The sequence below is a fragment of the Alexandromys fortis genome, unplaced genomic scaffold, assembly GCF_014885135.2.
Source record: "Alexandromys fortis isolate MF-2015 unplaced genomic scaffold, M_Fortis_MF-2015_v1.1 scaffold_36, whole genome shotgun sequence".
NCBI classification, from domain to species: Eukaryota; Metazoa; Chordata; class Mammalia; order Rodentia; family Cricetidae; genus Alexandromys; species Alexandromys fortis.
Window position 1 is genome coordinate 3,362,195 of NW_026067915.1, and position 71,515 is coordinate 3,433,709.

The window sequence follows — 71,515 nt, forward strand, 5'->3', positions numbered from 1 at the left end:
TTCCTCAACATTGCAGTCTTTAGGTATGGACAAAGACAGTAATCTTACTCCCAAACATCTCTTGAAGAGTTAGGGAGGGACATGGTCAGCCTCACTGAGTAGAGTTTAATCCAAGCACTGGGACAGGGCCCGGAAAATCATGCCAAGGAGTATAGCTTCATCTTAAGAGTAGAAGGAAACTACAGACCTTTATACACCCGGACATGGCAGATTAGAGCTGCATTGCTAAAACGTCCCTCCCTCCCAGGAGAATACACTGGGAAGGAAACTGCTACATTGTCCTGATGATGGTCAGCTGGAGACTTGAGCCAAAGTATGAACTGCAGCCACAGAGGGTGTGAACAGATGGGGAGCCAACACAGGAACGGATTCAGCGAGAGGAAGAGTGAGAGCCAGTGCAGGGGAAGGCAAGGGAAGGGTGATACAATGGCTAACACTGACTGTCAATATGATGAGATTTAGAATCATCCAGAAAGCAAACCTCTAGGCAAGTCTGTGAAGGCATTTACAGAGGGGTTTAAATGAGGAGCGATGATCTACCCTGATAGGAGCGCCATCCAACAGGCTGGGCTCTCTGAACAAAAAGGATAAAGCAACTGGGAATCAGTATCATCTCTCTCTCTGCTTCTTAACTGTGGATGGAGTGTAACCAGCTGTCTCATATTCCCACTGCTATGCCTCCCCACAACGATGGACCACACCCCCTACCAGGCTGGACTACACCCTCGAACCATGAGCCACAGGCAATCCTCCCTTCCTCTTCTTACTTTCATCAGGTCTTTGGTAATAGGAATACGGAAAATAACTAATCCAAGAAGAAAGAAAAGTATCTTGGGCAGTGGTTGGGAGCTCCCGAAATAAGAATGATTCAAAGAAGAGGGGTCTGGCACTGTGGACAGTCATATTTTACCAGATTTCTGGTGGTCTGCCTTACCATCTTCTTCAAAGGCACAGTTCAGAGAGTTGGTACATATATATCTAACTAGGAAGAAGTTAACATAATCACAGTATGGAATTTCACAGTCCTGCTTGGCCTTAATTTCAAGTCATACCTGTCATAGGATCTGAGCAGCCAAAGGTTCCCTGTCAGTCAGAGAGAACGGTGTTCACAGTCACAGTCAGTCAGGCAGCGAAGGCTTGCCCTGCACCAGAGCTCTGCTAAGCATTCCCTGTGTGGGATCTCAGGTGTCCTTCAGGAGGGAGAATGTCGCTCTTATCATTACTTGATTTTAAAGGCAGGAAGAGCTCAGAGGTGACACGGTAGACAGACGGAAGCCAGTGAGTGACAGTATAGACTGAACCAGACTCTAGTATGCAACAATTTAATTCCTTGTGTATACAGTAGGCTTAGGGCCACAGGAAGTAGGGGAATCATTTTCAAAAACATTTTCAAAGAGTTCAAAAAAATTGGAACTCTTTCCAATAAACTGCAGTGAAGGCAGAACATTACGGCTACACAAGGTTCTGAGAGGCGACAGTGGCATGCTCAGGAAATATTGTTGAAGTTGAGAGGTGGGGACATTGTGAGAACTAGAAGGTGGGAGAAAGGCTGCAAGATGCCCTCCTTGTGTGCAGGCCGCAGCCTTCGTGCTGAACGCTTAACAGCATGGGCATGGGGCATCAGCAACCAGGCAAAGATGGAGGTGAGGCTCTGAGGTCCTGTCTATCCCTTATTGCTGAATTGTTTGCTAAGGACAGAGTCACAGAAAGAGAGAGTCTTTGCCTTCATCTCTCTACCCACTGATGACCCCACCAGACTCCAACAGATAATCCTAATCTAACTGTTTTACAGAAGACCTTGGTTAAGCTAGAGGGATCACACAACCAAACTAAAAGTCCTGAATCTGGGAAAAGACAGGAAGGGAAAAGGGAGGTCGGCAGAAATCGAAGGGAGATGGAAGAGTCGGGGGAGAAAGTAACAAGAATGCAGTGTGTGTGTGTGTGTGTGTGTGTGTGTGTGTGTGTGTGTGTGTGTGTGTGTGAAATTGCCAAAGAATTTATTTATTATAAAATGAAATCACATCAGTAGTCCACCTACACTTTTACTCATTTGACAAGCTGTCTGCCTGTCCTTGGAAGTATCCAGTGACATGTCTGACCAGCCAAGTCATCACTCACCTGGGCATGCCTACATGCACACACCGCTTTCCTCGGAGGACGACACCACATTCCACGGATTGCCACAGATGGCATCAACAGCATGGGGGAACAGGGCCCCCCATAGCCACAAGAACCAGGGCAAAGGCTCTCAGCTCTGTTTTGGAAGCATCTACAGGCACGATGCACAAGGAGAACCATGCTCAGGTTCCACCTGAACACTCCCATGGAGGCAGGAGTCTAGGTTTTCTTTTCCCTTTGCACACTTACTATTTTCATTTTAAAATATTTCCAACACACCGAAAAGTACAATTGATAGCATAACAAACACCCACGTGCCCGCTGCTCAGATTGAACAAAGGTTAACTTTTATTTCAATATTTGCTTCAGATCTTTTTCTGAAAAAGTAAAATATTACAGATGTATTGATGATCTCTATGAGTCTCTTTCCTGCCTCTCCCTAGAGGAATCACTACTCTGAAGTTGCTGTTGGAGGTTTGTTTGTGTTGGCTCTCTGAGACCACCATTGGAATGGATCATAGAGTTTTTGGAGGACTCAGAGGAAGATAGAAGGACACAGAGATAATAAGGATGGGCTTAAAGGTTGTGAGGTCTTTTTGATCAGGAAAGGTGGAGAAGAGGGTCAGGTGACCGTTTCTCCTTCACTCTATGGATCGATCAGGTTTATTCCCTGGTATTTCAGTCCTGATCTTTATTTATTAACAAAACAATTCTGGAAGCTGCAATATAAAGTAGCACCATATTCTACTTATTTGTTCAAACCATTCTACAGATATAAATATCTGTAGACCATGTGTAGTATTGTTTTACACGTTATGAAAGTTTTCTAACCCTAATTTACTCACTCATTTTTGTATGCTTATGAACATGGGTTCTGTAGATCTGGTCCATCCACAGTAACTGCCTTATGGTATTTTCCTATAGAAGGACACTGTGTCTTACATAATCATACATATACTGTAAGAGATGCTGTTCTGTATGGCTTTTTAACAACCTGTCACAAGTACAGTGATCTGGGGAAGATCACTCAGTTGAGAAAATGTCTCCATCCGACTGCCTATACATGAGTTCGGAGTGCATTTTCTTGACTAATGATAGATGTGGGAGGGCCAAGGCTCCTGGAGGTAGTGTTGCTGTGGACACGTGATCTCTGGGTGTATAAGAAAGCAGGCTGAGCAAACCATGGGGAGCAAGCCAATGGGCAATCCCCTCCACACCTTTGCTTCAGCTCCTCAATCCATGTTCTTGCTTTCAGTTTTGGCTTCCTTCCGTGATGAACTGTGAACTGTAAGCCAAATAAACACTTCCTACCCAAGCTGGATTTGTTAAGTGCTCAGTTGCAGCAATGGAAAGCAAACTAGCACAGTTGTTTTCTGGTTTGTAATCTTCTCAGTTCCAGCGTGGTACATGATCTGAGCTGTCATGGGTATGCACATTTCAACTTTATTAAACATTACCAAATTGTTTTCTAAACCGTCAGTAATGTTCTTGCATTAGTTAATTTGCTCATTGCTTTGACCATGTCCCTGACAAAAGCATCTTCAGGAAGGAAGGGTTCATGGTGGCCCATGGTCTAAGAATATGGTCCATGACTGCCAGGGTCTGGGGCAGGAAAAGGGGGTGACTGTTGGCCTTGCATCCAGAGTTGGGAAGCAGGTCCAGATGAGTGCTGGGGCTCCATCCCACTTCCTCCCTTTTTATCCCAGTCCAGGGCCAAAGCTAAGTGATGGGAACAGTGGCATCTTCATGGGTTTTCCTCCTCCATTAAACCTCTCTGGAAACGCCCTCACAGACACAACCAGGTTTCCTAGGTGATTGCCAACATTGAAATTTAGCCAACACAACCATCTACTTCCGTCAGTCAAATACAAGCAATTCATTCACCCACAGCAAGCCAGACTTCACTGTACTCCTGTGTGCGGTGGGAAATTGCTCGTCTTCATCAGCACCGGCTGTGATTCCAGGGCCAAGAGTGTAAGGAGCTTCCCTGCACTGATGAACCCTGCCTGGCATTCCCCTCTTATCCATACCCTGCTTTCTTCACACAGGGGTGGGGGGGGCTCAGAAGTGGCCATCTAAGAACGTATTTGAGGATTTGGGGAGGAGCATGTATATATTAGAAGAAAAACAAACCCCAAGATTGTCTGCACAGATAGCTCCAAGAACCTGAGAAATCATATTTGATCGAAACTTTTGTCTCAGTTCAGGCTACTATAATAAATTGGATATTTTATAAATAAATAAATAAATAAATAAATAAATAAATAAATAAATGTTTATTTCTCACAGTTCTGAAGGAAGGAAGACAGTCCACAGTTTGACAGACTAGAACTCCAAGACCCAACCTAGCTGGGGTCTGGTGAGGGCTTCCTTCTAGACTGAAGACAGCAAGCTTCTCACTATGTTCCTAGACAGCAGAAAGAGGGGAGAGATCTTAGGGCTCCTTTTTATAAGAGCACTAAGCTCATTAATGACAAATTGCCTCCTAAAGCCACCCCATGTCACTCACGCTTTATGACTTTAACATGTGGATGCTACAGGCACATGATCGGTCTGGTCTACAACAATCATCTTATTGGCAATCATTGAAAACCTCTCTTGTGTCCAGAAATAAGTCACCAGATTCCAAATTCCATCTTTTTAACAAACACTGGTTCAATATTTAGCTTAGATTTTTTTTTACATTCAACTCTCCAAGCAATTTAACTCCCCAGAAGCCATGGAACAGTGACGAAGGTGCCTTACCCTTACTGAAATCACCAGCCTCATCAATAAGTAACATGAACTGAGTCACAGTTCACCTGCCATAGCTTTGATGTTATGAGAAATATTTAATAGTCCACATTACCCAGAAGCTGATCAATCGGAACAGCACCTGTCAACAGCCTAGGACAACGAAACCATGACAATCTGATGAAAGGCTCCCTGACCCGAGGTCCTGCTGGTTATTGCCACACTGCCAGACACTGGGATTGCGTGGCCTCAAGGTGCCGGGGATGGAGTTCAAGTACAATGTAAAGTTAGGATATCACCCCAATATGGTGTTTGACCAGAACCCCAAAAACAGACTGACAAAGAGAAAGGAAGGCTATTACCTCACCAAATCTGTGACCCCTGTTCCTTTGCCTACACCACACTGCGTCACTCTTGTTTCTTACTGTTTTGGTATGGAGGACAAGCTGTTTTGGTAGGCAGGTGGTGTGGGTGAGGTGAAGATGACGCACAGGTGCAGGTGATGAAGGTGGTGATGGTGGTGGTGCTGCTGCTGCTGCTGGTGGTGGTGGTGGTATGGAAGTAGTGGAGATGACTGTCCTGGCTAGTTTTACATCAACTTGACACAAGCAAGAGTCATTTGAGATAAGGGGATCTCAATTGAGAAAATGCCTTTATAAGATTGGGCAGTAGGCAAGGCTGGAGGGCATTTTCTTAATTAGTGATCGATGGGGAAGGGCTCAGAACATTGTAGGTGAGGCCACCCCTGGAATGGTGGTCCCGGATTTTATAAGAAAACAGGCTGAACAAGCCATGGGGAGGAAGTCAGTAAGCAGCACCCCTCCACGGCCTCTGTGTCAGCTCCTGACTCCACGTCCCTGCCCTGTTTGGGTTCCTGTTCTGACTGCCTTCCACAATGAACAATGATGTGGAAGTGTAAGCCAAATAAACCCTTTCCTCCCCCAAGTGGCTTTGGTCATGGCGTTTCATCACAGCAATAGTAACTAAGAGAATGATAAAAGTGATGCTGGCTGTGGAAATGGGGTTGGAGAAGGTGGGAGCAATGGAGATGAAGGTGGGAGAGATGTTGGAGGTCAGGGGAACTGTGGTAGTAACAATGGGAGCCCCACAGGTGGTTGGGGAGGATGTGGAGATGGAAGCTGTAGAGATGGCAGAGGTGGTAGAACTGATCAGTGGAACGGCTCAGGTGATGGTCAGGATAAGGGTGGGGAAATGGAGGTGGAGGTGATGGAGGTTATGAGAAAGGTGATGGTGGAGTTTGGAGGTAGCAGAGACAATGACTACAGGAAGTGGCGATGGTGGCTTCCACATGGCTATAATGTGTTTCATCAAGGAGAAGCCAACTTTGGGGGAAGTAGAGACTATCATTGTGTTCCCTGGCTACCAGGAGGGACCAGATAACAACATGGAGGTGTAGGAACCTTAATGTCTCATAAGTGTACAGGAGACTATCATTGTGTCCCCAGGCTCCACAGAGGGACCAGGTAACAATGTGGATGTACAGGAACCTTAATGTCTCATGAGTGCACAGCCCCACTGTTTCAAGGGAAGACACTGGTACAGGATGGTTTTATGACAGCTTGGCACAAGCTGGAGTCATCAGAGAGGAAGAAGCCTCAACTGAAAAGGAGAGAATGCCTCCATGAGATCCAGCTGTAGGCAAGCCTATAGGACATTTTCTTAATTACTGATTGATGGGGGAGGCCCAGAACATTATAAATGGAGCCATTCCTGGGCTGGTGGGCTCTGCAACAGCTCCTACCGTGCTTGAGTTTCTTTCCTGACTTCCCTTGATGATGAACTGGGATGTAGAAGTGTAAGCTAAATAAACTCTTTTCTTCCCAAGTTGCTTTGATCATGACGTTTTGTCAAAGCACTAGAAACACAAACTAAGACAATGCTTCATAAGTTTGGGGGGGGGGGCATTTTTGTTTTTTTGTTTTGTTTTGTTTTGGAAACCACCACATGTAGAGGAAACGGCCTTCACCCTATAGACCTGAGTTCTGCTATATCTCCTTGCCCTGGCTCCAGCCTGACCCTCACCTCCCCAGGCACCTCACAGAATGGGAAGAGAAGGCTAGAGGAAGAGCCAATCCTGGAAAGTCAGTGAAGCGCTTCTGTGACTGGTGCTATTCCTTCTGTAGAACCTTCTAGGAGCGTGTCAGGCGTGCAGGTTCCTGGCCTCCATCTGACTAGAGAGAATCAGATCCTAGAACACATCCTAGACACCAGGATTGCCCCATGGTGATTCTGCTGCCCACTAATGCCTGACTGCCACTTCCTGGATGCTGGGGCCAAGCCGGGTGGGGTGGGGTGGGCAAAGAAGCTCACAGTGACATCTTCCCTCAGAGCCAGGCAGAAGGTTCAGGATCTTCCTTTCCACCAGGGGGCATGCAAAGAGCAGGACTTTTACCCAGCCCACCCCAGAGTGCAGGCCACTGTCTTGCACCCAGAGGATTCTTGGCTTCTCTGTCCTCTCATCTTAAAACCTCACCTGTCTCCATCACTCTGTCTCCATGTCCTATCTGCTGATTCTGCCCGTTTATCTCTTATCTTTTCTTTCTCCTCCTGACTTCTCTCTCTCTCTCTCTCTCTCTCTCTCTCTCTCTCTCTCTCTCTCCTCTTCCTGACCCTATTCACGGACCTGTCTCTGCTCTGTGTGTCTGACTTTCTCCCTCTGTCTCTGAGTCTCTCCCTGAGTTTCTCTGTCCCTGCATCTGCCTTTCTGTCCCTTCCCTGTCTCCTTCTCTGGACGTTTCCAGGCCGGGAACAGATGGCTATTAAGCTTTGGCCAGAGGCCTGTGTCATCACTGAGGCTCCTCCCTCAGTGGCAGCTTTTCAGAGACCACCTGGGGAGTGCAAACTGTCCTGCCACAAACAAGTCACTGTCACCAGTGATTCAGGGCCTGGCCCTGTCCAGTCTCTGCCTGCCTCGGGTAACCCTGTGAGCAGCCAGCTCCCTGCCTGGCTTGCGCAAGGGCTGCTTCTGGGGCCAGAAGCCAGGAGTGGGCTAAAAAAGGGCATTGTGGAGACTTGCACCCAGCAGGCCTTGCCAGGCCTAGAGGAAGCACCTGGAGGCATTGGTCATCCGTGACCTAAGGTCACAGTAGTTGAGATGTCCTGGGCCTGTGTCCTATCGCCACCCTTCCATATCAGAAGACATATGTTGAAACCAGGCTGCTCAAAGTACCTGAACCTGATTTCTCCTGGACCTGCATAGTGGAGCCAGAGTGGCTTTAAGGTGCCCTCAGGGCATGACCTAAAGCCCACACCAGTGTCCAACGAGAAGCCAATACTGCCACACCCCATGGCTCTAGCCATGCCCCACCATTCACCCTCCCTTCCCCCTTTTTAGGGTCAGACCCCAGGCAGCCTGAGAGCATCTCTGCAGTGGGTGAGGGAAAGGATGTGGCATCCTGGCCCCTTTATTTACTACATGGGCCACAATCAGCATCAGGCCAGAATGAATACATCTACTTTTCCATGAGGAAATGTGGGTCCAGAGAAATCAATTGACTCTTCCAACATTTCAAGTACCCAAAGAGCCCTAAAGTTTAGATAGCCTAACTACGCCCATGTAGGTACATGTATGCACACACGCATACACACACATGTATGTGAATATGCATGCACATACAATACTCCACAGATGAATGACCATAAAGCAATACCTTATCTATGCCAGAAAGTAGTTCTCTACATGAACAGACAGAATCACCTCTAGAAGGTTCCCTCCACACACACCTGGCACACATTCCTGCACCCTAGTGTACCTGAGTTAGCAAAGTGAGATGCTCATGTGTAGCCTGCTTGCATCCCTGCTCTTCCTGTACGGACATGATAGATGCTCTGAGGGTGAAATGAGCAGCTGCAGCTACATCCCTGCAGTCCTGCATCAGGCTCAGGAGCAGTCCGATGCTGCCCGTGCCCTATGCGGCACAGAGCAGATGCTCCCCTGCCTCATTCGCCTTCTGTCTAGGCAGTAAGTGTGGATCCTGGGCTACCTGGGGAGGCTGAGGCTACAGCTAGCCTGGAAAGTGCAGGCGCTTCTGCCTTGTCATTCCTGGATAGTCTTTTAGAATACAAAGAGAAAACCCCTACCAGGTCCGGGCTGCAGGAAGCCGAGCAGGCTAGCATGCAGGCTCCAGAGGGAAGCCTTGAGCCCTACAGTTGCCGTGCACCGCACCCTGCCTGCTACAGGGTGCCTGCTCTGTTGCAGCCAGAGGCAGTTGGGCCTGGGAGCTCTTCCCCAGCTCTGTCCTCCCCTGTCCCCACCCCAGCCACCCGCCCCCTCCTGGTTGGAGGAAGGACAGGATGGCAGGATGCAGTGGGTGCAAGCCCAGCTCATGTTTCCCTCCTCTCTTCCTGGCAGGGATTATATGGTGAGGGAGAAGGACAGCTGAGCTGGCAGGTGGGTGGCCGGCCATGCCGAGGGGCAAGCTGGGGAGGAAGGACGGGTGGCTGAGGTAGCTCAGGCCTGAAGGAACTCCTCTCCCATGCCTATGTCTCCCCTCCTAGCTACCCAAAGGGTATGTACATCAGGGAGGACTCCAAAGATCAAGTACCGGCTGTGCTCAGTCACCTCTCTTGCTGAATTCTGCTCTCTGAATGGGTACACACAAACTACATAGGTTTCTTTTTTTTTTTTCAACAAACAGAAAGACTAACCTCAGAGAATTGAAGACCCATGAGTTGGGAATGGGAAATAGCAGACGTAGAGTGGGAGAGAGGTGTGCAGCCCTAGAATCTCTTGTTGGCACTGACCCTCCTACCTCTCCTAGCCTCCCCCACTGCCCTGGAAGAACCAGCTGTGCAGCTGTCAGAGGCATCTCTCTGTACAAATGCAGCCGTGCCTCCACCCTGCTATGGTCCCACAGCCACCTACCTTGACCATTGGAAATGCTCAGCTTTGGGACAGAGGTTGTTAATCAATGACCCTTAGATACTTATTAGAATGGTTGGGGACAGTTTGGTGGGATCAAGCAATGAAGAATAGGTGTGGACCTAGAAAAGAGAGGAATGGTGTACCAGCAGGAAACTGTGACCTGGGTTCAGGCCTGGGTGGTGTCCTGAGGGAAGGTAGGAAGTAACCCTGCCCTTCTCATTCCCACCTCACCCACAGGAGGACACCCTAGCAAGGCTGGATCTGGAAGCTGTTGTGTGGGTGCCCCCAGATCTGGCCCAACATCAGCTGATAAATTCCAGCCAGAGAGAGTCTAGTTGATCGCTGGAGCTGATGCGACCACCAAGGGGTGCTCCCACCGTGTGGCGAGCAGGTACAATCTGGCACCAGCCTCCACTGCTGCGCATGCTCTCGAGCCTCCTTCTCACAGGGTGGTGCTTGAGAAACTGAGAAGTCAGTGTCTGGAAGGCCTACTTCCAGGTTCAGAGCTGCTCCTTCTTCCTGTGTCCTGACACAATTGTCTGGGAGACTTGTATAAGATTGCTAATTCCAACCATCACCTAATTACCTCCCAAAGACATCTTCTATTACTATCACAGTCAAGACTAGGATTTCAATATAGGATTGGGGTGGGAGGAACACAAATGACCAGGCCATAACTGAAACTCTTCCCAAGCCTGCCTGCCTTCCTCCCCCATCTCAGTCCTTCCAGAGAGGCCCAAGAATCCTAACTGATGCTCATTCATGTTCCTCTGTTTCGCTCCATCCAGATTCTCCGTGACCCTCTGGGGTTCCTCTAAACTATTGCCTTCTCCGTGGATCTGCACACTATTTTCTAGGTCAACTACAGAGAGGGACTCATGCATCTTTGTGCTTCCACTGCATCCAACCCAGGCCTAGAACATGGTGTCTGGTTCCAGATGGAGTAAAGGGGTTGTGATTGGATGGGAAGAGAGGATGGATGGATGATGAATGGGTGCGTGTCCAATAGAATGGATAGAAGGGCATGGCTGGCAGATGGGTCAAGATCAATGTCTGTGTAGAGATAGATGTAGGAGTGGGTGGATAAGCAACTAAGTGAAATGGATAGAGGTGGATATGTGGTACTCAAGTATTGAAGAGGATGGATAGGCGGATGTACAAACAGATGGCTGCAGTCCCATGCCAAGTTGGCCTGGGGCCAAAGCGAAGGCTGCAAGGAACTCTCTTCAATACTTTCACCCCAATTACTGTTCACATTCTGTCTGCCATTGCTGTCAAACCACAAACGCGGACGGTGGTGACTGACGGCAGCGGGTGTTGGGTGCAGCCTCCATGTGCAGTTTTGCCCAGGCCCTCGCTTATTGTGCCTTGCCCCAGGCTCCGTGCACCTCAAAGCTTGGAGGCATGGGTGGAGAGCACACTTGTGCTTCCCTGGCCGCCTGCCCAGCCTCACCCTCAGAAGTTGCCACAGAGAAGGAGAACTGACCGTACCAGCAGAGATTTTGCTGTCCTCACGCTCGACACCAAAGTCTGGACGCCAGCCAAGCACTTTCCTCCCAGGGCAAGCTTATATTCCAGCCACATGGAGAGGGTCAGCTGGGCTGACACTTGTATGTGGCCCTCAGTAAATCCAGAGCTCCTTGACAGCAGGAATGGTATCATCATCACTGCCCAGTCCAGTCATACAGTCCTTGACACAGAGTTGGCAGAGGAGATGTTTGTAGGCTACAGAAAATGAACAGGCATCCTAGATACAGCTGAATATTGCGACGAGAAAGCAGTGGTCGGCGCTCATCCATGCTAAGAAGGTACAAAACAGCTCTGCCTCTACCCAGATGGGTGACCTTACCCAGTCCCTGGACCTCCTTGAGCCTCCATCTCCTCGTCTCTATTCTCATAGTAATGGATGATACCACTCGGCTATTGCCTGTGCTCGTTTGAATCACACAGGGAACTGAGGTTGGTCTTTGGGAGCATCCTAGCCAGAACCAATGACCCCCAATAGTTCCCGCCCCAGCTCTTCCCCACCAGGGCAGAGCAAGGCCTGTATGGAGGGGCTGCTGGGATGCAAGCAGTGAGCATGCCCCGTTTCCAGGATTCCGCAGCCAGGGTTATCTATAACCGCCCTGACCCCAATCTTTCCGTGTGAATTATGTAAAGAGAGTTCTCTAAAAAACAAGGCCTGTGAAAAGTTCCAGTATCCCCTCTCCACCCCTCATGTCATCTTTCCCAGCTTATTAAGGACCATGGCTTATCAGCTGTTCCCATCCAGCCCATCCTGTCCTGCGCCTGCACACGTGAGGCTAAAAATACCCATGGCTCCTATTAGACACTCTGCCCCGGGGACAGGCCAAGCCTGAGTCTGCACTGACACCGAAAGTTGGCTCTCTCACAGCCCTGGGATCCGGGCCACTAGGCTGTCTTTCCCAGTGGCACCCTCCTGACTGGCCCCCCGGGGGTCGACAGAATTGATCAAAAGGCTGTGTCTGTAGCTCTGTGTGGACTCTACAAAGCCTTTGTCTCTGCCTGACTCATCTGCCTGTTAGACGGCTTCATCCTGTCCGGAAAATGGTTCTTTCTCAAGGAACGGTTGTCACCCTTAGCATTTCCCAGGCCCTACAGATATCAGTCCCAAACCTCAGCCTTCCTGGGAAAGACACATGGGCCTCTTTTCACTAAAAACATGTAATAACAAGTGTGTTTGACTTTATGGGGAAACAAGGTTTCCCCAGAAGCCATGGAGGAAACCCAAGTTTGCCTCTGTGTGTGTGTGTGTGTGTGTGTGTGTGTGTGTGTGTGTGTGTGTGTGCATTGCTACATGTTGGTGAATGTATTTACATGTGTGTGCAGATTCGCATGCATGATGGATATGCATGATTGTGGAGGTTAGAGGTCAACTCCAGTTGTCTTCCTCTTGCTTGTATAGCAAAAACTTTACTGACTAAACCATCTCCCCAGTCTCCTGAATCAATCTCTTCATCCTTTATTTTCCCGTCAATAAAATGGACACAGATCTACCAGTCCAAGGCTAGCTATTGTGGGATAGGCAGGATGAATTCCCAGATATAAGAGCACACGATGTGAGCTCTACCACAGGCCTGACCTGAGCAGGAACAGGGGGTGGAAGTGGTCTCTTACTCACAAGGAACATGCAAGGGGCATGTCGATAAGTTGGTGATGCGTGCTTGGCTGGAGAGGCAACCGCTTGTCTGGCTTTCATGTGCTACTGGATCTCTCTCTTGGCATTGACCAAGATATTTTGGAAATGGCAGTGAGAGACAAATTGATTCTCATCATCTCTATCCCTGGGAAACGGCCAGGACCGTCACAGAGCAGGACTCCAACAGTCATAGTACTTGAAGTTTGGACCACATTTGCCCCTGAATGTATGCAACAAGATGGGACTTTAAGGAGCTATGGACAGAAAAAAAATACAGGAAACCAATTAAAGGGCTCACAAAAGTTAGGGTGACATGAGAAATGACTAATGACAGGCTGGGGAGGCAGACACCAGAAAGGGCAAGAGTGGAGATTGTTTAAAAAAAAAAAATCATGCTTTGGCTCTTGGCTGCAGAAAGGATAGGGGTGTATAAACAGGACTAAGCAGTTCTCTGAATGAAGCTGTCCCCAATCTGTGCTCCAGAAGGTTCTGCCAGCAGCCAAGAAAGGCACCTTTAGAGCCACCACCTGCCCTCATTTAACCTCCCTCCCTGTGCCTGAAGGTCTGTGAGAACAGTGCAGAGGAGCAACTGCTTCAGGAGGCTCGGCGATATCGCCAAGCTCAAGGGAGATGGGTTTGTCCAGTTTGCCTCAAACATTCTCTGAGCACCTCCAGCATAAGGCTCACAGGGGCACAGCGTGTGGGGAAAGCAGGAGGCTGAGGATCGAGTAAAGCATGAAGCAATGGCCTGGTCCTCGGAGAGATTAAAGGGGTCAGAGATTTGGCAACGACTTCATCAGGGAGTTCACTGTAAAAGAAGAGAGATCTGAGTAGAAGGAAGAGTGTTCTTCCTTCCAACTAATGTTTAAATGTCTGTGCCATTGTAGTAGGAATCAGAAAGGAAGAATATGAGCCCTGAAGTCAATCACACACACACACACACACACACACACACACACACACACACACACACACACGTAAAGCTGGACTGGGGAGATGGCTCAGTTAGTAAACCTTGCAACAGAGGACTTGGGCTCAATCCTCAGAACCTATGTAAAAAAGCTAAACGAAGTGGCTCATGCTTATAATCCCTGCACTGAAGAGGCAGAGATGGACTTGCTGGCTAGCCAGCTTGCCTACTTGGTGAGTTCTAGGCCAGTGAGAGACTCTATCTCAAAAACAGAAAAGAAAAAATGGTCATCCTCTGGCCTCCACATACATGCCCATAGGCAAGGGTGCACACACATAAACCCACACATAAATATACACATATATACACATATACAAAGTTTATTCCGGAGGTAATAAAATCCAGTTAAAATCTACAACATGCATTACCAGTCCTAATGTTAAAGTCGCATGTAATGACAGCTCCAATGCATGGGACAGACGGCAGGAGGTTGACACACACAGCTAGAGAGTTTGTAAGTAGACACAATCTTTTTGGAAAGTCATTTGACATTGTATATATCTCACGCCTTAAAATAGTCATAACCTTTTGAGTAAGTGATCCCACTTCCAGGACTCTATTCTAAGGAAGGAGCCAGCCATGTGGTCAAAGGTGTAGGCACACAGACATTGACCATGACATCACTCGGGGGAGAGGATAATGAGAAACAAACCAAATTCTTAACACTGGGCAAAGAAGAAACCATTGTTGTCACTGATTAGCCTTTTAAATAGTTTTTGAGGAAGCTCCTTGTGTGTACGGAAAGAGGAAAAACTATGATACCAAGCTATGCGTAGATACCAGTCTGTTGTTATTTTTTTTATGGGTTTTATACTCCACTTATTATATGTTACAGAAATAGCAGAGGAAATGTTAAGTAACAGGACACATCCAAATGAACCTGCCTAAATGACTGAATTTAGGTGGCTAGTTTCTTTCTTGTCTGGTCTTCTGAATTTTCCATCCTGGTCATGAGTTTGGCAGAACTCCTGGGCTTTCTGCTGCTGGAAGACCACCATGACACACCCAGAGGGGTCACCTTGCTCTAAGAACTTGGCCTGGTCACCTTCCTGTGTCCTCTCACTTCCTTTTACCCTTCCCTGATATATCGGTGGAGAAAAGTACGCTGTGCCAGCAGGTTCCCTGCTAACAAGCCTACATTGTACCAGTATCTCTGGGGAAGAGGTAAGTTTTCCTCTTGGAAGCTCAAGGGAAGTAAAAGGCTCCAAACTGGAAGTCCTAAATCTAAGGACAAGCAGCAGCAGTAGGAGACAGGACACAAGGAAACACTCCTCTCAGGCGAGAATCTATAGCCAGGAGTAAGTAAGCTCCCCGCCCCTACTCCATCTCCAAGGCAGCAGCCCAGGCTCAGAGCAGTGTGGGTGACAGCTGCCCATGCCTGCATGCCAAACCAGGAAGATAAAGCTGACAACAAGGCAACAGCCACGCATTGTTTGTCAAGAGCACTGTGGTCTGAGAAATACATTATTAAACAAGTTCATCGTTGTATGAGCATCATGCAGTGTATTTAATAAACCAAGCCAGAAAACACATATCAGGGGTTCTAAACACTTCCCTCTTGTGACCCCTTTTCAACAAAAAAAAAGTTTTCTGCAATCACAGGGTCTATAACTATATAAAATAATACAAATCAAGCATTTACTGACAATAAACCATAGAGAAACATACTTTAAAACAATTTGTTATTATATGTATAATTTTGCCATTTATTAAAGAGGAAGGCAACTATTCATACTAATAACATAATTGTTATTTATTTTTACATAAAAAATTAAATTGTGTCTGAGTATTTGTTACTACAGAACATAGGCTGTCTTCAGTGTTTTTTCAGATTTGACCAGTGTTTGGAGTTTACTTTTTTTAAGACTCAAAATCTTTTTTTTATTGCTTTTATTGAGCTATACATTTTTCCTCGCTCCCCTTCCTTCCTCCCCATCCCTTTCTACCCTTTCCCATGACCCCCACACTCCCAATTTACTCAGGAGATCTTGTCTGTTTCTCCTTCCTGTGTAGTTCCATGTATGCCTCTTTTAGGGTCCTTTTTGTTGTCTAAGTTGTCTGGGGTTGTGGACTGTAAGTTGGTTTTTCTTTGCTTTATGTCTAAAAGCCACTTATGAGTGAGTACATATCATATTTGTCTTTCTGGGTCTAGGTTACCTCACTCAATATGGTTTTTTCTAGATCCATCCATTTGCATACAAATTTCAAGATGTCTTTTTTTACTACTGTGTAGTACTCCATTGTGTAAATGTACCACATATTCTTTATTCAGTCTTCGGTTGAGGGGCATATAGGTTGTTTCCAGGTTCTGACTATGACAAACAATGCTGCTGTGAACATAGTCGAGTAAATGTCCTTGTGGTATGATTGAGCATCCTTTGGGTATATACCCAACAACGGTATTGTGGGTCTTGAGGAAGGTTGCTTCCTAATTTTCTGAGAAATCACCCTACTGATTTCCAAAGTGGCTGCACCAGCTTGCACTCCCACCAGCAATGGAGGAGCATTCCCCTTACCCCACATCCTCTCCAGCATAAGCTGTCATCAATGTTTTTGATCTTGGCCATTCTTACAGAGGTAAGATGGAATCTCAGAGTTATTTTGATTTACATTTCTCTGATGGCTAAGGATGCTGAACATTTCCTTAAGTGTCTTTCAGCCATTTGAGATTCATCTGTTGAGAGTTCTCTGTTTAGGATTGGTCCCCATTTTTTATTAGATTATTTGTTCTCTTGATGTCAAGTTTCTTGAGTTCTTTGTATATTTGGAGATCAGTCCTCTGTCTGATGTGGGGTTGGTGAAGATCTTTTCCCATTCTGTAGGTTGCTATTTTGTCTTGTTGAGTGTGTCCTTTGTTTTAGAGAAGCTTCTCAGTTTCAGGAGGTTCCATTTATTAATTGTTTCTCTCAATGTCTGTGCTACTGGGGTTATATTTAGGAAGTGGTCTCCTGTGCCAATGCATTCAATTGTATTTCCCACCTTCTCTTCTATGAGGTTCCTGTGGTTGACTTTACGTTGAGGTCTTTGATCCATTTGGACTTGAGTTTTATGCATGGCAATAGCTATGGATCTATTTGCATTCTCCTACATGTTGATATCCAGTTATGCCAGCACCATTTGTTGAATATGCTTTCTTTTTTCCATTTTACATTTTTAGCTTCTTTGTCAAAAATCAGGTGTTTGTAGGTATGTGGATCAATATCCAGGTCTTCAATACGTTTAGATTCTATAACCATTAATGCTGAGATCATGGCTTTGTTTAAACAGGGAGGACCAAACAGCATAAGAATATTTAGGGTTGTTTCAGAAATTGTTGGAAAATGTATCCTAATCCCAAACAGAAATTCATTGAATTTTTTAAAATGCAATTCATGTCAGCAACTTGAGCAACAATTTTTAGAATCAAATATTCTGACACAATACAGTAGAAAGGTAAACTAATCTGATGTTTTTATCCTGGGGGAATAATAGTAGGAATATATTTAAAATTTTTTATTTTCTATAAATAAACTGTATGTACAAAATTTGGTATGCACAAAAATTTCAGCACATATAGAAACATAACAGTTCATTCCAATTTATAATGTACAATGTAGCCTTGGATCTGAGCCAAGGTATCTAGGGCAGCCTTGGTTGGTGTCTTGTGGTGGGATGGCATGCACAGTGCTACGTGTGCATGTCATGTGTTCAGAACAAAGGCTGCGATCAAGTCCCACAATGCATTTAGGGTGAGCACCGCCAGAAATACCTTAGAACAATTACACATTTGATTTTGAGTTAATTTGGGGTCATTGTACATTTAGAAACATTTCATTGTTGCCAAGTTTTTTAATACCTTTTGGTCTCACTGAACCTGAAAGAGGCTTTGGTGTAGCCTACTACCTATTTCAGTTAGACGATATCAATAACTAGATATGTAAATGCATGATAGATATTGAGAGATAGATATACAGGTGCATATATAGAGTAGCCCGTTGTCTCTAGGGTTAAGATGAATAAATAAACACAAGACTGAAAGAAACACAAGAAAAAAAGCACAGTAATGGAGCAAGAAATTTTGTTTTAAAAAGAGTATTTACATTAGCATATGTAAGATAGCATTATGGCATCTTCAAACAAAGTCAGGTTTCTTTTAGAGCAAGCTTTTTTATAAGTAAGAGCACACCGTAACAAGAAAAGTATAGTGTAGGGAGGAGAGAGGGTAAGTATAGTGTAAATACAAGCGTGAGTAAAATAATCTCTTACTATCATCAAGTATGTACTTTGCATAAATATATTGCTATGGTTACTGGCAGATAATAGGTTTGCCTACAGCAGCATCAATAGAAACACGTGTGTGCTGTGTTGTGCCACAGTTGTTATAATAGTGATCATGTCCCTAAGGCAGTAGGAGTTTTTCAGCGCCATCATAATCTTGTGAACCCTCCCTCGTACATGTGGTCCATCATTCTACCGAAGCATTGCTTATTCGGTGCAGACTGAATTCTGACTGCTCTGTGTCATTTGGATTCTGAAATTTCCACTTCACTGCGATTTAAATAATTAAAGATTTACCCAAAAATGGAAGTAGCCTCTATCTTATCAGACCTAAACCAGGAGGAGAGATTCATTAGTTAGGTTGGAATGAAAATCTTTGGAGCCCATTATTCAACCTGGTGTCAGGATGAAGGGGTACCCTATGGAGGAAAACCTAAAAATTGAAAGGGTAGGGGTGTTTGGAACTGGGCTGCAGCATAGGTGTGTACGCCATGAGCTGATGCAGGGTGTGAGTTGCAGGCTAGCTCCTTTCGTCTTGAAGATTCAACTGGAGTAGGGATTTGGGCAGATGGAATGGAACCCCTGCCTAAATGCTGTGTCCGTCGCTTCGGTCTTTCTCTGCTGCTCTCCTCATCCCACCCCTTCCTGACTGATCCATTCTAATGTCTTAGCCACCTCAGCTTCTCTATAATCCCCCCTCTCTTTCCAAGAACAGGTCATCAGAAAAGGGCTCACAACTGAGTCAACCCAGGCCAAGGGTTGGGATTCGAGCGGGGAGAGAGAAAAGCACACTCAGTCCTTCCTCCAAGCTCCAGGCTGAGGGCAGCTTTGCAGGCCACTGAAGTTGGGTCTTGTCACTAAGAACCATGAGGATAGGTCCAAGTGTCTGACAGCACCGTCAAGTTGATGCTATTTCAGGAGTTCGCTCTCACGGCAGTTCTGGAAACATCTGGATACATTCTAGGCCATTAAGATTGGGAAGGAGGTGCTACTGGCATCTAATAGGATGCTGCAAAGCAGCCTACAACCCACAGGATGGCTTCCTACAAAAAGGAAGATTCTGGCCCAAATCTCTAGTCCTGAGAATAAAAAGCAAGCCCTGCTCCAAAGACTAGTTTACACACACACCACACACACACACACACACACACACACACACACACACAATTTGCCTGGACCTCTGGCTGGTATACTTCAGCTAACCACTCTCCCCAGAAATGGCTCTGGAAGGGGCATTAAGCTGTGTCCTTAAGAGCATCATTTGGCATCGTGACAGCAAGGGTGCGGAGTGAGAATGTGACCCTAGGCAAACGGGGCTGCAGCATCTCTGTACGTCATACCATTGACCTGTGATGATATTTCGTTTGTGCTGTAACAAAGAAAGCTTGCCTGAAGATAAGAGTGTGGAGCGAGTTAGCCATAGAGGCCAGGCAATGGTGGCACACACCTTTAATCCCAGAATTCAGGAGGCAGAGGCAACAGGAATATCTGAGTTCAAGGTCACCCTGGGATACTACACCAGATTGAACCAGATTCAAAGAGAAATAGAGTCAGGTGGTAGTGGCTCACACCTTTAATTCTACTACTTGGGAGTCACATGCTTTTAATCCCAACTCTAGGGAGGTGAAGACAGGTAGGGATATGGTTGGCGGAGAGAGGAATATCAGGCAGGAGGAGACAGGCTCTCAAGGCATTCAGTCTGAGGACCTGTAGAGACAGGATACCCCATTTGGTCTGAGGATTTTGTAGAGGTCAGAATTAGTGGCTGGATGCTTTGCTTCTCTGATCTTTCAGCTTTCACCCCCTATTATCCGACTCTGGGTTTTTCTTATTAAGACCAGTTAGAAATCACGCTACACTGACCCCCTTCTAGCTGCTCTCAGATAGCAGGCCCGCATTAGTTACTTCTCATCTCTGAACGAAATCGCTGAGAGAGGCAGTCTAGAGGAGGAAGGATTCGTTTTCGCTCAGTTTCTGGTGGGGAAACCACAGTAGAGTTCCCAGCAGTAGGAGAGGCTTCTGCACCTGCTGTTGAGAATGTGGCTGCTTGCTCCCAGCTCAGTGGCCAACCAGGATTCAAAGAACTCAGACCGAAAGCAGAGCTGGTTCCAAACAGTGACCTACTTCCTCCAATGAGGCCCTGCCTCCTGAAGGTTCCGTAAGCTCCTCCCACATCACCTGAGGGCCAAGTCTCTCAACAGTGAACAGGTGGGGAACATTTCCCATCCAAACCACAACACTGGCTCTCGAAGGACTTAGGCCATACCAGGAGACGGGGATGCGTGCAGATCATCAGGTTCCCATGTCTGCCTGAACAACTTCCAGGACCCAGAGGGTTTGCATAATCCAGTCCTTTCTTCCCCAGCCAGGTGTGTGTGTGTGTGTGTGTGTGTGTGTGTGTGTGTGTGTGTGTGTGTGTGTGTGTATGTGTGTGTGTTGACACACATACAACCAGGGAACAGGACTCACTTTAGTAGAATGAAACCTGCCTCGAGTGTCATCTGTCTCCCCTGTCCATCAAGAGACTCAGCTGTCTAGCAACACCAGTTCAACATTGCTGGAAGCCAATGACAGACACCCAGTTGGAGAGGGGGCCGTGGTGACCCAGCGGGGCATCAGCCATCACACACACACCAAAGTGTGAGCCATGGACATTGGAGAAGGACCTTCAGGATCTAAGGGTGTGCTCTCCACGGCTCCACCACTGACATGATTCTCTACCTGTATGCTTCCTCCCTTTAAAATGAGAGAAGAATGACGGCTCCTATTTGCAGACCACTTGTGTGCCGTTCTCACGGGAGCCCAGGGAGGATTTTTATCACCCCAACGATGCCCTGATGGTGAGAAATGAAGGGAAATGGCTGGCCCAAGGTCACAGGGCCAGCAAGTGGTGGCACTGGAGCTGGAACACGGCTTATATGATAGTGGCTGTTGCAAGGACAAGGTCCAGAGCTCTCAGGAGTTGTATACCACCACAGGGGTACAGGGCAAGTCCTCCGTGCAGAGGTGGCTTCTATCGCCTGTGTAAACACAAATTGGGGAATTGTCGCCCACCTGGTGGAAGTATGGTGCCAAAGGCTCCCAGGCAGAAACCCATGTAAACACTCCTTAGACCTCCAGCCAAATGCCCTGTCGCTGTTGGCTGGGCAGGGCAGGCCTGGCTAAAAATAGAAGGGGTTCTCAGGTCCAGTTCCCTAACAGCCGCAGGCAGCTCCCAGTTCCCTGGCCTCTTCTCTCTCTCCCCCCTCCTCTCTTCCCCTCAGGCAAGAGCTAGTCTTCCCAAAGGAATGGAGATTTTTTTTTAAGACCTCCATCTCAGGCAAAATATGATTGTTAGTTTGATGCCCAGTGGACACGACCCATGAACCAGCCGTCAATGGGAGATGGGGGCCTCACCATAACACCTCAACCTACGAAAAGAGCTATCAATGTCCTTAACCCACCCAAGGGAACAAAGGGATCAAGGCTAAAAGCGTAGCCAACATTTGCACACCCTGCAATTCAACCTTCGGCTGCTTGTCTTTCTTTTCCAAAACTAATCCAGCTCTGATCTGAAGTTTCGGGGTTGGCCAGTGACTTCTCTTTGATGGTGGAGATGAAGTCGGCTGAAGGGAGCACTTTGCTGGAGCCCAGGACCTGAACTTCCTTTGCACGGGAGGAAGGGTCAGAAAGCCTGCAAAATGTGGACTGGGTGCAATTCAGGGCCCGGCCTGGGGATTTTCTTTCAAAGGTGACTTAGAAGCACTTCAGGAGGATAGCGCCCTCCCGGGCGGGTCCTAATGGTAAATTTGGCAGAGTCAGCGAAACACGGCGCCGGGCGGACCTGGCGGCCGGGCAGCGCCCTCTCCCGCGCCCTCGCCCTCTCCCGCGCCAGGCAGCGGCGAGCACGGGGCCATTTGCAGCGCAGGCAGCCTCGCGAGCAGCCACGGCGCCGAGCCCGGAGGGAGGCGGCACCATGGAGCTGAAGAAGGACAGCAACGCCGTGGCCATCGACTTGCTGCTCATCGTGCACTCTGAGAAGCGGCGCGCGGCCCAAACCACGCAATTGGACTCCCAAGAGGACCCGAGCGCGCTGCTGCAAAACCGAGGAGGTAACGCGCGCCTGGCCCAGGTCCTCTTGAGATCCCGGGGCACCTCAACCACAAGGCCCCGGGGTCTGCCCGCCGGGGGGCGCCCCGAACGAGGCCAGCCCAAGCCTCTCCCCCAAGGCTGCTTGTGCCCGGACGCCACAGCACCGGTGTCCCTTGGCAACGCTCAGCAGCGGCAGCCGCGCGGTGGTTGTCCCAGCTTGACTCCCCATGCAGGCCTATAGGCGCTCTGTCGTATCGGAAGCCCGTTTCCTCCCGTTATTCCCTGAAGTATGCAAACCACGTTGGAAAACGCTCTGCAGGAAAAAGCCAGGGCCTTAGACTGATCACATGTTGCAGAGGCCTAGTCCCCACGTAGAATTCCGAACTCCATAGAGCACCAGGGGCCCCCAAAAGGATCTTGGTATTGAGTCAGAGTTTGAGATAACTCAGAGCCTCAGTTTCCCCTTCCAACCCTTCCAACCTCCAACAAATTTAAGGCATGAATGGGTAAAGAGAATATGGGCTGGAGTGCAGTGCAGTGAGTTTGACATCTCCTGATCGCACTTTGAATTTAGCTTCAATTTTACTGTTCTGCAGACTTGATGGGAAAATGAAAACTGACAAGGGAAAGCTTATGGGGTGATTGCAGAAGGCGGGATTCCCCCCTCTATTCTCCGTATACACAACTTGAATAGAGTATAAATGGTGTCAAATCCCTGAGAAGCGTGGCGGGCCTCATGGCGCTGGTCTTAAAGGAAATTTCTGCGGCTAACTTTAGGGTCTCCGAGGCGAACCCTGCGCCGCTTCTTTAGGAGAGATGTACGGCAACTACACAGAGAAAGATGGCTGCTGACTCCCCTCTCCCTTCAGCTCTAAGTTCCTCGGGACGCCTTGGCTTGGCTTTTCTGGCTCCAAAGCCTCGGTGTACATGGGACACCCACTGTCCATCCGGTCGCCCTGCTAGGACAGTGGTTCTATAGACGGCCTTGACCCACCAGCGGCCCCGGGCTGTAGTAGTGGTGTAGCTCCGGCAGTTAGGGAAAGAAAGGCCCCAGGCTGAGAGTGTTCACAGCAGTTAGAGCCAAGTAGGGACTGTGGGCACAGGAGCTGCTTAGCTTAATCAAGTCTCTAGTTCTTTGTTCTGCTTCTGGGAGAAAGGGGTAGACCCGCTTAGGGTCTTTGGAGGAGAAAGAAAATGTCCTCCGCTTCTTGATGGAAATGAGATGGCTGTTGTCGCGTGTAACACAATACGAAAGACCGTGCTCCCCGTGTATAGCAAGTGAGGCCCAGTTCCAAGTCAGGGTAGTCCTCACTGCCCAGTAGAGTCCCTTTGCATCATATCTGTCCTAAAGTCATCAGAGAGGGTAAAGAGAGAAGCCCTGAAGTGTTGGATATCAAAACTGCCCTCCAGGTACCCGAATTCTACCAAAAATGCCCATGACCCCAGATCATTATATATATATATATTTTGGCCCTAAGTCAAGGGTAAAGCACCCCTACTTGAAAGGCGCTGGTATTTTTCAACAAAGATTTTTTTCCCAATGAAGGTTTCTTAAAGATGCCACACAATGGAGAGAACCAGGTCCGCCATTCCACACCAAAGTATAGTCCCCAAGGTCTGCTGACCCCGGAAGCCCTAGGCTGTACTCACCAGTGTGTACCCATACTTTGGGACACAGCCTGAGAGAGAAAAGCACTGAGTCACACTCCTTGTCCGGAGGCCTTGCACAAATGTGCAAGAACCCAAAAGAGCCCTGCCGACTTTCGGGTGTCTCTTCCTGTCCCCTGCAAGCTAGTTGCCCTCTGAGGCACAACTAGAGGAAGGTCTGAATCCTGTGTCAGAGGAGAATAAAGCTCCATTGTTATCACAAGGCAGCCACAGTGGCCTTGCAGCAGAGAGGAGTCAGAGGGACACAAAGACAAGGAGAGGCGCCAGGGGTTTAGGCTGCAAGACTGGCAGGGTGTCTCTTCTTTTCTCTGGGAGTCCAGCATTCTCCCGGGTATTTCCTTAAAATAACACTTCCCACAAAGCAGTCTGTGGGGAGACTTTTGCAGAAAATATCAGGAGAGTGTGGGGAGGCTGAGGAAGACTTGGGGGCTTCTGAGTGGGTGAAAGGTTAAAGATCCAGCCTGGAGACAGAGCTCCCGGGAACACTGCCACCAAGCGTGCCACGGAGCTGATCTTGTGATGGCCCCTCTGCGGCCACCAAGGTCCATCAGACACTCTTCCTGCACCAGCAATTTGCTTCTGTTGCAGTGGCTCCCACTGCCTGGACATGCGTCGGTTCTGTGCCAGGAACTTGACCTCTCAGTTCCCACTTCCAGCCGCGGCCAGGGAGAGAGCCTCCCTTCCCTTTTGCGTTGCGTCATGACCAGAACTGAACACTGGTGCATCGGATGGACCATGCCTCGGCCACACAAGCCCATACTCTAGCTGCAAGGGAGGCTGGGAAAGTAGGCAATTGTCACTTTCCACTCCCACGGGGACAGGCAGTCTCTGTCCCATGCTCTCTCGCCCCACTTCAAGACGACCCCCCCCCACCAGAAATTGGCAGGCAAAGCAGAGAGAAAGCAATGCTTTCGTATTTATGTGCTGGAGGCGTGGGAATGAGTATTGGGCATTTGTATAGCAAAAATTCCTTCTGAAAATCCTGATAGCCAATCCCACCATCACTAAAAACTACCATTCTAACGTGTCTGAGATGTTTTTAATTTAGGGGTCGCATTCATTTCCTCAAATGTGTCACATTCAAGGGCAGCCTATCTCGGATCCTGAGAGAATCGGTCCCCAGCAGCCTTGTTTAAGACAGATGGGTCTGTAGGTGGTACAGCGGCGCATGGCACTCGCCCGAGGGCCCCCTCCACAAAGAGCCTCATGCCAGTCCTTGTCTCACAGGATTCCAAGGAGTCAGAAATGGAATCCGGAAATGGCAAGAATTGGAAAGAAACGGCTTTCAAGGTAAATCTCTCTTTCTTTCTATTTTCTATTCAGTTTCTATAATTCAATACCCTGAAAAATAACTGGAAGGTTTGATTGTGTTCATTGGGAAACTGGCTCTAACATTAATCAATGAGCAAAGACGGCTGCTTGTGGCTCAGCCAGGCCTTTTGGCCCACTGTGAGTCTGGAAAGTTCTCTTGACATCAGGGGTCCTGCTTTTCTGGAGGTTGCAGCTGGAAAAAAAAATGTGGTGAACAAGCACCCATTTATTTGCTGGCCGGGCTATCGGAGAGGATTTGGCTTTGCTTGGAGTAGTGAGTGTGTTCCCACCAGAGGCAGGGCTGTGTCTACGTGTTCCCACCAGAGGCAGGGCTGTGTCTGCGTGTTTCCACTAGAGGCATGGCTGCTCATGCCGCAAAAACCACACAGGTTTAAAATGGCTTTTGTTTGTTTCTGAACAGAATAGGATAGTGGCCTGCCTTAAAAGAGTATTACTTGAGGCCTAGAAAGAGCCAGTCAAGGGTGCTATAGATCCTTACTGACCTACTTCCCTGGGCTCCAGATACAATAAGAAGTTCGTTTCCAAAGCCTCTTCTGTCTGGGTCCAGGCAGTGCTCATTCGTGATGGCCCGAAACTCTCTGAAACATGAAGGCTGAGCCAAATATAGTGGACCTTGTGTCCCTCGGAGGCTGATTACCCTGGCTTTGGGGGGAAAACCCATCGATGATAATATGCATGATGCGAACGCAGAATTCTGCTAGGAATCAGACCTCTCCTCCCAGAACGTGGTTCGGGAGCTCCATCAGACCCCAGCCACGTGGGCCGTGGATCAAACAGCTGACCCTCCACAAAGGGGGAGACAAGAGTACAACTGAGAGAATGACTCTGCTTCATCAGCCTTCAGGCGATGGCAAAAAGGAAAAGCAAAATACAAACCTAAACTCATCCATGTTTATTCCTTCAACCTCTGTCTTTAGCATTTACTTTGTGCCAGGCACAAGTGTGTAAGTGTTGGAGATTAACTAGATGACAAGAGGGTCCAGAACCCTGTCCTTGTGGGGTGTGTTCAAATGATTGCACTTTCCCCGTATCCCTTCCCTTGTTCAAAGGGAGGAGTCATCTTCGAGACGCATACACACCCGCTAGGGAACTCATGCTTCCGTGGCCTGGCTAACAGATCCACCCAAAGGCTTCCTTTACTGGAGCTGAGCTGTAGGGAAAGACTGCACTTGGAGCGCTGACGGTAGACATCATAGCCAGTAAAATCGTGCTGTGGGCCAGCGAGAAGCCTTTGGAATGACCGCCCAGAGCATGTGCGCGTGCTTGCTAGGTCCATGTGTGAGTATGTGAGTGAGCAACATGGCCACTGGTGGATGCAAAGAGAAAATCCTGTCGGTGCAGCGCTCTCTTGCCTTGGAAGAGTCTCCTGGCAACCGTTTTAGGGCCTTTCGGGAAATACTGATGTCTTCAGCTTTGAGCATCTTCACAGTTGGCTGGGAGGTTGGGGAAAAGTCGTAACGAAATAGTGAGCAACTCTCAAAACAGTTCTAAAAGACTCTGGGGTTCTCGGTATCAGTCCACAGAGGGTGATTTAAATAGTCCTTGCAAAAAAAAAAAAACTCAGGATTGAAAAGGTGGTATAAATACAAGGCTCCTGAGGGTGTCTCTGGAAGCCCTAAGTCCAGGAAACACGATGGTTTGGCTATCCTACCAATATGTGTAGTTTTGATGGACGACTTCATATACATTTTAAATGGTGTGCATGCATAGGGGAAAGAGAGTTGCTTCTTTCCATGTGTTTTGATGCTGGGATTCAGGACACTAGCATTGAAATTGACCTTGTCTCATAGGTGCCTTGTCGGTACCCCAGTCACCCAGTCCCAATAACCAACAGGCTGCCCAGCCCTGGCAGTTGGAGGAGTTTCATCACGGAAGGAAGTTGCCCCGTGGCGTGTGCTGACAGAGTATGCACAAATGTGACTGCGCATGGTGTTGACCCAAATGGGGCACATCTATCCTCTTGTTGCCACCCTGTATATTCCTTGGGCTTGGGTGTTGGTGAGAGGAAGGGTGAGGAGCCTGGAACACTCCAAACTTTTGGGAGCAGCAGGTGTTTGGGCTGAGCCACCCCTCTCCATAGCTTGCCCAGCAACGGGCTTCCCCTGCTGTGATTGGCTGCTCTCCTTGGTCCTGGCTGAAGTCTGCCTAGCAGCAGTGTCCAGTGCCCTACAGCCCTACAGCTAGAGAGAAACCACTTGTGCGGCTCTGACTATAAATACCCCACCCGAGCTGTGCCAGCCAATCACCCTCCTTGAGGATTCCCTTCCCAGCTCCTGTTTCCTCATGGAGGTACAGCCAGCCATGCCCGCAGAAAGGCAGCCTCCCTGTCCTCGCCTAAGTGGCCTAGAGCTCCAGCCCAGCAATGCCACGTTACCCCCACGTTGGCACACAATGACAGTGGATCTGGCCTCAGTTAGTCAACCGTGTTCTGGAAGCATTGGGAACCTGGCGTCAACCTGTTGGTGGGAGAAGGCTGGAGCATGCAGGTTCTCCAGGGCAAGCCCCTACTGTGTGGATCCCAAGTCTACTCCAGCTCAGTGCCTCACCTACCTACATTGACCAACTTCTGCTACGAGTAGGCATGAGAAGCCCTGAGTGGCCTAGATGATTGGCTGAACTGTTGAGGACAGCAACCCTAGAGATATGCTAGTTCCCAGGCTGAACAGTGAGCAAGACCGAGATAGTGAAGGGTAATGGGAACAGTGGTGCGGGAACTCCCTTCTGCCCTAATCCTGGCCCTTCCCTAGACTCTTCTTATGTCCATGAAGAAGAGTTCAGGGGCTGCCTCTGCAGGGACAGTCAACAGCCACAGAGCAGCCACGAAGCAGAAATGAATTCATGTCTAGGAGAGATAGAAAAGACCATGGGTCCCCATGATGACCTGTAGTAAGAAGTGGACATCTCTACTGACCCTATGAGCTATAATGACTTGAAAATGTCCCCAGTGGGTACAGAGAACTCAAACACGTTGGACGTCCTGGAATATTGGTGAAACAAAACCAAACTGAGTATCCTCCCATCTTCAAGGCTAGAGACAAGTCGCTGCCTTTGCTCCTCAGAAGGAAGATGAACTAGGAGCTGGGAAACTTAACAGTTTCAGTACTGTGTTGGAACCTCCCAGCCCACTTCACAGAAAGGTGTGGCGATCAGTCAGGCATCTGTGTGTGAGAAAATGCTTTGGAAATTGTGGTCAAAAGTCTGAAGTGGTGGTTTTACAGACCACTGGAGTGAACCCCAGCTTGGGCAGGCTTCTGCTGCAGGGGTGTGCACTTGTGGACTCCCAGGAGTATGGCTGTGCTAGCCCAGAAATGTTCACACCGTGGCATTGTACACCATTGGACCAGGCCTGCAGATATGCTTGGCCCCCACCAGCATACAATTGTATCGGGTGCACCCAGGTCCCTCTGTCCCCCAACCAGGAAACATTATACCATGGTCACAGTGGTCACTGGCACCTTCTTTGTCTTTCTTAAATAGGAAACTTGTCAGAGAAGCAATGCCTTCAGCAGCCTCAGGTCATCACTTCTTATGACAACCAAGGTAAGGAGACTCATGGCTAGCTGTCTTATCTCCTGTGGCTGTGAGAACACAGGATATGGAGATCAGACTATAGGGAGTAACTCCTCTCTGATCCACGGAGGTTAGAGCATCCTTTCATCTCCCAGAATCACAGAGGAAGAACTGAGAAGCTGCGTGGTCCAAGTCTTACCTTCTTCCCTCCCCCTCAGTCAAGAAATGAAGCCCCTGGGTCATGAAACCCCATCCTCATCACTGCCATTGTTATAGCTACAGCTAACACTCACTGAGTGTAAGACATGTGTCTGGGACCCAGTCGGTATATACAGTGAATGATCAAAGCAGTCCCAACTGGGTGACAGTCTCGCTGCTTTACAGATGAGGAGACCAAGGCTTAGGATGGTTATCCAGCGAGAGTTAAGGCCAGCTCACTGGTACCCTCCCCTCCAACCCCCGCAAGGTCTCCGCTGTTAACCTTCACCCAGCTGAGCAGGTCCCTGGAAACCGATCTCCTGCTGGCTCACAGCATCCAAGTCCTCCTTTATCCTGAGTCACAAAGGTTCCTTGACCTCTGCTGAAGCTGAGCCTGCTGAAGCATGCCACTTAGTGCTGAGTCTGCGGCAGCAAGGTGAAGCCACCTGCTCCTTCCTTGAGTGTCCTCGCTTTCCCAGTACTGCTCTGGGTGCTTGGAAATGGTAGGGGGGGGGGGGGGGGGGGGGGGGGGGGGGGGGGGGGGGGGGGGGGGGGGGCACTGCTGGCCAGGCTGAGTCTGCAGTTAAGAACATGAGATGGAAGTGAGGCTTCCAAAACTACTGCTGGAAGAGAACCTGATTAGAAGACTCCGGGGGGGGGGGTCTCAGGCTCGCTGCCATTGCTGATGCCATAATATAAAAGGAAACTATGCCATACCACCCAAGGGACACAGGCGTGCCCAAGTACCTGAAGCCCAAGTACCAACGCAGGCCATAATACATCTCTGATACTGACTTGGCTGCCCAACGCTCATGAAAGAGAAACCTTGCTAGAAAGCTCATGAATGGGGTGGCCATTATCTCGTGTGGGGGAACAAAACCAAAGCTTGACAGAGAAATTAAAGCAGGAGGGATGGTGGGGGCAGTCTCCTGTAGCTCATTGGCTAAGAATGGCAAGGAGAGTTTTGTCTTAAGCTTCTGGGAGTCTGAAGTCCGAAGTCAGCTCCTCTGGGTAAAAGGCAGGTGTCGGCAGGCTGGGGCCTTTGAAGCTCTGGAAGGGAGTCCACTCCTTGCCTCCTGCTCCCACAGGCTGCCAGCATTCCTTGGCTTTATGACTGTCATTCCGGTCTCGGCTTCCATTATCACATCGCCTCCTCTCCTTATAAGCAGGCAGTTCTTCCTCTTATAAAGTTTTATGTGGTCACATTTAAGGCCCAACCAAATAGCCCAGAATAATCACTCTGAGATCTATAGTTACGGTGCATCTGCAAAATCTCCCTTGCAGTCAGAGAACCTGCGTGGATAACCTAAAAATTCTCTATAAGGAAACAATTGTCAACTGAATAGATGGGTCTGGGGTGTGGCTTAGCGTTCGACTAGCATGCATGAGGATTTTGGGTCTGATCTCCAGAATCCTCACCCCCGAGAAAAAAGAACAGGTGAGCAATAACTGAGACATATCATCTGAATGAAAAAAGAGGTGGCGGGGAACACACAAGGGCATATGGGGAGAGCCTTTTAGCTAGAAGCTTTGGCATGAAGACACCATAGGCAGGCATGTGTCTGGTTGGTGTGGAGAGTGGGTGGCTGTGGCCAAGGGAAAGAGGAAAAACCCCGTGAAGGGAAAGACCCTGTCAGTCCCACAACAGCTTTCTTGGCAAGTACAATCACAGCATAGACCAGAGGTAGGACACCAGGGTGTGCCGGATATGAAGCTAGGCGCCTTTCATGGTTCCTCGTTCCTTCCCCTCAGCCACAATCTATGGGAAGTTACCGCCTCTCAAAACTGAGATCCACTTTATGGATGGGAAAATGGAGAAACTCAGGCACAGAGACATCCAAACATCTTGCCTGAAGTTCTGCAACTCCATAGAATGAGTCAGACCCAGGAGTTGAGCATGTCTGTGTACCTCTCAAAGCCAAGTAGGCACAACTTTGGTACCACGCTGTCCTACCCCTGCAAGACAGGGACCTCTCAAGTAGGCTGAATACAACATCCCTGCCCCACCCCAGCGAGAAATGCAAGGCCCTGGTTCAGAAAGATTCAGCTTTGCCTCTGCTCCGCAGCTTGTTCAGTGGTAGATTTTATACAGCGGGTGATGAAAAGCACCTTGAAAACATGGATCTTAGTACAAACGGGCTCTGGAAGATGGCTCCACAGTGGGCATGTGAGTTGGATGACAGGAACGAGTGCTTGGAGACACTGTGACATCAGTCCCTCGGGGTTGTGGCTGAGGAGTCGGTTTTGAAATCACACTCATCACGCTTGTTCCCAGCTTGCACAGCTGACTGATTGCCAACTACTACAGCCCGGATGCAGAGAGCATGCGTCTTGGAAGATGTGGCTGTGCATGGTTCGTTTGAGAGTGCCCTTAAGATGACAGATGCTTTAACTAAGATTTTTCTGACTGTCAGTGTGACATAAAAGTTATGTCCAGGCTGTGAGTGTATCAGCACGTGTAAAAAGATTCAATGGTGCCGAGCGTCTAACGTAAGTCCTGGGACTCCTCCGCGCACCTGTCTACCCCCACGTGCATGCATGCACACACTCATGCACATGTGCTTGCATGGCAGTATTTGCTAATTGATTGATGCTCCAGGCAACCACTTCCAATCAGTCAGAGTTAATGAACAACACAAAACCCACTTACCAGGCCCACATTAGATATTCTGAGTAAATTAAGCTTTTAGACAAATACCGATTAAAACCTAGAGCCATTAGGAGAGGTGTCGTGTAGGAGATACCACCTGAATGGCAGGCCTAGGACAGTGCCCACATAGACTTGGTACCCTGTGTGCATCCCTGTTTTTAAAAGAGAAAAGGAGAGCCAGCACTGTTAAGAAAGGGGGTGGCCTGGAAGCCACTTCATAGGACTAGCAAGAATATAATCCCTAAAATGCTTTTACTAAATGCCAAGGCTGCAGTTTCAGAAGGTTATTTGGATGGCAAATGAATTGCTGGGGAAGAGTGCCTTGAGGGTGGCCAGTTAGGCCTCCTTGTCAGTTGCTTGGTGGTGAAGGTCAGTGTGATTGGCATCTGCTTGTGATCTAGCTGACGTGAGTTTGGCCCTAGACCATGCCTCTCTCTAATGAGAGCTGGGGAAGGATTTTTATTTTTTTATTATTAAGACCTGAGTTTCATTTGATCTAAAAGTGAGGTTGGTGCACTGTCTCCCTCTCTAGTGAATGCTGTCCATCTTGACACAGAGTGAGAACCCCAGGCCATTTCTGGGGTATCAAGGGATGTCTCTCAGATGCTCTCCTCAATCTCTGGGGGAGCAGGGGGAGCAAGGGGAGCACATGACTCCAGACTGCATTCAGAATAACACAATAGCACAGCCTAGGGGCACCAGGTTCTGGGCAGGATACAGAGTGAAGAGAGGGGGCCCAGATGGTGACAGAGCTGCTGGACCACAGCCCCACCCCATAAACATGAGGCCCCCTCCCCATGGGCCCCAGGCCACTTCAGCAGTGATTTGTTTCTTAACAAAGAAACATGGCTGGATGGGGAGTGGCTGGGCGTACCTAAGTTAGGAGAAATGTCAACCTCATTGTTGCACCCCAGGCCAACGAGCTGCTCCCCTTCACAGTCCCTTCAAGGGTATGGAGGCCATTTCTGCCCAGCGATCTCCAAACAACCCTGGATCTGACAGGCCCATTTACTGTGGGGCTGAAAGCACTTTGGGTGACTGCCCACAAAAGAGAGAGCGCAAGGGGGAGCATTTCACACTTCATCTTCCCTAAGACATCTGTGGCCACACATGACCTTGGAAAACACTTCAGAAAGAATTGCATGAGAAAGTGACGAGGCCACATTGACCTGGCCCACAAGGGAATACGCTGTGAGTGATGGTGGCTCTGATCCTCTGGCCAGAATGGACTCGTGCCCCAAACCCTGAAATACCCGGCATCTTCACCACACACGATCACAAGGCCAGTGTTCACTGGCACTGAATGCACTAGGTGCTATACTTTGAAGCTGTGTGTGGGGCTAGAGAGATGGCTGAGAGGTTAAGAGCACTTGCTCCACAACCACGAGGACTAGAGTTCAGACCACAGCACCCACGTGGCAAGCCAGAAACCCTCTCAAAGGCCTGGAACCCAGCTCTGAGACTGGCAGAGGCCAGAGGCTCTCTGAGTCTTGCTGTCTTCCAACCTAGACAAAACACAAGCCCCAGGTTTAGGGAGAGACCCTGCCTCAAAGAAATAGGTAGAGAGAGAAAGAGGATACCTGGTGTCCTCTCTCAGCCTTTACACACACAAACATAGAGGCACATGAACACACAGATACACACATTAACTAACTGATTAGTTAATGAATAATTCAATATTTTAAATGAATGTTAAGCCTTTTGGTCTTGGGAAAACACATCCTATTTTTGGTCTCTTTGGCATGCAAAGCAGGCTTTAAGAGTACATAAGAAAATCAATATTGTTTCTCCACAAAAGAAAATAATTGCAATATATTTAGCAAAGGATTAATAAAGGGAACTCTTCCTTACAAAATCATTGAGGGAAACTTTATATATATATATATATATATATATATATATGTGTGTGTGTGTGTGTGTGTGTGTGTGTGTATTTATAGTCAGTGCACAAAACACAAATTTAAATAGCAAATAAAATCTTTTAAAAACCCACTACACTAAAAAATTAAAGAAATACATAAAACAATAAGGTACCCTTCGTTAATAAAAATTTAAAGGATTTATGAAAGCGGGTGCCAGTGAGCTTAGCAGGCATGTTTGTGTTATCCACCACCACAGGGCTCAGCTGCTAGCGGCACTGGTACCTTCCAAGCCTACAGGTCTGCCGGCCGATCACTGTCCACGCCATCCCCAGCTGATCTGGGCCCTTGGCTGGGCTGGAGCATGTGCTGGCTGTCAGCTGGTGGACTGGCTGGAGACCAGCTGGTTTCAGATGGCCTCACCTGAGCAGCCCTGCTCTGCTCCCTGTGGTCTCTCACCCACAGTCTGGTGCACACACGGCACTGTGGCGGGGATGCCAAGGGTGCAAGCAAGCATTGCCAAGCCTCTCCGCGGCTGAACTCAAACCTTGAATAGTAATCCGGCTTCCACCGCATGCTAACTGGCCATACTAAATCTTGAGGGCTGCCCACGTTCGAGGAGTAAAACAAAACGCTTCTCATTGGGAAAAAGACAAAGCGGGAGCAATTTTGCCATCAACTACAACAAGAATGGGGGGGGCATCATCCCCTACCCCACAGATGGAATCATAGATCAGTTGAACCATTCATGGCAAAGCTGGCCAGTGCCAAATAAAAGCCTTACGAAATCCCCATTCCCTTCAATAAGCTGGAGAACTTGCCCATAGAAACTGATTTGAAAAGTGTTAAAGATGCCTGTATCCACACTGGGCAGTGGCACACGCCTTTAATCTCAACACTTAGGAGGCAGAGGCAGGCGGATCTCAATGAGTTCAAGGCCAGCCTGGTCTACAGAGGGAGTTCCAGGACAGTCAGAGCTACACAGAGAAACTCTACCTAAAAAAAAAAAAAAAAAAAAAAAAAAAAAGATGTCAGTGTCCTGATGTTTATCATGGGAAGTGCAGGGCGTCCTCCACACACCGGGAATCTTAGCGAATACATGGACACGTGACATGATGTGTATTCCACTACCAGCACGTGACATTCTCCATACCACCACAGGCCACGCCACCTGACGGTGCCGCTTAATACTTCTCCTCAGTGGCTGATTTTCATCTTATTGGTCGCTTCCATCACTGAGAGAGGAGCGCTGAAACCTCTGACTAGAATGTGCACTTGTCCGTTCTTCTTTATAATTCTGTGAGTGTTCGTCCACGTATTTTAAAGCTTTGTATTCAGGTGAATATATATTTGACATTGTCACATCTTGATAAGCTGGCTCTTCCCCACACTTTTATAATACTTCTCTATCTCTGATTCACTCCTTGCTCTGAGTAGGCCTGTCATTGAGCAAGGTGTCTTGGATTCACTGTATCTGAAAATGTCTTTGTCATTCTGACGTGGTGTTTTTATTGAACAGAGATGGTTAATTCCTTTCAGAGTTTATTAAAGATTTCACATCCTTTTGACTTTATTTCTGATAAAAAAAAAAATATCTGTAGCAATCCGAGATATAATGTGTCACTTACCCTCAGCACTTTCAGGAGGGTTTCTTTTACTGGTGTGATTATATCAGGTCTGGACTTGAATCTTCTTTTATTTATCCTGTTTGGGACGCATTAAACTTGAGTCCATAAGTGTAAGCCTTTTGTCAAATTTGAATGGTTTGTTATTCTTCAGATACTCTATTGTCTGCGATTGAGATGTCTGTCAGTGACATGAACAATGGACTTTTAACTATGGTCCTACGGTCCCTGAAGTGCTGTTGGCTTTCCCAGTGTTCAGATTGGACCCTGTGTACTGCTCTCTGGCTCTTTCCTTTGTCCTGGAGAACGTTGTAACCTGCCTTCTATTTCAGTGTGAAAATCTTCACTTAGTTCTTGACATCTTCCATTTTTTTGCTGAGTGTTGTGTCTTTACATTTATTTCAAAATGCCTTGCCCTTACTCTCCAAAGCATGGCTGTTGTGTCGTTTTAACGTCTTTGAGTTAAATGTGGGTTGTCATGGGACTGACATCGGTTAGTGTCTTTTCTTTCTCAAATTGAGATCTTCCTGGGTGTTCTGCAGAGCAGCTTTAAGTGGTGGCCTTTGCAGGGCCTGCATGCATGCATGCATGCACCATGCTCTGGCCAGTTCAGAGTGAGGACATTGGTCTTCCCCAGAGTTCAGTTTTCAGACTATGGGACAGTACATAGTGAAGGACAGCTCAGAGGTGACCACGGGAGCTTTAGGGAGTTACACCCTGAAGTCTGCCTTCACTTCCACTTCCATTTCCTCTAGCCAGAAAGCTGGAGCTTTGGCCTTTTCACCCTATCATATACTCTTAAGAACTGTGTCTAGGAACAATCAGGAGGAGAGATGGAGAGGGAGGGAGAGAGAGGGAAAGAGAGACAGAGAGACAGAGGGGGGAGACTATGCATGCCATGTATGCCTGGCCATTAACCTCACAGCTGCTCGCATACCTGCCCATGGGCTGAATCAGGAAAATACAGGCTAAAGGGAAAGATGGCAGAGGATGTCCCAACTCCCTGTGACAATTAGGGGTCCCCATTCTCACTCTTTGAGTAGAAATTGAATTTTTTTTCTTGAGTGCTCTTTTACCTCCATTGTGGACTTCTGCCTTTGACCAAGAATAGGCAGAGGGGGAAAGAGAAGGCTAAACTCAATACCGATGTCTCATACCATGGCTTAGTTAGGGTTTCTATTGCTGCGAAGAGACACCTTGGCCCCAGCAACTCTTATAAAGGAAAACATTTAATTGGGGTGGCTGGCTTACAGTTTAGGGGTTTATTCCATTATCGTCATGGCGGGAAGTAAGGCATACATGCAGGCAGACATGGTGGAGAAGACGGAGAAGCTGAGTTCTACATCTTTCAGGCAACAGGAAGTGGTCTGTCTCACTGGGTGTGGCTTGAGCATATATGAGACCTCAGAACTCACCCCCACAGTGACATACTTCCTCCAATAAGACCACACCAACTCCAACAACGCCACCCTCCTAATAGTGCCACTCCCTTTGGAGGCCATTTTCTTCCAAACAGCACACACCCTGGTCATGGCCACCCCACCCCCATTCTCTTATGTCACTGACTTCCCAGGGTCTGCAGGTGTTTCTTCCCATGGATTCTACTTAGGGTGATGGCTGCATTGAAGGGGTAGAAAGTGCTTGCTTTCCTTGTTTGAGTTATTCTGTAAAACCCAGATTAGCTACCTAGTCAACAGAAAGATCTAAAATGAAGCGTGTTCAATTATTTGAACATCTGTCATGGGTGGTATGCCCTTCCTGGCAGCATTTTGCTGAAGATGTCACCTCCCCCTTTGCAGGTACTCAGCTGACGGTGGAAATCCACCCCCAAGACGCCATGCCCCAGCTACTCAAGAAGTTCTCTTTGGCAAAGCGTATGTATCCGTACAGTGCCGCTCAATAGAGGGTTATCAGGGAGAGTGGGTGAGTCAGACTCCAGCCTGCACATCTTCTGAGAAAAATCAAAGAGGGGCTTGAGTCTACAGCCTGGTAAAAGATGGAAGCAGAACTGTCCAATCCAGGCCCATTGCTTTGTCTTCTTGTTGCTGGGACCACTTAACTAGAATCAACTGGAGGGAGAAAGGCTCAGTTTGGGCTCCTGATTTGAGGATACACGGTCCATTGTGATAGAGAAGTTTTGGCAGCGGGAAGCTCCATGATGGCAAGGGTGTGCAGCTGGACTCCTCACTGCCTTGCATGGTGAAAGCAGACAGGAAGTAGAAATAGACTATAGAGACCCGAGACTTGCCCACCAGTTACCCACTTCCTCCAGAGAGGCATCTACATCTTTCCAAAACCGATATCTGGGGACCAGTGGATTCAAACACATAAGTCTATGGGGGCATTTTACAGTCAAAGCCCAGCACCCGGAGCCTGCTGTTCTGTGTCTCTGTAATAAGGTCTAGGTGCTGTGGCATGCAACCAATGGTGCCTCCCTTCCCCAGGCTGTTGCCATCAGTGTTTCAAGATGCCACTGCTGCCTACACGGTGCTTTCCATGCCTCAGCTCTATGACTTTCATGCAAAAACTAGTATTCTTCACAAGAGTTTCAAGCCAGCAAAGTGAGACTCAGCCAGGAGATGTGACCATCCGAGAAAGTTACCTAGCCAAGAGAGAAAAACCCAGGCACAAACCTGAAACCTCACTTTACCTATCGTGTGTGGCAGTTGCCAATCTATGTAGGCCAGCAGGAGCACAGTGACACTCCATCCCTGCCTCTTGAGCTGATGGAGGCCTCATGAGGAAAGCAAGCAGAGGAGGGAAGGCTGCAAGAGCAGCCAGGCTCAAGTCCCTCCTGTGCCCACTCAATGAACCCAAACGCTCTGAGACCATTCTTGCTGTCCTCAACAGTCAGGATCCCAGGAAGGCAGCCTAGCATGGCTCCGGGGTCCACTGTATGGCTTCATGTACCCTTCTTTGGGATTACTTTTTCTTCTTAAGGAAAAAAATAAGTAACTCTCCCTTGCTGGATTATTCTGAGTTCCTAGTAAGTGCTAACTATTTTGAACCCTGTCCTTTCATCTGAAGATGGGAGGAGGTTTCCAAGAAAGAAGGAAAAAAAAAGAACCTATTTCTGGGAATGGCAAGCACTTCTCAGCTTTCAGCTCTTGTATTTACAGCCCTAAGTGGCCTCTAGGGGCACAAGCCACCTGCCTCAGTGAGGCCACCCCCAACTTCACATGCTGTCATTAGAGAGACCGCATCTTCCTGACCTGGCTTGAAACCAGTAGGCAAAAACTCCTTTGCTTCTTTCCCAGGGACTCTCCTGATGGCTGCCATCCCACCTTAACCTCCCAGAATTCACCGCATCAGGTCACTTCCTCTGAGGGATGCATGACCTTCTGGGCCCTGAAGCCCCATTACCTTCTGTGCCTCTGTTATCATTCTTACCCATAGTCAGCTCTTGTCTTGGGGTGATCTGGAAGGAGCTAGTTTGTACTCTCAGTGTCTGCAGCTATGTTCCAAGATGGCAAACGTAGAGGAGGCGGGGACCACTGGACCACAGTGGTCCTGATGGGACCGTGTGGGCCTGATGAAGGGTATAAAGCATTGAGATGCAAGACATTCTGGCTCATAGATCCTGTTCCTGCCATTCAGTTCCTGTGTCCCATCTCTCCTTTGCCCCCATGGACCTCAGGGAAGGTCTGGCCACGGTGCAGTGGTGTGAGGGGATGGGAGTATGAGGGAAAGCGTGAAGAGGTTGAGCAGCCAGGACGGCCGCCTAGCGAATCATCAGTGCTTGCTTTTCTGTCTCTTCTGGAGTGTCTCTGACCTTTGGGATATTGCAGGTTTACAAGGTGACAAAAATGGAAACATGAGACCCCGGCAGCCTGGAGGGAAAGATGCCCATGGTGAGTCCTGGGCCTTCTCTGGGGCCTCTTGAGAAAGCCGTGAGTTGGCCTCATGGTCCAGTCTCCAGCCAATTGGTACCAGCTTACTGAGACTTCAAGAGTCTGAAAGGATTTGGGAGAAAGAGTGTCATGATTGACTAGTAATGTCTGCCATGGACCCAAGTGTAGAAAGAAAAGCTATAATGTCAGATATCCCAATGCTGAAAATCAGTCCCTTCCGATGACACAGCAGTCCTCTGCAGGAGACACTAACAGCAGAACTCAGAGTGATGATAATTTGGAGCTGCAAATGCAGCTCAGATGGTAGAGTGCCCACCTAGCACGGGTGAAACTCAGAATTCAGGCGTCAGAACCAGATCAACCGGGCATGCTGACATACTCCTGTACGTCACTCGAGGACCAGAAGTTCAAGGTCATCCTCTGCTAGGTAGAGAAAACAAGCCTGAACTAGAGAGCCTGTCTCAGAAAAGAAACAAAGAAGGAAGGAAGGAAGGAAGAAAGGAAGGAAGGAAGGAAGGAAGGAAGGAAGGAAAAGGAAAAAGAAGAAGAAAAAATACATTAGCCTTAGATGGAGGACTTGGAATATAGTTGAGATAGAAAGCTTACCTCCAATGCTCAAAGTTCTGGGTTCAATCCCCACTGTCACAAAAAAAATGCACATAAGTAAATATAATGGAATGTCAAATATCCATGAGCAGCAGGTTAAGGCAGAGAAAAAAAATACTGAATGGGGTAGTATGAGGTGATATGTGGTCTGGATTGGAATCCTGCTTTTCCCTCTAATCTGCCTTCCTAGGCCTCAGTTTCCCCCCACTTGGTAGGCCAGATACTGTCTATGGCTCCATGTACACCTGCCTATTTTGCTTTAAAATGAGAATAAGTTAATTAATGCTACTGGTGTTTTAAACGTCGTCCTACAAAATCCTGTTTTCCTATTTGAATCTTACATAATCTGCTCAGGAGGCAGATTTAATGAGGCATGAATCATCGTGGGTATTTTGAATATAAAATATCAAATATTGTAAACAGCCACATACCCTCCAAGTGATCGTAAGGCTTGGGCTCACAGCCTTCCTCAGCGGATCCCCTGATGACCTGGTTTCCATGTGTTTCCAGCCTACCCCTGGGACAGGTCCAGCTTGAAATCTATGCCCCTGGATCTGCGGCACTTTGAGAAGCTTGATGCCTCTGCCTCACAGGTAGGAGAACTGGCCCCCTCATTAAGGGCCCCCAAAGGTGACTTAGAATTCCCTAAGTCAGGATGACAAACCCACCTCCAGGCCCCTCTTGAACATGTTTTGAATAAACCAGATAGATGGTTTAGGACTGACCTTTCACGGCACACGTTCGTCGCTTTCCTATGGCTGTGGTCACATAATGACAAGAGGCAAGTTAGCGGAGGAAGGTTTGCTTGGGCTCACAGTTTGAGGAGCTACAGTCCAAGTGGACAGGGAGGGGATTGGCAGTGTGAGCATGGGGGGAGGGGGGAACTGGACACATTGCAACCCCAGGCAGGAAGAGAACACACAGGAAATGGAGCTAACTGTAAAACCTCAAGGCCCCTCCAGCAAGGCTATGTCTCCTAAATGTCCCATAACCTTCTGAAATGATACCACCATCTGGGGACCATGCATTTAGATACGTGAGCCTATAGAGGACACTTCACATTTCAACCACAACAGGATGAGTGAGGAACAGAAGGCCCAAAGATTGTGTTACATACGTAGGTGGTGTCTTAGTTGCTTTTCCACTGCTACGATAATACACCATGACCAAATACACCTTGAGGTGACAATGGTTTGTTTCATCTTAAAACCTGTAGTCCATCATCCCAGAACATTGGAGCAGGAGCTAAAAGCAGGAAGCCTAGAAGCAGGAACTGATGCAGAGGGCTTACTGGCTTGCTCCCCCTGGCTCACTCAACTTGCTTTCTTATAGCACCCAGAACCACCAGCACAGAGGTGGCATTGACCACAGAAAGTCGGGTCCTCCCATGTCAGTCACAATTAACAAAATGCACCATAAGCTTGCCCATAGGCTATTCTGGTGGGGACATTTTCTCAAGCGAGGTTTCCTCTTCCCAAATGACTCTAGCTTGTGTCAAGTTGATATGAAACCAGCCAAGCATAGATATGCTTTAGTAAATACTAACCACGACCACAGGCTGCTAAAGCTACCCAGATGCCCACATGACTGCCCCAGATGGAAAGAGAAAAGCTGAGGAGGCTCTAGGGCCAGAGATTCATCTGGCCAGGGCACATGCCCTGTCCAACTCCCCCACCTCTATGCTTACCCCCAGATAGCCTCTGTCCTCCTGGGCCCCACTCCAGCTTCCTGCCTGGAGGAAGAGTGGAAGGCTATAGGAGGCAGTGTTAGACTCCCATACTCCCCAGGTGCCAATGCAGGCTGCTCTTTCTGCTCACAGGTAACAGTCAAGAGTGGCCTGGATGAACTGGTGAGTGACTTGCTCCAGGAAGCCCACAGCGATCTGGAAAAGGTCCGAGCCATCTGGATCTGGATCTGCCACCACATAGGTATACCACCAGGGGGCAGCACTGGGAGCCCTGGATGCCCATTTCCCTCAGACTCCTGCTTTTGTTGCCTCCTCAGTGTGAGGAGGAGTGAGTTAGGTCAGGTAGAAGGATTCCCTAGTGCCCAAAGTAACCAAAGAAGGTAAAAAAAAAAACCATCCTCCAGACCTGGGCCTTCACCCTGAAGCTGCCTGGATTCCTAGTGAGCCTGCTCTACAGAGATGAGAACCTGGGAGAGGCCATCTCCAGGAAGAGTGGCCACAGGCTGAGGAGAGCACAGTGGTTTGAACACAGTAACAACACCAGAAGGTCTTAAAACAATCCCAGAAAGGGAGGGTGCTCACCTCCTGCCTCCTTCTGTCCCATCCTTGTCCTTGGCCGCTGGCTTCCACCTGCTCCCCGGGTTTTCAGAGCCATCTCAGGGACCTAGGCCTGAGCAGCTGCCTACTGCTCCCCGTAGGACAAACTTGGGAATCTCACCAGGTCCTGACAAGCCACAGAGGGGACTATCGGGCTGACGCCTGCAAATGGGGACATGGTGACCCACCAAGTAGTGGAGTGGACCCTTAGTCCCTTGACATGAAAAACAGGCAGTATTCCACCCTACCTCCCTGAAGCTCTTTTGTCCTCCAGGTATAGCTTAGAAAATGCACTCACCTCCCCAAGGTCTGAACCTGAGGGAGGCTGCCTCCTCCCCTATACCATGCATCCCTGGCTAGCCTGGAATTCTCTAGACCAGGCTAGCCTTGAACTCACAGAGTTCTGCCCATCTCTGCCTTCTGAGTGTTGGGATTAAAGGTATTCACCACGAGGGCCAGCTGGCCCTTTCTGCTTCAGCCTCTACCTCCCTTTTGCCACGCAAAAGGTGGCATGTCCCATATCTGGCTAGGTTGGAGTTCTGTTTCTGTTCATGCCCGTTTCCTCCTGAGCACAGCTGGAGATGGAGGCCATGCTGCATGCAGACGCTGTGGCTTTCCCTTCCTCTCTGGGCCGGCCTCGGTCCTCTGGGAGCCCTGCGTGCTCACATCCCCCTCCTCTGTCCTCCAGAGTACGATGTTGAGGCCGCCCAAGAGAAGGACCGCCAAGCCTTCAAACCCACTGACATCCTGAGGACCCAGAAGACCAACTGTGATGGCTACGCTGGCCTCTTTGAAAGAATGTGCAGGTATGACAGGCAGCCTGCGATAGGCTGGAGTCCCGGGGCTGTTGCTGACTGTGTCCTTCTCTTTCTCCTAAAGCCTTCTGTGCCTCTGCCCCCATGCCAGGCCCCGAGCTTGAGTTTGCAAACTCTTCTTGGGAATCCAAGTGAGTCCTGAAAAGGTCAATTTCTCCCTTTTTAACACCAGCGTAATTGGCTTTGGACCATCTGCCGGGCTTCGCCATGCATTAACATAATGGCAGACGAATGCACAAAGATAATTCAGTTATAAAAGGCCCCTTTTCGGCCTTCTCCCGTCTCTCTGCAGCTGAAGGTTAAAAGAATGGCAGGCCTGGAAGCCAGAGGACAGTGGCTACGGATGCCAAGGGGCCTATGAAAGGCTGTCCTTTGGGGGGGGGGGGAACTTCTAGACAAGTCTGCGGAAGTCTACCTGGAGAGACCCATTGGTAGGAAAGCCTGGAATCCAGGTGGTGGTTCTCAGCGGTGTCTTTGGGCCCCGTTCTAGGAGCTATGGGCTGAGCATCTGAGAGAACAGGCCACGTGACTTTCCAGTAACTCTAGACAGCCTCAAGGCTGGAGGAGCCATACTGATCCCTATAGCTCCCTATGCTCCCTTTCTGAAGTCTCCTGGGTTCTCCTCGGGAACAAGCAGGAAGTCCTGGGGGTCACCAGAAGGTCCCCTCCTCAGAAAGTGAGCGAGTGCCTGTGTCTACAAACTCGTCTGTGTTCTATTAGGCTCCTGTCTCAGAGCTTCTTATTTTGGGCGATACTGAAGAATCCAATCCACAGCCTTCCCCGGGGAGAGCAAATAATCCACCAGCAAGCTACATCCTCCCCGTGATGCTTGAGGCAGCGTCTAGTTATGTAGCTCAGGCTGGCTTTGAGCTCGCCATGTGGCCCAGGCTGACCTAAGTGCTGGGATTATAGGCATACAGCAACTGTTCTGATAACAACTCTAATATGTTTATATCTCTATCTCAGGGTAGGAGTGCACATACATGCCATAGCATCCATGTGAAGGTCAGAGGTCAACTTCCAGGAGTTAGTTCTCTTTGTAACATGGGGTATTGAACTCAGGTCATCCGGCTTGGTGGCAAGCGCTTTTACCCACCGAGCCATCTTGTCAGCCCATTAGTAACTTTTTTTGAAGTAGAGAAAAATCACTCACTATACATAATCTGCAAAACTGTACAAAACAAGGAAAAGAAAACTAAGTGGCCCCGAATCCCCCACATGGCAATGGCAACAGAGACATCCTTGTCCTTCCTGGTTCTCAGCAGAGTTATTCTCTGTCCTCCTTTCTTCCTCTGTCTTCCTCCCTCCCTTTCTGCCTTTCTCTGGACATCGAATGGTCCACACAGTAGGCCTTCAGTAGGCGCTTACAGAGCTATGAGAAGCGGCAGGATATGCCCTGCAGACTTGTGTGTTTTCTTTTAAATGACAGAACACCACCAATACGTTTTCAGTGCCTGCTTGGCATGTTTCAGAATATGGTTGTTTTCATAGGAATTTGTAGATTTGAAATCAGTTGGGGTTTTGTGCTCACTTTATTCATTTTTTTCACAGTTTCATACATATATGATGCACTTTGATCGGATCTCCCGTGGTCCTCTCTTATCCTCTTCTCCCCCCTCAAACTGAACCCCTTCTTCCCAACAGGAACCCCCCTCCTGCTTTCATATCTTTGGGGGCCACTGTGTTTAATTAGGATTGTCTGCATGAGTGGGGGTTATTAGTTAAACAAGGGCAGTTTACCATTGAGGAAAAATGACTCTCCCTTCCCCAGTGATCATTAACTACCAATAGCTTCCCAGAAGAGGGTGGAGCCTCGTGAGCCCCGCCCCCACCCTTGATGGTCTGTTGTGGGTTCCTTCCAGCACAGGATCCCTGCCCATAGCCACTGAGCATCCTGCCGCTGAGTGTCCTGATGAGCACTTCTGTATCTCACCTAAGCCTCCTGGCTCCCTGTGCCACTGGTACGGTGGTGGCCGGAAAGGCCTGGACTCCAATCCCTAACTAACCACTTCCGGGTTTCCAGTCCTCATCCTCATCTTCCCGGTTTCCAGTCCTCATCCTCATCTGTGTATCACGGACTGCTGCTTTCACGGCAACAGGAGGGCTGTTGGGAAGAGGGAAAGTGCCATTTGGAGATGCCCCCCCCCACCCCCAGTTGACTTTGGAACTACTTTTTTTTAAAAAAAAAAAAAACTTTCCCGTCTTTCATAAATATAGGAACACTTTTGCAAACTTTCCTACAGAACCCGCCAGCCCACCCACATAGATTCAGAAAACTGACGCTTGTCTTGATTGAAACTGTCAGCTCTCTGACCTGGTTCAGATGCTTAACAATGGCCACATCCTGCCCTGCAGCTGATCATTAAAATACACCCCAACATTTTACATCAGTTTATAGACTCAACCGAGCAATGACCATGCCCAAAATCCCTTGCACTGTGGGGACGCTGAATAATAGCTCCCAGTTCTGTGAATTCCCTTCAGTGTCGCTTTAAAGATCAGGAATCCATTCATGCATGGCTTCCCTAAGTCCCCTCACCCCTGAAATAACCGCCAGACGTTTGGCAAATTTATTAGCGGATTCCTTAATAACTGCAGACATGCAATCCACACCAGCTGATTTAGGCTGCTGGACTGTCAGGGTGGCCTCTTAGAGACGGTTGTACTCAGAGGCCAGCGCTCTTTCCGGCCCAATCCTCTGCCTCCTTGCAAGGCCTCATTAAAGACTGATTTAATAAAGTGCTTTGGTAAGGACTTAGATATTTCCAGGCCTTATCCGTTTCCCCCTCGTCTTTCCTGAGTTTCCAGTGTGACGTGTTTTGTTAGTGCCGTTCCTCGCCTGTGCAAATGTTGGTCCAGTTTCCTTCTGACTTTCTATCATTGGACATTAAGTCTCTCTTTAGCCTCCATTGCCCATAGCCTTAATTGATTCTGCCTAATCTCCTTGCAGGGGCCAAGGTTAATTCCCTGGGCTCCTGCCACCGAGTCAGCCTGCAGTAAATTCTCTTCCCGCAATCACAGCCCGAGCACCACCAGCTGGCAGATTTTCCAGAGATTTGAGATAACCAGGAGTTTATTACCAGTCTGAGGCTTTGACACTGAGCGGACTGGTTGTCACCAATCATATGTCAGCAGCATTTCCATCCATCCATCTTCTAGTGTCGCAGAGAGCAAGGACAGCGGCATGCCTGCTTAGACGGCTGCTGCTGGCCAAAATGACCGCCGTGGTCGTCCAAACCTCTCGGAAATGAGGATTCCCCAGGAGCTGAGTAGTCTTTTTTTATTCTTTTTCATCACTGTCAGAGCCTGGCCCCAGAGTCTTGGGCATGCTAACTAACTAGCTGAGAACTCTATCCCTGCCTGAACCTGTGTCTCCAGTTTTTATTTGGAGACTGCATCTCTCTGAGTTACCCAGGCTGGCCCTCAACCCACTCTGTCACTCGGGCAGCTTTCCTGCCTCAGTCTCCCGAATAGCTAGGCTAAAAGCCTGCATGCCCAGGCCTGGCTTGAATGATTTAATTATTGCCCAGCTCTGACTTTGTCACATAAGACCTCTGAAAAGGACATCGGGAACTCCCCTTCCTTGTAGATACAATGACGGAGGATGAGAACTTGAATTCTGTTACTATAGCAAATCATCTTTTAATTTTGCCATGTATCACTGAAAGCCTTACAAATTAAAATGGAATCTTGGTCCGCAAAAGTCCTGGTGCACTCCAAAAGCTCTCAGACCGGCTTCAGGATTGCTATGCTCCAGTTTTACTTTGGCCTTTTGCTTGCTGTATGTCCCCAAGTCAGGGACCCTCTTTCTCTGAACCGCGGCTAGACAGGAAACCTCTGTGATCATGAAATGGACAGATGTGTAGCAAGGATAGAGACAAGCCTAAGTTTGTAAGAAATCAGGGATACGCGTTGTGAGACATGCCATTGCTTCTGCAGTATAGAAAGCACAGTTTCTCAACAGAACAAGGGAAGAAAAGCAAGTTTCATTCACCGTGGTCAGAAGCTGCTGTGTGCAGATTGTCTCTGCCTGCCCAGCCCTTCCCCCACACTGCCAGTAGGGTCTGGCCACTCACAGGCTATAGCTGCATCACACAGTGCCTGTGGCAGGGCCTGGACCGTGTCTGTATCAAACGACCATCATGGTATTGACCCATCACCTCTTCAGTCAGTACCCAGGGACATACCCCAGCAAGCTGGCATGCTCAAATCTTTGGTAAGTGACAAGGAAATGCCTTCGTGGAAGCTAAGGCAGTTAGAGAAGCCAGGCAGGTCACCAGGTAATGCTGCCTTCCGTTTGCCTGCATCTCTGCTCCGTGCATATTCAGCAGGCCCCAGTGGATGACCAACTGGGCTTCTGAAATCTCCCTGCATTGATTGGCTCCCTGGGCCCTGGCCCTGATGGGGCTGAGCTACAGCTTTTTTCCTGATGTTCTGGGTGTCTCAGGAGGCTTGCTCATGGGTCTTGCATGCAAGTTGGTTTTGCCGACACACTGGTACTGTTGGAACTGTCTAAAGGAAAAGGTTCTACAGCCTGAGATGGTTTGTTGAGCCACGTTTGGTGCTGGCTAGTCAAGCTATTCAAGGGTGGAAACATTTCTCAGCCTCCGTGGCTTCTTCAACAGTTCTTTCTCAGCACTTTTCTTTCAGTCTGGGTTTCTCAGTGACAGTTCCCTGAACCCCTTGCGTTACAAACATGAGCACTTCCAAGGCAGCCACTGAGCCTCATCTTGGAACAATCTCTTATTGGGTCTGTGGTGTGTTGTGTTGTGCTGTGCCTCAGTACCCACTCCTGTGCTTGGCACACCATTTATACAGTCGGTGGCCTTTCAATGACATGAACGGGTCATGGATCATGCTCTGACCAGCGACCAGAGAGGCTGGACGCAAAGCTACTAGTTCTACAATCGTTGTTTCATGCATATGAGTTATTTTACTTCCTATAAAGGCTATGGATTATTGACAACACTCTACATTGTGACTTCTGTCCAATTCATCTTGCACATGGCTGCCAGATAATAAAATATCCCCATGCCATACTCCAGCAATACATAAACTTAAAGCTGAGTTCATTTTTCATCTTAGCTCTGCCACAGGCATTCCCCACGGCCCTTCCTCCCTCTCCTCTGCCTGTCAGAGGAGAATCGCCCCCTGGAGATCACTTCATGCCAACCATCCCTTTTGCCCGTAATGAGCCTAGCAAGGTCACTGCAGGTGACTGTTCCAGGTAGGAATAGAGTCCTGATTTCCTGGCTACACCCTCTGGCCGCCCGTGCCAGCTTGGAGCAATACAGGTTTGTGTCACCACTGTCCTTTCTTCCTCCTGGGCTAGGCAAGGCCTTTCTTGCTACTCCACTCTCGCTTCTTCAGATCTTCCTTCCCCTTCTTTTTCTGGTGAAAGAACACCCCCCCAGCACACTGTTTAAAACAGGCTTCTCCCAGGAGGAGGTCCAGACTGCTTACATGGGTGCCCAGTTTGCTCCAGCACCCAGAGATGGCATGGACGCTAAATGGTCCTTCCTTCCTTCCTTCCTTCCTTCCATCCTTCCTCCCTTCCCTTCTTCCTTCCTTGATCCCGGCACTCTGAGCAGAGAGAGCCAGCACCGCCCAACCAAGCCCAGCAGTTCCGCTCACCACTTGCCCTCACTATGAAAGGAGCCATTTCAAACACAATGGGCTTCCCTTTGCCCTCCGCAGCAGACTGAAATTCATATACACAACGTTCTGAGCATCTGTGGGAAATAATTCACTGAAGGATATAACTTAAGTTGTGTGTATAGATTTTCCCAATTCTAAAAGTAACATAATCATTATTTTAAAATGTTGGTAAGCTCCCCTCCCCTGCTTTTCATACAATACTGGAGATTGAATCTTGGGCCTCATGCATGCAAGGCATTCATTCTCTCCCTGAGCTACAGCACCCCCCGCTACCCCAAGGGGAAAAATTAAGATGCAGAGGAATTTAAAGAAATAAAACCACCCATAATTCGGTTACAAAGAGATCAAGGATCTCTCCCACGCCCTGTCCTCACGCTCCACACATACACACATTTTACCCAGAGAGTCTGCGGAGGCTTCCCACGCCGGGAACCTTCTGCTCTGGGACTCATTTTGGACCATCACCAGCAGAAAATCCTGCCATCCGGGTCTAGCTGCTCTTGGTGTCTGTCAACAGGTTGTCCCCAAGTGCCCCTGAAGTATTTTCTACGGGGCCCAGCTGCTATAATCTCACAAGATGACCTGGGAAGTAGGGGCCTGAACCCTCTCTGACACTGTGGGCAAAAGGCTCCACCAAATGTCATCCCCTACGAGGAGTCTCAGTGTGAGTGGTCTCGGCGTGGCTCTGCCGGTAGAGGAAGGCTAAGGCTGGTGTGGTAGCATGCGTGTTTATCCGCATGGGAAGCAGTGTGAGCCGTGAGGGTCTCTTCATCTTCTGATGCCACATTTGCCCAGTGGCTCAACAAATGACGTGTGGCACTCTGCTTAATGTTCATCTCCCTGGGGAAGCCTCTCCCTATCCGCACAGTGAATGTGTGATCGTCTTGTGCCTTTCCTTTAAGGCCCTGATGTTTACAGTGATTGGAGGATGGGGACCCGATGCATCCAGAGGCTGCCCCGCTGAGTGGGCCCTGCTACCTGAAGCAGGCATCAGAGAGAGTCTCAGGGTCAGCACTGTGTGGAGGGCGGGGCAGTTGCTGGGGCAAAGGGGCCCCACTGCAGAGCCACTTTGGACATCCAGCGCTCCATAGGCTTGTGTGTTTATCATGCTGGCTTTTTAGGAATGCAAGGAAAGTGTGGGGCTGTGCAAGTTTTCCTGATTTACAGAGCCAATGCCGGGGTGCTGGCACCATTGGAGCCAACAGCTTTGAGCGGGCCAGACTGTCACCGCCCATTCTTCCATAGCCACGTTGGGGGAGGAGCTGATGAAGAGGAGGATCAATGGGTGTTGGGAAGGCAGGGCCTTCAGGGGGCCTTGCTGGTTCAGTCATGGAGTGCTGGCCACAGCCCAGACCTGGTTTTATGTCTCCAAAAATGACTGGCACCCATCTCCCATAGTCCAAATTCCCCAAAAGTGGTGCCTGCTTTGCAAGAGGAATACATTGTTTAAAAAAAAAAAAGACCCCCAAAGCCAGGGCCAGCCAGTGTTTCCACTGTCGCAGAACAGAGAGAGGCTGCAATGGTGACTGTCTTGGTCAGGTCACTATTGCTGTGATGAAACACCATGACCTGAGCAACTTGGGGAGGAAAGGGTTTATTCATCTCACACTTCCACATCACAGTTCAGCATCCAAGGAAGTCAGGATAGGAACTCACACGGGGCAGGAATCTGGAGGCTGATGTTGATGCAGAGGCCATGGAGCGGTGCTGCTTACTGGCTTGCTCTCCGTGACTTGCTCAGCCTGCTTTCTGATAGAACCCGGGACCACCAGTCCAGGGCTGTTCCCACAATCAATCCCTTCCATCAATCACTAATTAATAAAATGCCCTACAGGCTTGTCTGCAGCCCAATCTTATGGAGGCATTTTCTCAGTTAAGGCTCCCTCCTCTGATGACTCTAGTTTGTGTCAAGTTGACATAAATCTAGGCAACACAGTGGCCCAGGCAGTCAGTCAGTAAAAGGCATTAATGCAGCATGGTGCCTTCTGTTCCCTGCTCATGAAAACCAAAACTGATGGCCAGGTATCCTGGCAGCCAATCCTTTCTCCCTAGGTCAGTTCTGGATACACCAGTTTGCTTGCCTCTCCCATCCCCATGTAGATATGCTTGGGAGAGCATAGGCAGGAGCTGGGTCTCAGCTACCTCATACCCCCACCACCAGCACCCGCCCGAGGTGTCTTGACTTTTCTCAGCCTCTGTGTACAGCTCTTTCCTGTTGGTTTTCTTCCGAGAACATCTCGGTTTCCCTGCTCCCTGTGTTCTTGAGACCGCCCTCACCATTGTCCTCATTTTTCCTCCTGAGAAGCTGTGCATCAGATCATGTCAAGCAGGCCCTGGGGAGACACTTCAGAAGTGAGCTGAAGCATCTCGGGGGAATAGCAAACAGCAGGGTTGCAGCCAGTCTATGCAGACAGGACCTGGCCGGCACTCTGGTTTCCCATCCCCACCCCCAACACTCAAGCCCTTTCTCAGACCCATGTCCCCACCCCAGGATCGCTGGTGTGCAGTGTGTCACCGTGCCTGGCTACTCCAAGGGCTTTGGCTACCAGACTGGACAAAGCTTCTCTGGAGAGTTTGACCATGCCTGGAATGCTGTGTACCTTGAGGGCCGTTGGCACCTGCTGGACAGTACCTGGGGCAGTGGCCTGGTAGACACCACCACCTCCAAATTCACCTTTCTGTAAGTACGAGGCTCAGCTTGGCCAAGCGCCTGGTCTGTGTGTGGTGTGGTAGGGGGGCACAGGTTGAAGAGGGGACACAAGGGGAAGGGGAGGATGGGCTAGGCAGCCTTGTGTGGCTACAGCCACCTTCCCCCAAATCTGGCCCTGGATCACTTATGAAGAAGTGGAGTTTCTTGTCACCTCACCCATCCACAGCTAGGTCTCTCCTCAGACTCGCCATGGCTCCTTTCACCTAAACCCAGAATCCCATTGGGTTGGCCCCAGGCGGTATGTGAGGAGGAGCAGGGTTAAAGAACCTCACTGCCAGCAGTTAAGTGTTCAGATGCTCTGTCTTCTCCCCACTTCCTGTTCTAGGAAGAGGAAGGAGGAAGAAAGATGTGGTTGGCAGAGAGAAGAGCTTAGGTGGAGTTTAGTCACCCTGGGCCCTCATGATACAGACTGGACCATGATCATTCTTCAAGGCCTGGCCAACCTTGAACTTAACCTAGAGCCAAGCATGATGTTCTTGTGGGTCATAATCTCTCGGCCACTTTGGTCACCTTTGTTCGGGAAACTGGCTGTTCTCTCTGATGTGTGCAAGTGAAACCCTGGCTCTCCCACACCTACCCTACATACCTCTGTTACCCTCAACAGTGACCCCTTAGGCAAAGCAGAGCATCCCCAAGCTCAAGTTGAGTCTCTCTTTCCTTCTCATTCCTCTACTGCACAGCTCCCCAGGCACAGAGACAAGAAGGGTTCAATGGTGGAAGTAGAGGGCTGGCGCCTTGCCTCCCCGCCTCCCTATGCCCACACCCACTGAAGAAGAGTCTCCAGTGTCCCACATTCGGACCACAGGCAGTACCCATTCCATTCTATTGTCAGTAATCCCCCTCCAGTGGTTGGGTCAACTAAATAAAGGTGCCCCAAGGGTCTCCTGTGAGATGTTCAGACACGGGTGGAGGTGGTCAGGCTGACCCCTACACATGGCTCCTAACCAGGTCTTCCTCCACTCCAGCTACAATGAATTCTACTTCCTCACCCACCCCGCCCTGTTCATTGAGGACCATTTCCCAGACAACAAAAACTGGCAACTGCTGAAGCCACCTCAGTCCCTGAGGCAATTTGAGAACAACATGTACCACAAGAGTGAATTCTACAACAAGGGTATGCTGAGTGCCCACCCAGAGACGCCCATGATCCGGACAGGTAAGGAGCGGCAGGTGCACAGGCGGGAGCAATAGTGACCGAAGTCCTCCCACTAGAGTAACCCAAGGAAAGCAGACCACCAAGCTTAGCTGTCTCCTGCGGCTGGCCTGAACTGACTCTTGGCATCCCCTGGCACACCTTGGGGACCATGGCAGGGGGATGTTTGAATACTCGGAAGGTCAGTGAAGGCCAAGACCTGATCCCAGATTTGCAGTCGTGGATCTCAAAGGGCTCTCATGTTTCCCATGACTCCCTGAGGATCCAGAGCCTGGCCCTGCTCTAGACACACAAGGGAACTCAGGAAGGCTGCTCAGCTCACTTCCTCCTTCTCATCTAAGCCCCACCCACTTGTCAGCATCAGCTCTGCCACCAGGGGGCCTCCTTGCATCCCAGATAGAGAGGCCTGAGCTCCTAGAGGCGACTAGGGTGGCCTGAGGGATAATGGCGCTGACGCCACCCTACACTGCAGGGTGACAGAGTAAGGGGTTGGGGCAAGGGGTGCAGCCAGGGGGCAGCAGGGAGCAGGTAGTTCTTGGCCCCTTGAACTTCCCCAGGAGTTTCTTGACCTGGATACAGGACTCCTGTGGTCTCTGGCAAGTAACAGACACGTGGCAGCTCTGGCAGCTGAAGCAACAGCCGCTGGCTGCTCACTTTGGATCTCGTTTCCGGCACCTGAGGCTGCGAGAGGTCTACGTCTCTGTTGTGAGACATTAAACCGTAAGAAAGACTCAAGCAGACCCCGACAGCGCAGTCGTCACATCGCTGGGCTGAGTTTGCCTTTTTGGGAGACATAAAAATGTAAACACCAGATTTCTTAATTTATACTAATCTAAAACTCAATTCCATATTCATGCTACATATTGAAAGAATATTTCTTGGTGGTTGTGAGCTGCCTTAAGAATAGAGATGGGAGAGAAGCAAGAAAGCAAAGCTGGAGAGCAAAAAGGAAGGGAAGGAAGAGACCTCAAGACAGGGGAGGGTCAGTGGGTGCAGGAGGGAAGGAAGAAGCCAGGAGAATAGAGAGGTTCCAGGCATGGCTTCTCCAGGGCCTTTGGGGTCCCTGGCATTTCACCTCCTCTAAGATGCTCAGCACACTTCTACCAAGGCTTCTCTAGGACAGGCACCAAGCTCTTCCCAAAGAACCCAGGCCCAGGCAAAGGCAGAGCATGGAAAAGTGCCCCCAGGATTCATCCTGAACATGATGGGTTCTCTGAAAGAACCCTCCACCATGTCCAGCTCACCTGAGGGCTGGTGCAGGCTCTTCGCAGCCGAGTCTTCAGGGCGAGTTTTTGCCGAGTACAGAGAGGAGGATTAATAGTGACTATGAACCAGACAGCCTCCTCTTTTGCCAGCTTCCCTTTACGGAGGGCTGGAGAAGTTGCTGGGGTAAGGGATGGGTGGCCGACTTCCAGCAGAAGGCCAGGCTCTCGGAGCAGGCACTGTCCTGAGGAGCCAGGGAAGCCCAGATAGAAAAGACCTCATGAGCTGCGAAAGTCAGTAGAAAAACATTGACCAAGATAAAGAAATACAAAAGTACAGGTCGAGGCGGAACTGCCAGTGGGAGGGGATGGGGGCACGAACTTGTGAAAGCCTAGTCCAGAAACACAGCTGTGGCACTCCTATGTGAGAAGCAAGCGTGAGGAGGAGAGAACAGGAAAATACCCCATTAACACTCCCGGGCACAAATCCCCAGGAGTAAAGTGACGCGATCATGTGACGGCTGTTGACGCGGTAAAGAATCACGGGCGGGAGTGCAATATGGAAGTAAGGCTTAAGAATTGCAGGGGCTAGAGAGACAGCTCAGTGTTTAAGAGAGCTTGGTGCTGCTCTGCCAGAGGACCTGAGTGCTGTCCCCAGCGCCTTTATCCAGCTCACGGTCAGGCTCTTGTAACTCCAGCTCCAAGGATCCAGCGCCCTCTTGTGGCCTCCACAGGCAGCCACACACACACGCCACATTCACACAGACATACAAACATACACCGAAAAGTACATCTTAAAAAGGGACAGAGAGTTGGAGGAGATGGTACTCTTTCTGCCCATTGATCTAGCCCCAGTTATCAGCTTTTTCTTTTTTTTAAAATATTTATTTATTATGTTACAATCTTCTGCCTGTGTATATGCCTTCAGGCCAGAAGAGGGCACCAGACCCCATTACAGATGGTTGTGAGCCACCATGTGGTTGCTGGGAATTGAACTCAGGACCTTTGGAAGAGCAGGCAATGCTCTTAACCTCTGAGCCATCTCTCCAGCCCTCCAGCTTTTTCAAAACTATTCACCTAAATGAAGCAGAGGAATGCCGCATTCAGCGACATCACGTTGGTAAAACCGAGCCTGTTAGAAGCATTTACACCACAGACAGGGACACACTCTGTAGGTCATATCCCCTCGCCCTCCAACCCCCTCCCCCCAGATCTAGTTGTCAAGCGTTCGCCAGCACCCTCTGGGCCCATGTCACCTGACACAGACTTCCTCCCCACAGTGAATGGGAAAGCCACGGTCACCATCGAGAGCTGTGCCCCAACCCTGTTCATGTTCATGCTCAACGGTAAGCAGGAACACGGGCTCCTGAGCCTAAAGAAGAACGGGATGAAGCTGGAGGTGTACCCTCCAACCATGGGGACCCACAAGCTACAGATCTTCGCCAAAGGCAACTCTGAAATCTACAGCTCAGTACTGGAGTACACACTCAAGTGCAACTTCGTGGACCTTTCTGGCCGGCTGCCCGCGGAGCTTCACCAGCCCGTGGGCCCCAGTTGGTTCTCGGAGCAGATGGGCATCACGAAGCCCTCCCACCCAGACCCCATCATCCACACCAGTGATGGTCGCTGTTCCGTCAGCTTTGGCGTGGAGGAAGGCATCAGCGTCCTGGCCTCCCTCCATGGAGATGACGGCCCCGTCACCGAGGAGACGCAACTGCGCTACATCTTCCAGCTGAACCGAGAGAAGAGGACAGAGCTGAAAGTCCAGCTTCCCCACGCGGGCAAGTTCGCCCTCAAAATCTTTGTGAAGAAGAGGCAAGAACAAGGCAACTTCGTCTTTGTCTTCAACTACCTTCTGTGCTGCGCCAACACCAAGGTGAACTGGCCTATGTTCCCCGAGAGCTTCGGCAACTGGGGGCAAGGCAATGAGCTATTGGAGCCCCTCTCGGGCGTCCTTCCCGCCAACCGCAACATACCCTTCAAACTAAAGCTGCACGGTATCGCCAAAGTGCTGGTGAAAGGGCAGGACACGTGGCCCCTGACCCTTAACCCCGAGGGATTCTGGGAGGGCAGCTGCAGCACCGCTGGCTGCCAAGAAGTCTACGTCATGGTGCTAGAGAACGCTAACCACAACTTCTACTCCTACATCCTGAAGTACAAAGTGAATGACCAGTGAAGGGCTATATACCCGCACCCTCCCAGGGCCAAGGCCAGCCCTGCTCAGGGAGGGCCCAAGCAGGAGCCTGGGACACCACTGATCTGCATGAAAATACTTCTAGGCCTCTGCCTCAGTCTCCCTGCTCTGCCAAAGGCATTGAGGAATTTGTGCTGCTGAGGGCTTCGACTCAGTGCGATTGTGGATGAGGGGACAGAGGCAAAGGCCCTTTAGAAGAAAAAGGTGCTATGTAAATCCAAGGTATTGTGACATGTACGCCCGCGCCCATGCCTGCTCTTGTGTTAGGACCTTGCTGTAGAGTTGGGTGGGAAAACAGATGTTGCCCGCCCTGGAAGTTTTTCACACAGTGCCTAGAGAATAATGCTTGAGTTTGAGTCTACCAGAGATCAGTCACCCAAGAAACAGTGTTTCTCCACTGCTTCTGGACCCCAGGGAGTGTGGGACCCGCTCGTCTGCCATATTCCTCGTGCCTCTTCATTAGCCACTTCATGCTCTTCAAGAGCTTGCGAGAACGGAGATGTGGAAAAGGAGCTAGCTAACCGTCGGCCAGCTGGAGGCTGTTCTCCCCCAATCCCTGTGAGTCTCTTGGGAGGTGACAAGGGCAGAAAACAGCCTCGTGCACACAGGGATGTCCTGGGTGGGGACCAGAGATGGAGTGGTGTCTTTGGGAGTCCAGCAGCCCACAGGTAAGGGTGAGAGATCCCCGATTCATGTGCCTACCAGAGTTCAGCCCAGAGCCTAGGGATGCCCCCAGCCTGAGCTCAGACCCATCATCAGTTTCCTACAGGAATCTCACACGTCTTCATGACCAGTCAGGAGCCTGGCTGATGACAGTGAACCGAGACCTGAGTCCAGGGCAGGCAGACGAGTCCCAGAGAAACTTCAGCAGAACCAGGAACAGTATATGATAATAGAATTCTGCTGCTTCCAGGACCCTTACAAGCAAAACTAGGCTGAAGGGACCACCACGTGCCCCTGGAGAGAACGTTTGTGCCTGTCTCTGAGAAAGCCCTATCATAGCCATTTTCCCTCTTGTCTTTCTCTGAGCTGACAACTCCTGCCCTGACTTCAGCCTTCTGTTGGGAACAGTTGAGGGCCTCTTGCTTGCTCAGGCCTGTCCTAAAAATCCTCAGCTGCCTAGCTGGCCCTCAGCAGCACCTGAGGCTGGTGTTTCCATGGCAACGGCTGAGGGAAAGGCAGGCTGCAGCAGGCAGCAGGCAGGGAAGGCCTGAGAAAGGCCCCAAGAGGCCACTACAACCCCATCCCGGTGTAGGGATGCACTCCAGCATGGTCCCCACCAAACTTCGGGGTTCTAGATGTCTGCTCCCTCTGCCTGTCTATCTCAGGACCCCCATCCCTCACTTCTAAGAGCCACTCCACATGTCCTCAGGCTCACCTGCAGCCAGAGCCAGCCTGGGATGCTCATAACCTCCTTCTCTACATGGCCCGCATTGGATTCTGGGACTGTAGAGGTTAACATGAAGGACTCAGCCGTAGCTGTCCAGACCTCTGGGTGGGTGTCTGCTGGATGGGGCCTATCTGAAGTTCCAGAACACAAAACTTCAGTTCTTCAGCCCTTTCCCCACAGGTCCCCCACTGCCACCCACCTGGTACCAAGCTGGGTAGCCTCACTTGTGATTAGCATGGCTGCTGGGGGCTGAGCTTCCTTGGGCTTATGCCCTGGGTCCTCGGGCGGTTTTCCCCTGTCAGCATCTCATCACTCCTGGAAAACGCACAAAAGCCAGGGAGGCATTGCCACTCTGCACCACTAGGCACCGCTACAAGGCGGAAACGGTGGCGTTTGCACAGCCTGGAAACGGCCTTTCCTCACCCCTTGTGTTTTATGAGCAGAAAGAAGTGTGCTATATTTTAACAAAATATTAAGTGCTTCTGCGATTCCAGCCACACACTAGACTGCCGCCGCTAGTCCTGCAGAAGATGATACCCATGTTTTTCAAAACAGTATAATTAATCCACTCGGGAGCTCGTAGAGGATGCTACCCCAAAATAAACAGGAGCTGTCCTCAGGATCAGAGACCCAAGCCAGCCTCTCCCCGAGCGCGTGGGTCATCCGCACGCCCCTCCCTCCTCATTTAACCAGGCAGCCCCTTTGTCAAGGCAACTGTAAGAGCACTCAGAAAAACGCCTGCATTTCTTTCCACTGAAGTAAAGATACATGAAACTAAATCCAATCTTCATGAATTTTTACACGCATGCTGCCCAGGCTGGAAATTTGGAGGTTGCGTTTTTGAAGGCTTTTTATTCAAATCCCCCTCTTTGTCTCCGAGTCCACGAGTCCCGGCGACCGATCGAATGGCACGAGCGCCCCCTGGTGGTCAATATGCGAAGTCGACACCGCTGCAAACCCTCAACCGTTAAAAATCACTAGGAGCTTTTCTCATCCCTCGTGGAAATGCCGAGGTCAGCGTTGCCATGCAAACTGTGAGAAGAGCCTGGGGAGACTTCCTGGCTGGCATGGTGAGAAAACACAGAATGTGATGAGAATTAAGAGTGTTTCGCCCAGAAATCTTTTCCTGAGACAGAAACCCTGGACACAAGCCTGCCTGGCCGAGGTCGCTTTGATCACCACACTCATTATGGTGTGCCAATGACAGGATGAAACTGATCACACTCCATCACTGTGCCAGGCAAGCCCCAGGATGGGTGCCAGGGTGCAGAAGGATGGGGCGTGGTGGGGCAAAAGGGTGCAATTAACCTCTTTTCAGTTCGCTTCGGAAGTGCCACCAGCTCAGCTGGACTGCTCTCCGGCTGATTGTGAATATTCTGAGTTCTCCATATGTCTCATTGTCCCACTAGGATGGACTTCTCACAGCCCGCTGAGATTAAAGAGACGTAAATAGATTAAGTGAAGCATGAAGGATTTGAGCTAGACATAAAGAGCCGTTTCCTGTCGTGAAACTGGGGGGGGGGCCACGTTGCCAATAAAGTCTGCGAGATTCTCAAAGGACTTGAAAAGGAGGAAAGTTTCCCCAGTGATCTGGAGTTTTCTTTGCCCGTGGTTGGGTTCTCTCTCCACTAATTCTTGAACTACACTGGTTGACCTGCAGTAAACACGGGGTTAATGGTGTGACCACCTCGCTCACGACTGTCAGATTTCCAAGGCTCTTTATCTGCGCTCTGCCATTTCTTGTCATTTGGAGCAAGCACCTAAAGCTGCAGAGGTGACTAATCCTTCTAACACATGCGCTGGGTTGTGTGGGTCGCTGCCTGTTGACGCTCTCCTCACATTGTTGCTGGGGTTGTTTTTCAATAAAATTTATATTCATTTTTATCCAACAATGTAATTATCGATCCATCCTTATCGCAGCTTTCACGAGGAGGAAAGGGGGGGGGACAAGAAAAAAACACTTTCATGTTCAAAGGATGCTTTTAAAAAAGAAATCAATGTCCCTGCCATTTGAATGCGATGGCGAGATGCAGATGGAATGCTGGGCAAATAGCTCTTGCACATTAAAGAAAACATAATTAGGTCAGCCCCAGCCCTCTGAGGCTCACGTGCCTTTGAAGAATCTGAAGACGGGGTTTCTTTCATTGAATCTTGTTTAACTTGAACATTTTCAAGTCAGTCCAAATTTCTTTTTATAGTGGGAGAAGAAAAAAATGTGCCAAAATTTTGCCTGTCAACCTACTTTTTGGGCTTTGAATATATAATATGTTTCTTGATATTCATATACATACAAGAAACTTTCCAGGTTGCCTAAACTGATTACTCATAAATTAGACATTTAGGAGACTACAGGGGGGAAAAAAATGAAAATCCCGACACCTCTGAGAAACTGCTGTAACCATGGAAACCATTCTCATAGCTGTAGTGTGAAGGGCAAAAAGATTTGTGTTCCCAAATCTGGGCTTATCGCGTCCCTCATTGCAAGACACAAAACGAGATGTGTTACATTTCATCCTTGGGGTGGGGGTCCACAGTGGTCCGTGGTTGAACCAACTCTTTAATGGCATGCTAAGAAGTCAGAACAAATCGTCTTTGGGTCTTCCGATCAGTCGGAGTAACTCTTGAATTATTGGAACAGGCTGGAAGTTCCCACCCAGGGGCGGGAAGAGGTTGACCTCCAGTGTTCCCTTCCAGCCCAGAGACTTTCTGAGGCTGTGTTCCTGGGAACCGATGATGGCAGGCACCAGCCTGAGTTGTCAGTGAAGCAGTATCTGAAGGGCCCTGCTGTGTTAAGAGCCTGCCCCCTAAGCCCTTGGCACACTACGCTGCAGGCTTTTCTCTTTGCTGAGGACAAGGGGATGCACGGGGCCCGGCAGATGGACCACAGGGGAACAGCAGTCCCGACAGATGCTGGTTCTCTGTGATTTGCAAACAAAACTAAAGAAGACTAAGAGCCCCCCTGGACAGTCCTCTCTTGGACATGTCCCTTAGGTGTCTCTTCTACCTTATTCTCAGACCTCAGTTCAGAAAAAAAGTATTCCAAAATCACCCAAATTCCCAAGGAAGATGCATAGTGGTGTCCAGTGATCTGGCCCATCTGGAGGCTCCTTGGGTTTTATTCCATCAGCCTTTGTATCCACTGTGAATGTTCAGGCCCCCACACTCCCTTGGCACAACTGTTTGGTCCTCTGTGTGCCAGGATGAGCCCCGCCTATACCATTACCGTCCACACTGACCTTGAATCTGAACGCTGTTCCCACTGGGTTGTGTTAAGACAGAGTGGGTCCCATGAGAACCTCACTGTCTCTAGAGAAGGCACTGGTGGGCAAGGGAAGTTTTCAAACAAAAATTGAAGTCTGCAAAGCCTACCACCTTGAACGCATTTGATCACACTTGATCCCAGAAACTAAGCTGGGCCAGGCCTGGTTAATACTTGGATGGAAAACAAAGGCCGGCTTTACGGGAGAATCAAGAGAGTGCCCAGTCACCTCCTTCCCATCTGTAGACAGGGTGCCCCGTGCTTCACTCCTGGGACACAGGAAAGATAGCTCCCCTCTCCATAGCCAGAGATGCTGATGAGGGCCCTACTGAGCAGAGAGCATGTACATCAGGCCACACAGCAGGGGCTCACAGATGCCGCCCTGTTGTCCTCCTGACCCAGCGACAAGGCTGACTGTATATTTAGGTGCACCAGTGAGAGCCAGCACTGAGCGTTAGGAATGCAGTGTCCTGGAGGTGATAAAAAGCCAGCAATCAGGACCAGATGGGCAGCACCTCAGACTGAGGGGGGTGCAGCAGGAAGCTCCAGAGCAGAGGTCTCCCAGGGAGTCTCCAGATAGTCCTTAGAGTGATCAACAGGAGACGTCACAGTCCACAAGTCCTCGCGCGTGCCACCCTGCTTTTGTGCTTGCTGCTCCCTGTTGTGCTGGCCTCTTCTCTCCCTCTCTCCAGGAAAAGCCTTGCCCGGTCCCTTCAGCCATCCTCTGTGTTCACGCCACGTCTGTGACCCAGGACTCTGCATGGCACAGCCATGAGAGCGCCTTGGAGGCTCCGGGGGCTGCAAATTCTTTTCTCATTCATTTCTGTATCTTTTTAATACAATATATTCTGGTTACGGTTTCCCCTCCTCCCAGATCCTTCCAACCTCCCCACCCACCCACTTCCACATCTTTTTTTTTTTTTCTTGCTTTTTGGGAAGCAAACAAGATGGCAAAAAAAGAGAGAGAGAGAATTAAAAGAAGAAAAAAAAACATACACACAAAAAATAAATAAATAAAAATACAAAATTGAAAACCATAACACACAAGAAGACCAGTAAGACAATATATATAGCCAAAGCATGCTGGGACAAAAAAGTCTACAAAAATACCATGGGGTTTGCTCTGTGTGGTCCATCTACTGCTGGGCACGGAGCCTGCCCTTAAGTGTGGTTGGCGTACCCAGCAGGATTCCATGGAAGAAAACCAGTTTTTTTTTTTTTTACAAGTGGGTAGCAATTGCAGGTGGCTTCTTGGTTAGGTCTCAGGGCCCTAGTCCATTTCCCCTTCTCAGTACGGGGAATTCTTGGAACACACACACACTTTGGTTCGGCTTTCTGGCGCCCATCACGTGTTTGATAAATGCGCAGTCAGTGTTTCCATTCCTCTGAATGGAGGTGAGCGGCCACCAAGCTGCCGCCACTCCCAGAGCATTTGCAGAGAGTATTTTCATTTTCCCAGGACCGGTGTCATAAGCTGCACCATGACAGACTGGCCCTCATGGCTTCACTCAGCTCTGCCTGCAACACCCTGAACGGCGAGAGAGAGAGAGAGAGAGAGAGAGAGAGAGAGAGAGAGAGAGAGAGAGAGAGAGAGAGAGAAAGCTTCTCAGGGAAGGATTCCCAACCCATGGAAAAGGAAGAGCTGACTTGGTCGGTGGTGACCTTCACAGACATGAGTGACCCTTTTACTAAGACCAGCTACCTCAGTTTACCCTTGAGGCTCTATAGAGGCACACAGCAAGCCTGGTCTACAGAGCAACAGCCAAGGTTACACAAAGAAACCCTGTCTCAGAGGGGGAAAAAAGAAAGCAAAGGAAAAAGAGGGCACACACTTAGTCTGTGGAATGTCACTTGAATGCAAAATCTCTGTGTAGCAGAAAGGTGATCACCATCCCGGAGAAGGCAGGCTCAAGGACTCCTAGCTGAGACTGATTCTCCAAGTTGCTGTTCCCATAGCTAACTGTGGCTCAGTCTGTGTAAGGGAGATCTGTAACACGAGCTTGATACTCCTGTTTGACCCCAAGTAACACAAACACACTAAGGCCCCCGTTAATTGCATCCTCACCTACCCAAACAGAGCTCCACCAACAGCCCTAGCTGCGGGAGAGTCTCTCAGGCCCCAGGAGAACCTATTAGCTTATGAAAAAAAAGCTGCAAAATGGCCAGTTTTACTAATTGGGACTAAAAGGCACAGTATTTTCTACTGGCAAAGCAGGAGTGTGCTGGACTGTCACAGAAGAACTCATTATCCCTCTCTCTGTCCCCACCGCACATCCCTCTGTGCGTGTGTATGTGGTATGCATTCGTGTATGCGTGTTCACAAGTGGGGACACGCTTGGGGGTGCACACGTATTCACATGCATGTGGAGGCCCCAAGTGAACATTAAGTGTCTTCCTCACTTACTCTTCACTTCATTGAGGCAGGGTCTCTCAATTGAACCCAGAGCTCACGGATCAGCTATTGTAGATTACCAACTTGCCCTGGGGATTTCCCAGTCCTGTCTCTCTACTTCTGGGATTAAGGGTATCTGCTCAGCTTTTACAGGGGTCCAGGGTATTCAAACTCTGATCTTCAAGCTTGTACTTTATCCACTGGGCCATCTCCTCATCCCTGCTCATGTTTTTTGTTTTTGTTTTTAACAAGTTTGCTCTTGGGGTTGAGTAGAAAATGAACAGAAAGCATGATTGATTTGATGGCAGACGGTGGCAGTGAGGGCCTGGGTGTGAAAGAGCGACCTCAACAGGTCCACAAAGATATTCTAGCTGTCTGCGACTCGGAGATGTTTCAGTAAAGTGTTTGCTGTGCAAACATGAGGAGCCGAGTTTGATCCCCAACATTCGTGGAAAAGGCCAGGTGAAGGGGCACCCAAGGAGGTAGACAGAGATGGGCATATCTCTGGAACTTACCAGTCAATGAGCTAGCCCAGTTGGCAAGCTTCAGGTCCCAGTGAGACACTTTGTCTTAACACAAAGGTAGATGGCACCTGAGGATAATTTCCTGGTACACATATGTACACACACTCACATAGGTAGTGTACACACACAAACACACACACATGCAAATGTTTCCTCTCTCGAGAAGACTCTATAAACACATCTGAACATCACTGCCTGGACTAGGTTTATGAGGACTCTGAGGCCCCCTCTGAGCAAGTAGGAAAGAGCCTCATGGTGAGCAGCGGGCACAGATGCTGGATGGCTAGGGCACTCTGCACATACCCACCCACCTTGACTAATAGCCAAACAGGAGCCGAGACCAAAAGAGTGAAGGAAATTGTTCAGCCTCAATGGGGATGCTGGCTCCTGCTAAGTCAGCCCACTGTCTGAGAACCAGCTAGAAACCAAACATAGGTCTCTTGGAAGCTCTGGCAGGCTCTTCACACCCCTGGGCTCTGGGCAGGGTCCATGTGGCATCCCCACTCAGAGTACATCACACCAGAGAGAAATTGGAATGCTCGAGCCAAACTCACCGGCTACTGCATCTCCGATTAAGCACTGCCCTGTATTCAGAGTGAGCGGTGATCTGAAGTGAGTACTGACTGGTCATTTCAAAATGAAATAGTAGATTACTGTGTGGTTTATGTGGCTGTTACAGCATCCTAAGTAGTCATTTCCTCCTTGTTCCCACCTAAGTCGGGGGGCAGATGCACAGCCTTGCCCTGGGCTGCTCCTATGGGAACAGATCTTCACGGGAAGCGAGAGCTTGCCACCTGGCTCATGGTGGTTACCTCCAAGAAACAAATCGGGGCTTGGGCAACCGATCAATGGATCCCAGGGAGCCCTTCTTCTCGGGGAATTCACCCGCCTGGAGCTGTGCGGACATTGCCAGATGACTGCCTCCATGACACAAGGAATTAGCCATCATGTTACCCCGGCTACGCAGGGGATCCGAGCAGGGACAACCCCTGCAGGCTAGTGGAATTGCATAGTGGCTTAGGGGAGAGGGACCAAAGTACAGCCACAGCCAGGAATGGCCAAGAACAGCTGTGCTGTGTGGTCAGCAACAGGAGGTGCCTGCGTAGCCTTGCTGTGACAGAGGAAGGTGGTGAGAGGGTGAGGAGGCTTTTGTTTAGAATATGAGCAGGGTGTGGTAGCATGTACTGCAATCTTAGCACTATGGAGGTAGAGACAGCAGGAGCTGAAGGCCAACCTGGACTACAGGGACAGACAACTAGATCCTGTCTCTTAAGGAAAGAGGAGGCAGAAAAGGGATGAGGAGAGGGAAAAGGTGGCTGCAGGATAGCAAATGGCTCACTGAACATTTTGCCGATATATTTGTATGTATGTGAACACCAAAGAAACCTGAAAACTAATGTTGACCATTTTGTTATCTTATAAAAAAAATAAACTGAAGGGCCAGCAAGATGGCTCAGTGGGTAAAAGTAGACCTGGGTTCAGTCCTGAGAACCCACGTGATAGAAAGTGAGAAGCAGCCCCTGATAGTTATCTTCGAACCTCCACATACATGCCGTGGCATGTACACCTGAACTCACGCACTTCATAAACACACAAATGGTACCAATAATCAATAAATAAAACCCTTAAATGGAATGAAGCCATTCCCCCTGGAGGCACTTGGAGGCCACTTTTCTTCCTCCACGACCTCCGTAGCCCCATCCTGGAGGGGGCCTGCGTAGGTGGCACACACCCTTTGTCCACAGAGTCCTGAGACTGAGATGGCATGCCCTACCTCCCAGGATGAGCGCCAGGAGCAAAGTGGTGTTAACCTGTTCTGGGAGGTAATCCCCTCAGGTGATAAAAGCTCCACTTGGCGTTCTTTAAAGCTCGGCGAGAATGTAAAAGTCCATTTTGAAAAGATGCCAATGATCGTCTTTCCGGGAAGATGGCCTCTTAGCTATCGGTCTCGCCTGACTGAAAGCCTCCTTGTGCCATCAGGAGCCATTAACAGATGATTGAAGCCTCGGGTGTCCCTCTATAAACATTGATTTAACTCAGTGAAGAATTTTTGGTTTCTCCGTATCCAGCACTGGCTGGCCTGGGCTGTGGCTCAGATTCTGGCTGCCAACAGGCAGGAATCCATGAAGGTGAAGGGTGTACACCCCAAAGTGGGTTATTCTGCCCCTGCCACAGACTCAGGCAACCCCCACCTGACCTGGAAAGATACAGTCCCTCCCTGGTTTTCTCATCAGAGAGTTGCAACTCCCTAGCCTAGTGAGTATGTGGGTCCCTAACTTAGTGTCTTAGCTAGGATTTCTATGGCTGTAATGAAACCCCACACCAAGAGCAAGCTGTTCAACTTATGGTTCCCCAGCACAGTTCATCATCAAAGGAAGTCAGGACAGGAACTCAATCAGGGCAGAAACCTACAGGCAGGAGCTGATGCAGAAGCCATGGAGAGTGCTGCTTACAGGTTTACAGATCACGGCATGCTCGGACTGCTTTCTGATAGAATCTAGAATCACTAGCACAGGGATGGCACCATCTACAATAGACTGGGGGCTGGGCCCTCCCCCATCAATCATTAAGTTAAAAAAAATGCCCTACAGGATCACCTATATCCCAGTCTCAATGAGGTATTTCTGAATTGAGGTTCCCTGCTCTGATGACTTCAGCTCATATCAAGTTGACATCAAACCATTAAGCACAAGCAGTCCTTGTCATCTGGCAACAGGACCAGCTCACCATGAAACAGCAACTTGTCTTTCCCCATTCCTCCCCAAGATCTCACATTTGAAACACAAATAACTTTCAAAGTCCCACATTCTTTACAAATTCAAATATTCAGTGTCTTTAAAACTCTAAAATCTCTTTCCAAAGTCTGAAATCTGTCAATCATGGGGTCCCGTAAAAATCAAAATGAAGTTAAATACTTTCTTGTTTCAAGAGGGAAGAGCCAGGGCATAGTCACAATCTGAACAAACCAAACTCCAACAGTGTAAATAACACAATGTTCAATATCTGGGATCCCCTTGCCATCTTCTGGGCTCCTCTCAAGGGCTCAGGTCACCTCTCTGACTCCACCCTCTGCAGCACACACAGCTTGTCTCCTAGATTAGGCTGGCCCACCCCACACCTGCTGCTGTCCTTGGTGATCACCCCACAGCACGGCTCTCTCCAAAATGCTGGGGTCTCTTGCTGCAACTGGACTGCGCTTTCACCAATAGCCTCTCCTAGGCTCTCTTCAGGGACTCCAGCCCCGCCACACAGTGCCCAGCCTCACGCAGCTGATCTCTATGACCCCTTCATGCCTTCAGAACCAGCACTACTACCTGGGTGACTCTTAGGCTACCAAATTCGGCTTCCAGTATAAGGTACAACTGTGGCCACCTCTAGAACACAGCCTCTGTGTGCTGACCCTGAGGCTGTAACATGGAGGGCCTGTTTTTGGGGGCTTATGTCCTGCCCGGTACCCCAAAGAAAACCACACAGAGAGTCTGCATTAGGTTATAAACTGATTGGCCCATTAGCTCAGGCTACTTATTAGCTCTTGTGGCTTATATTAACCCATTGTTCTTATCTATGTTAGCCACATGGCTCTCGGTACCTTTCTCAGCCAGGCAGGTTACATCTTGCCTTTCGGTGATCTGGGCAGGAATGGGAGGAATGGGCTTTCTCCCTCTCAGAGTTCTCCTGTTCTCATCGCCCTGCCTCTATTTCCTGTCTGGTTGACCGGCCTATACTGCCTGTCTGGCCAATTAGCATTTACTTAAAACATGATTGACAGAATACAGACAATTCTCCCGCACCACTGAGACACTTCCCAGACTTCACCTCAATGATAATTGTCTCTTCTCAATCGCAGCTGGTGGCTTCAGCCCCAACTAGACAAAACCACAGGTTTGTTTGTTTTTTTTTTTTCACTCAAATGGCCCAGGAGAGTCTTTGCTTCTCTCTGGAACTTCACAAGCCAGGCCTCCATCATTTTGACAGCTCTCGACATCTTTATCTTCCAAGCTCCTACAGAACATCCCACTGAGCTATCAACATAAATGGCTTTTCTAGACAAAAGTACCAAAGTCCTTTCACAGTTCTCCCAATCACATGGCCAGGCCTGGCACAGCAATACCGCACTGCGCTGGTACCAACTTATTGTAGTCAGGGCTTCTATTGCGGTGATGAAACACCGTGACTGAGAGCAAGTTAGGATGGGAAGTTAGGATGGGGAGGGCTGTTCCGCCTATACTTACCCAGTTCATCATCAAAGGAAGTCAGGACAGGAACTCAATCAGGGCAAGAACCTGCAGGCAGGAGCTGACGCAGAAGCCACGGAGGGGTGCTGCTTACTGGCTTGCTTCCCCTGGCTTGCTCAGCCTGCTTTCTTACAGATCCCAGGACCACCAGTCCAGGGGTGGCCCCACCTACAATGGGTTGAGCCCTTCCCCATCAATCGATGGTTAAGAAAATGTCCTACAGGCTTGCTTACAGCCTATCTTTTCCCCCCTCAACTTTTATCTATTCTCTGTGGATTTCCCATCATGCATCCTGATCCCACTTATCTCCCCATCCCTTCACTTCCACACTCCATGCAACCTCCTCCTTAAAACAAAATAAAATCTAGAGGGGACAAAAAGAAGAATCTCATCGTGGAAGCTACAGTGTGACCCATTCGGTCATCCAGTTTACCTTTTGGCTCATTCACCTGTGACCCCCCCTCACAACAGGATCAGTTCCAGTGTGTTGTCCAGGTACCGCGCCCGCTCCCTGTGTGCTGCAGCCGGTGAGGGGCAAGGCTAGCCCTGCTGCTCCCATGACCCTGGGTCAGCTCTCTCGCCTGCCACAGGCAGGGCAGAGAAGGCGTCTTTCCCTCATCCATGCCGCCACATGGCAGAGGAGGGAGGCGGGGTCAGCTCTCTTGCTCTCATACCCTCAGAGTCAGCTCACCTGCATGCGGACAATAAGTCCAGCTCTAGTGTGCTGCCCTGGTAAGCTGCATGCCTGTGGTGAGAGGTGGGGCCATCTTTCCCAAGTGTGTGTGTGTTTGGGGTTAGGGGGAGCCTCTCCTGCCACAAATCCAGTAGAGACTATCCATCCCAGGACCAGTGAAGGGTGGGACTGGCTCAATGCAGCCCTCAGATTGTGTGGTTTCTGTGATCCCCTGTGCTAAAAGCAAGCATGAACACCATCACAGACCCTAGCTGCAGCAGGACCATGGATCCAGACATGGCTCTTGGCAGTACCTTGGGCCCAGGTGCCACCATGGCCCTGGTGGCAACACAAGTCACCCAGATCAGTATGGCCCTCGGACACCAACATGGTCCCAGGTGACTGACCAGACCCTGGGCATCTGCAAAGCCGTTGGTAGTAACAGGAGCCATGGCCATCACCCCAGACCCCAACCGCTACAGGCAGCAGCCCAGACATGGCCCCAGGTGGCAGCAGAGTTCACTCAGATCAGAATGGCCCCTGCATTGGCACAGCCTGCGGACACTGGGGTGGTCTCAGGTGGTTGACCAGACCCTCTCTCAGGGGTAACAGGAGCCACAGACATCAGCTCAGACCCTGGCTGCTGTAAGGCCATGGATCCCAGACATGGCCCTGGGCAGCAGCCCTGGCCCAAATGACACCATGGCCCCAAGTTAAGAGTGCAGGTCACTCTGAACAATATGGCCCCAGCAGCAGCATGGCCCTCAGGCACCCACCTCACCACAGGTTGCAATTCAGACCCCAGACATTTGTGTGATCTCTGGTGGCCTTATGGGCCACAGACATCAATACAGACTCTGGCTGCAGTAGGGCTGTGGACCCAGACATGGCCCGAATGACACCCTGACCCTGAGTGACAGTGTTGGCAACTCAACTCGACATGGCCCAGGCGGCAGCACAGCCCCTGGACAACATCATGGTCACAGGCTGCAGCTTAGACCCCAGGCATCCATGTGTCCTTCCATGGCAATATGGGCAACTGGACATCAACACAGACCCTGGCTGTGGCAGGACCACAGACCCAGACATGATCCTCACAGCAGCCTGTGCCCACATGTTACCATAGCCCCAGGTGGCAGCACAGGGCCCCCAGATTGGCATGGTCCCCATGGCAGCGTGGCCCTCTGACACCATTATGGCCCCAGGTACAGGCCTCTGCACAGCCCTCCATGTTAACAGGAACGAAAGACATTAACATAGGCGCCTCACCTGCTTCAGAGCCTCGAACATAGACTTGGCCCTTGGCAGTAGCCCAGGCCCAGAACAGCGCTCTTTCTCTCTGTCTCTGTCTCTGTCTCTGTCTCTGTCTCTGTCTCTGTCTCTCTCTGTCTCTCTGTCTCTCTGTCTCTCTCTCTCTCTCTCTCTCTCTCTCTCTCTCTCTCTTCCATTTCCCCACACATATATACACACTCAGAAACACTTTCAAACTCTCATAGTTTGAAAAATGGTACTTGGAGTTCTTTTAGAACATTTTCCATGAGTTCTTTGGTCCTCCTAATGTTCAAATGCCAGAGTCCGGGGGCTGGAGCGGTAGCTCAATTGGTTTATAAAATGCTTTTGCTGAAAGCATGAAGACCTGAGTTCAATCCCACAATACCCACCTTGGGGGGGAAAGAAGGGGGAGGAGAAGGAGAGTAGTTGTGCATGCTTGTGATGGAAGTGCTGGAGAGGTGAGACAGGCAGACCCCCGGGCACTCACTGACCATCCAGCCCAACCTAATCAGAGAGCTCCGGGCCAAGGAGAGACTAACACTACAAAAGCAAGGTGGCCATTGTCTAAGGAATAACAGCCAAGGTTGACCTCTGACTTTCACATGCGTGTGCACATATGTACATATGCCCAACCCCCAAACACACACATACACACACACATGCACACACGCATGCATACACACGCACACACATGCACACACACGCACGCACACACACACATGCACACACACACAGTAGAGCCCAATCCCCACGCTCTTAAGTGGGCACTATATACATAAGGATTCTTTTCCAATAAAAAATGTGGCAGAAAGCTAGCGTGGGACACTCAAGACTGAGACTCACGATAGCTTCCTCCTCATTCTCCTGTATCTTTCCCTAGGCCAGTGGACACCACAGTGGAAAGCCCCTCAAGACACCTTGTGCCAGGAACTGGGCCCTCCTGCCAGCGCCACCTCACACATCTTGGAATCAACTTTCTTCTCAGAGTTCTCTGCTCTAGAGCTTCTTAATGGAACCTCATGAAGGATGCTGACCCAGAGCAGCAGACTTCATCCAGTTGCTCAATTCCTGGCCCACAAAAACCACAAGGTGGGACAGGAGAGATAGGTTAGTGGTTAGAAGCACTGGCTGCTCTTCCAAAGGTCCTCAGTTCAACACCTACACGGCAGCTCACAACCGTCTGTAACTCCTAGTTCCAGCAGATCTGATGCCCTCTTATGACCCCTGTGGGCACTTGCACACATAAGGTGCACATATATGTAGGCAAAACACTCATGTACAAAAAAAAATAAAAATTAAACCTTTAAAAACTCATATTGGTGACAAAATTCATTGTTTGAACACTGTTAAGTTGGGGGAGGATTTGTTACACAGCCATAGATAACCAGTGCAGTTATAGTTATGAAATGAAAGATCCTCTCAAGACCCCAGACATGGACAAAAGATCTGCGTTTAAATTCCCTGTGCTATCTGGCTCTGGTGGTGTATACCTGTAATCCCAATGCTGGGAAGCAGAAGCAAACATAAGTTCAAATCTAGCCTGGGCTACATAGTGAGACAGTGTCTCAAAAGAATAATGACAAATATCCCTGTGGCCCAGAGAGCAGCAGTGAACACAGACCCATTCAGAATCCCAAAGGATAAGAGTTGATACCAAAAACAAACCAGGCCTCCAAAGAAGCAGTAGGACCAGGAATCAGAATGGCTTCATGCTTCACGGCTCACCAGAAGAGAACAGTGGGTCCCTGCCTCAAATGCTGCTGGAAAATGATGCCAAACCTGGACATTCCGCTGAAAACCAATCAAAGGTGAGGGCAGGATAAAAACATTTGGAGATATTCAGTCTCTAAGAAAACTGACCTCACCCGAGCCGTTTCTCTGACAGAGGATTACATCCAGTGAGGGGCATGGACCAAGAGATGCTACCCCTGAAAGGAGGGGAGCCAGGAATTCCTGAGACACTGTCGGTGAAGAGCCGGGAGGGGAGAGGGAGTGGCTCACAGGGTGGTCTGGGAGGTATGTCATCACAACAGAGAAAGGGGCCCTTGAAGAGCCTTCCTAATACAGTGGACAAGCGCTGTTGAATTTGGAGGACGGTTCTGAGAAAGGTCTGCAGAACACTAAACCAATGCCAACCCAGCCAGAAAAGTATGTGCCAGAGACCGAATGTCGTCACATTGCATGACACGTCGCTGTTTGCATTATAGTAATGCAAATGTGATATTTACATGATAGCAATGTAAATGCTGTATGCTGATGTG

The 71,515-nt window shown here is 49.4% G+C and overlaps 1 protein-coding gene across 1 annotated transcript; it reads left to right on the forward strand.

Moving 5' to 3' along the window:
* The first annotated feature begins 22,035 nt into the window (after positions 1-22,035).
* On the forward strand, positions 22,036-58,688 carry Ky (kyphoscoliosis peptidase). Its single transcript, XM_050139455.1, has 11 exons — positions 22,036-22,214; positions 25,090-25,152; positions 28,672-28,734; positions 36,836-36,910; positions 38,825-38,887; positions 40,004-40,086; positions 41,313-41,421; positions 42,466-42,583; positions 50,742-50,930; positions 51,926-52,116; positions 54,596-58,688. Exons 1-11 carry the CDS (start codon positions 22,079-22,081, stop codon positions 55,489-55,491), a joined length of 1,986 nt encoding a protein of 661 aa, XP_049995412.1. The 5' UTR covers positions 22,036-22,078; the 3' UTR covers positions 55,492-58,688.
* Positions 58,689-71,515: the final 12,827 nt, after the last annotated feature.

Bases quoted from the DNA above. Each gene is read 5' to 3' on its own strand.
- Ky (XM_050139455.1), top strand. From the start codon at position 22,079: ATGGAGCTGAAGAAGGACAGCAACGCCGTGGCCATCGACTTGCTGCTC. The intron at 25,153-28,671 runs GTAAATCTCTCT...TTTCTTAAATAG, and splicing joins GGAAAGAAACGGCTTTCAAG to GAAACTTGTCAGAGAAGCAA. The intron at 50,931-51,925 runs GTAAGTACGAGG...CCTCCACTCCAG, and splicing joins ACCTCCAAATTCACCTTTCT to CTACAATGAATTCTACTTCC.